The sequence below is a fragment of the Rutilus rutilus genome, assembly GCF_951802725.1.
Source record: "Rutilus rutilus genome assembly, chromosome: 2".
In the NCBI taxonomy this organism is placed as follows: Eukaryota; Metazoa; Chordata; class Actinopteri; order Cypriniformes; family Leuciscidae; genus Rutilus; species Rutilus rutilus.
In genome coordinates, this window is record NC_140210.1 from 42248917 (window position 1) to 42321005 (window position 72089).

The window sequence follows — 72089 nt, forward strand, 5'->3', positions numbered from 1 at the left end:
ATGATTTTGTACTTGGAAAGGAAAAGGCCCAACTAAAGATATAATGTACGTAAGTGTATTTGATTGTGCTAAAATTGAACTATTGCAAGTATACTTTAGGAACACTTTAAATATCTTGCATTTAAAGACTGATTTTATACAGTGAACATACTGTCCTTAATAATAGTGATATTAAAACACATTTTAGGCTTAATATTAAGAATATTTGTGCAATGAAGAACTAGACCTACTCTAATTATAGTTTGATTATTATATTTATATCAGTAAGTCTCAAGTGATACAGTGAGGAAAATAAGTATTTGAACACCCTGCTATTTTGCAAGTGCTCCCACTTGGAAATCACGGAGGGGTCTGAAATTGTCATCGTAGGTGCATGTCCACTGTGAGAGACATAATCTAAAAAAAAAATCCAGAAATCACAATATATGATTTTTTAACTATTTATTTGTATGATACAGCTGCAAATAAGTATTTGAACACCTGTCTATCAGCTAGAATTCTGACCCTCAAAGACCTGTTAGTCTGCCTTTAAAATGTCCACCTCCACTCCATTTATTATCCTAAATTAGATGCACCTGTTTGAGGTCGTTAGCTGCATAAAGACACCTGTCCACCCCATACAATCAGTAAGAATCCAACTACTAACATGGCCAAGACCAAAGAGCTGTCCAAAGACACTAGAGACAAAATTGTACACCTCCACAAGGCTGGAAAGGGCTACGGGGAAATTGCCAAGCAGCTTGGTGAAAAAAAGGTCCACTGTTGGAGCAATCATTAGAAAATGGAAGAAGCTAAACATGACTGTCAATCTCCCTCGGACTGGGGCTCCATGCAAGATCTCACCTCGTGGGGTCTCAATGATCCTAAGAAAGGTGAGAAATCAGCCCAGAACTACACGGGAGGAGCTGGTCAATGACCTGAAAAGAGCTGGGACCACCGTTTCCAAGGTTACTGTTGGTAATACACTAAGACGTCATGGTTTGAAATCATGCATGGCACGGAAGGTTCCCCTGCTTAAACCAGCACATGTCAAGGCCCGTCTTAAGTTTGCCAATGACCATTTGGATGATCCAGAGGAGTCATGGGAGAAAGTCATGTGGTCAGATGAGACCAAAATAGAACTTGTTGGTCATAATTCCACTAAACGTGTTTGGAGGAAGAAGAATGATGAGTACCATCCCAAGAACATCATCCCTACTGTGAAGCATGGGGGTGGTAGCATCATGCTTTGGGGGTGTTTTTCTGCACATGGGACAGGGCGACTGCACTGTATTAAGGAGAGGATGACCGGGGCCATGTATTGCGAGATTTTGGGGAACAACCTCCTTCCCTCAGTTAGAGCATTGAAGATGGGTCGAGGCTGGGTCTTCCAACATGACAATGACCCGAAGCACACAGCCAGGATAACCAAGGAGTGGCTCTGTAAGAAGCATATCAAGGTTCTGGCGTGGCCTAGCCAGTCTCCAGACCTAAACCCAATAGAGAATCTTTGGAGGGAGCTCAAACTCCGTGTTTCTCAGCGACAGCCCAGAAACCTGACTGATCTAGAGAAGATCTGTGTGGAGGAGTGGGCCAAAATCCCTCCTGCAGTGTGTGCAAACCTGGTGAAAAACTACAGGAAATGTTTGACCTCTGTAATTGCAAACAAAGGCTACTGTACCAAATATTAACATTGATTTTCTCAGGTGTTCAAATACTTATTTGCAGCTGTATCATACAAATAAATAGTTAAAAAATCATACATTGTGATTTCTGGATTATTTTTTTTAGATTATGTCTCTCACAGTGGACATGCACCTACGATGACAATTTCAGACCCCTCCATGATTTCTAAGTGGGAGAACTTGCAAAATAGCAGGGTGTTCAAATACTTATTTTCCTCACTGTATGTCAGTAAATATGTTAATGAATTATACTATTGTACTGAAATATAAGTATGAAATAAATGTATTTTAAATACATTTTGGTATAGGTTTTTTTTCACTAGGGCACAGAGAAATACAAACAGCAAGTGTGGTATTATAAACACGACAATTGACTAACAAATAATTGACATTGTAATAAAACAAAAGCAAATGATTAAAATACTGTCTGGGCAATATTTACTTATATTTACTTACTGTAGATTATAAGAAAAACTATTTTACTTCAATTCAGATTTCACAATAAATATTATTCTAAATCAGGTTTACAGAGAGATGCTGCTAAATACTTTGAACAAAAAAAATTTCCCTCCAAAAATCTAGTCAGGATTTTCCCCCAAAACTTCTAAAATCGATTTGCCAAGTGTTTTCTCTAAAATTTTATATGGACTCCTTATGAATTTGAAAATCACTGCTCTTAATATTCAACCAGACTTACTTTGTTGTACACACAACTCTTAAAGGGACAGCTCACCCAAAATACTCACCCTCAAGTTGTTCCAAACCTGTATGAGTTTCTTTCTTCTGCTGAACACAAAAGAAGATGAAGAATGTCAGTAAACAAACAGTTGATGGACACCATTGTCTTCCATATTATGAAAATAAATACAGAAGCAGAAGAAAGAAATTAAGGTTTGGACTTGAGGGTGAGTAAACGGTGACAGCATTTTCATTTTTGGGTGAACTATCCCTTTAATCGGAGTTTGGAACAGTAATTATATATTTATATATATATATATATATATTTTTTTTTTTTCTCTGAATTGTGCAGCTCAAATATGGGTTTTTGGTGAAAAAGATGCACAATCACAGATGCTTTTCTGCCAGTCTCGAAATTGTCCGGAAAAAATATGATTTTGGCAACACATTCTTACTTTGGTTGACAATCTTTACTCTTGTTAACGCTGCAGGACAGGTGTCATTATGGTCCAGACTCTACGGAGCCTGCAGCAAGGCTAAAAACAACACTGCCTGACAGTGGCCAAACACTCTGTCCACAGCACCCCCGTGACAAACTCACGATCATGTCATAAAACGGGATCATTAAGACTTTACAGCAATACTGGACAATTCTAGACTCAAAACCTCTTCTAGCTCCAGGCAACAGCATGTTGATTCTACAAAAACAATGAAATCAACAAGCCCAGGCTAACTGTCCCAGCATTGCAATAATCTATACATAATCTAGCTGCTTTTCTGCAATCGACTCGGCATAACTCTGGAAATGCTATCACACGGGTCTACAACAAAGTTTCTAGACCTACACTCTTAAAATGAAAGTTTTTTTATTGGCATCTATGGCTTCATGAAAAACCTCTCCATCGCACAAAAGGTTCTTTAATAGTGACAAAAGGTCAAAGTAGAAGTAAAAAATGGTCCCCCTTTTGGAAGATTTCTTTTTAAGACTGTAGAAGAGGATTTAGAACTTTAATAGAGAGTTTTAGTTTCATTACTTTTCTAAGCAAGCATTTCAAGACAAAAAATCTGCAAATATTCCCATATATTTACATTTAAAGGAGACACAAGAAATTTCTATAGGGACCATGACGTTAGAGATATTGGTAAGACATTGGCCAGAGAATCCACCCAGATTACAATTAAGCATTGTCAGTTTAGGTTATCAGTTTGGGTTATCATACACAAACCTATATGAGATAACCATTGTCTGCATGAGGGATAAAAAAGGCAGTTCTGAAGACGAATTAATAAGTGTTTGAGGCTACATATTTGAGGAAGACCACCAGGGAGCTGCCACCCACAAACACGTATCATACGCTTGACTGATGACCTGGCAACCTTTCCACTCAGCGTATATAGTTCAAGACTAAATTATATCATTATTTTGTGGTGCAAATGTCACTTAAAATGAGCTCAAGCTTAAACCTGCTGACAGACAACATACCAGAGCTGTCAACAAGACAACGGTTGAAAAACAAACCATTTAATTATTTAAAAGGGCTTTTATTATTATTACACAGTATATTTGATAGATCTCAAATAAGCAATACTGATCCGAGAGGAATCAGTTACAGCTGATATCATAATACGTGTAAAAATATGAACAACAGCTGCCAAACCAGTTCTTTACTACTGAACTCCTGAGCAACCTCGGAGCGTGTCAGTATATTGTTCGCACGCTCAAAGCTATGCACTGCTACAGGTCAGACTGGTTACATGAGATTAAAAATAAAACTTCCTTTGGTTTGTTGAATTTATTGAAGTTATGGTATTTTTGCCTCCAACTGGCTGTTTATGCGTCATCTATTTGAGATACCATTTAGAAGATGCTTGTCATTCACAATGACTTACTGAACACTAAATGCAGGAACAGTGTTCACTGGAATAACCTGAGGATAAATGCTCTCCTTTAGGTCAAAAGTCTAGTTAAGTCACCTTCATTTATATAGGGCTTTATATAATACAGACTGTTTCAAAGCAGCTTTACAGTGATAACAGGAAAATGATGCATTTCGGCTGTTGTTCAGCTGAAGTCAGTCACTGTTGATTCAGTTCCGTTGTAAAGATAGTCAATTATTAATTTAGTGCATTTCCTCTATAAAGCAGTTCTGCAGAAAACAGTGATGCCATCGTCCAGCTCAGTTCAGCTCTCATACAACAGTTTCAGTACACACTGTAAAAAAATTTGCTGCTTTAATTTTTTAAGTACAATCAACTTGGATGTTTAAGTCATTTCAACTTAAATTACATTAAACTAACTTAAAAAAAATAGTTGAATCTTGAATAACTTATAAAAAAAGTTGCAAATTGCTTAACTTATTTTGATGAGTTAAAGCAATGTAAAACCATATGTTGTAATAACTTATTGATCATCATTTTTTACAATGCAGTCAGATCAATAATATTGTTGAATAATAAGTGTTCACAACTAAGCATGAGGCAGTGAATACAATAAGGATATTATTTAGGTACTGGAATGCAATGACATTCCCAAAGATAATGGTGTAAAGAAATGTATTACAGCATAGCCGATTTCAGTGACAAGTGATTTTTTTTTTACAGTATAGACAATATGCCAAAACAAAGACAAACTAAAGCCCCGTTGAGACAGGATTAGTTTTCAGGACTTGTAAAGTAATTGTTACTGTAGTCGTGTATTGTATATGGCCGATGACAGAGATGGGTGTATCTACTGCATTGACATACTTAACTTACCATTAAAATGTAAGCGCTAATTCATTTATGAAACATGAGCATTTATCAAAATGCAACAGAATTGTTGACATTCTACAGATAACAACACGGGAAAAATGCCCTGAAATGCGGGCAAAACAACACATGCACACACATAATTTAAATATCCTCCTCTACACTACATCTTTCCAATAAGCACTTGGTTAAAAACAGGTCCAAACAGATCCCATCAGGGCGGACAAGTTATGAAGTGCATATTTTTGTCTTCTATTCTAATCAATTACCAACGTCCACCTCAGACACTTAGTCAACTTGAGAAACAAACACGAGGTGACAGGGTGGACATGTGTCGCTCGCAGCAGATTTACTGATTTATTAATGGCATGTCAGTTTGCATGGGACTAACACAAACTGGTGTTATTTTTAAAGGCCATTTTACGCAAGGTGAAATATGCCTAAATAATCTTTACTGAAACGTGAACGAGCATTACGAAATTCTTGATGGTCGATTTGGACGGGATAGCATACACATAGGAATTCTGCTTATAGGACAAACTACGTAGGCCTACAGTAATTGACTAAGTGTTGCAGTTCTTACCTGTTCTCTTTCCCTGTCTGCGATTACACAAGGAATTGCAAAAAAAACAAAAACAAAGATGGGGCATTAAAGGGATGGTTAGGAGTAAAATCAACCTAGGGTCCCAACCTGCACCATGACCTCAAGCCAAACACCCCCCTAGAAGCTTTTTTTCCCCCTTGGTTGAACATTATTAAAGTTAGAGCTTATTTAGAGATATCAGCCGGATGACTTAGTGCAGGCGCTAATGGATCCAAGGCTGTATCTCGTAAATTACCCCACTAATAATGCCCGGAGTGGTACCAAACTTCTACAGTAGTACAAATAGGTTCTGTACTCATAAAACGAGGCATTGGAAAGATTGTAAGTACATCAGGAGTTTATTTAAATAACACTTGCCTGACGGCTCATGCTACTGCTAACCCGGACGTCGAGGTCACTTCCGTGATTTGGGAAAAGCCTGTAAAAGTCCTGGCAGAAAGCGATGCATAAGGATGTAGTCATCCGGCTGATTTCTCTAAATAAGCTCTAACTTTAATAATGTTCATCCAAGGGAATAAAGGCTTCTGGGGGTGTTTGGCTCGAGGTCATGGTGCAAAGGACCCTAGGTTGATTTTTACTCCGAACCATCCCTTTAAACAAGAGACTGGCAACAACATCAAACGAACATACTGTAATCAAACAATCAAAGTTTTCTGAAGAAATGAAAGTAAAAAGAACAATAGAAACGGCAAGAGAATGAAACAAAAACCTGCCATTGTCTTGTTTCTATTTCAGGGACAGGTTAATGCATTGGGTATCATCAAAATATATAACTTGTAAAAACTATTGTTTATTTTTATTTTGTTTAATCCATTGCATTAACTAATGTTAGCAAAGTGAACATTATTGTAAAGTGTTATCATGCATGTTTTTTTTTTGCAAATGTCCTTAATCACCTTCAGCCAGATGTGGCATTTGTTTTCACAGCTGGGGAGGTGTTTCTTCAATATTGCTTCCCTGCACATACACACGAACACACATGCATAAGCTTGTGCACTTTATACTGACACAATTTAATCTGCGTGCTCAATCGGTAAAGGGTGAATGAGGGCAGATCGCATCACGCTAATGGTTCAGAAACAGCAGCACATGTGCAGAACTTTACAAAGTCACCTGCCTCATAACGCAGAAGAGATAAGTGCGGACTACCTATTCTGCACAACACCTGGATATTCTGGCATCTTAGGGATCACCCACAACAGCTAGTTATTAGTTTAGGACTTTGAAGGTTTTAAAGACAAAAGTGTCTAGCATTCAACGCACTGCTGCGATTGCCTGAAAAACACTGTGTATTTCTTGGACCTCAGCACAGTGTTTGCACATGAAAGCTGAAGTCTATGGTGGCAAAGCCAGTCTTCTCTGCAGTGCATGGTATGGAAGGCCTGTGGTTAGCCTTAAGTATAGGGAAGACATGAATTACATTACAGTGGATGGGTGTAGCAGTCAAGAAAAAGAGGAGAAGGAGAGAAAAGTAGAAAGAGAGAGAGACTCAAAGGGATTTTCAATTGGCATGTCGGGGCAGGACATCTTGCAAAGTACCTTGGAACCTTAAAGGTAAAGTGTGTAATTTCTGTGGCGGAAACAGAATTTCTAAAGTAACGTTTAACAAGTTTAACAAGTTTTGTGTTTGGCGCCGCTAGTAGGCTAGTGCAAATAGTATTGAAATTACACACTTCACAAGTCAATGTGAAACGCTGTTCACCATTTTACTCCTGTAATCTTTTGTATTTGCAACTGAAATGGGATATTAAAAAAATATTAGAACTACATTAGCCACATTTCCATTACCCTTCAAATTGAAATTGCGAATTGAAAATATGCCCAATGGAATGGCTCAATTTCGCAAAAACTCCCATATATCGCAAACAAGTTTTTACGCTCGCATGAGGTGGTTTTTCAGGCAATTCGAAAAAGGAATATTTTGCAAAACTGCAATGGAAACAGTTTTTTCGCATTTACAGGTCACCTGGCTACATAAAAGTCACATGATTATTATTTAAAGAAGGAGCGGTTTGTTTGGACAGAAGACGAGAAAGAGTTTTTCATTAAACTCATAAAAGACAAAAGTATTACGGGAACACTGGATTCTAAACAACAAAGAATTGCCACAATTTATCAAGACCTTGAAGCAGACATGAGGGATAAACACCTCATACGTGCCGCTCCCAGATATAAGGGGCTTTCCTTGCTATTAAAGCTTGGAAAACACACCTACGTCTTCTTCGATGAAAAATAATGGCTAGTGCGGTGACTGGGATATACGTAAACCTACCAACATCCTTTGCCATGATTTTTGGAATGACTCATCATGACAGGAAAAAATTACGTTTTAGTCGCTATGTTAATGGAAACGCTGTCATTTCGCAATAAATTTTTTTTATCGACATTTAGAAAATATAGCAAAAGTTTTGCGCAAATCTGTACTGGAAACGTGGATTCTGTATCCATCTGAAAAAAATTGGAAAAAGTGGGAGTCACCAGAATTGAGCTGGTGTGTTGAAAAAATAAGAGGGATTCATAATGTCATCTGAAAGAAAAAAAAAGTATTTCTGAGGCAAAGGAAGTTATAACGTGATTGAAGAATAAAATGATAAATATTTATTTTCTTTGGAATGATCCACATTGTTCAAAATAAGACTCAGAACATGTATTAATAAACTGAATTTTGAACATGTTAATTCTAAGGTGCAGAAAACATTTATCAGAATTGAGATGTTGAATGAGACAGCAAACAAGCATGTACAGTAGAAGATCCATAAATCCCTGACTCCAGTAAAACATTTTTAATATAGCAGTTAACTGTAGTAAAGTGCTTTTTTATTATCCAATAAATGTCAGTTGTTTTAACAGCTTTAATAATCATCAAAGGATTCTTTCTGTGCTGTTATTTCAATATTTCCACAATTAAAAAGAGCTTTTTTTTAAAATACACTTAGAGTTTAAAGACCAACATACGCGGTTTTAGATGTGTATACAAGAGAGGAAAAAAAGAATCATGTTCCTCCTTGTTAAAAAAGCCCAGGAAGTTGACATGCCAGAGGATGCTAAATTGGAGTTTGAATGAAGAGAATTACTTTTTTTCAGATTTGGTTTTAAAAACTACACTGTATTTTCTCCCCGTGGCCAATAAAATTAAAGTTACTTTATTAAATATTAATTCATGAACCTTTTCAGTTGTATCTTTCTTCAACCCTCCTCATTACATGCCTTGGGACACACACACACTGTATGGCCAACCCCATCAGCTAGCCTTACAACGCATTGCAGAACTGATGGATGGACCAAACATTCGCAGTGGAGATGTGAAAACTTTCCACACACACACGCACACACACACACACTTACGGACAACTAAGCGTTCCAGTTCACCTATACTGAATGTTTTTGGATTGTGGGAGAAACCCAGAGGAAACCAAACGCAGACACATGAATGAATGAATGAATGAATGAATGAGGCATTTATATAGCACTTTCATATGTACTACTGTACACCCAAAGCTCTTTACAATAATATCAGGGGATCTCTCCTCAACACCACCAGTGTGAGCATCCACATGATGCGAGGGCAGACACAGTACAACGGCGCCAGTGCGCTCACCACACACACACACACACACACACACACACACACACACACACACACACACACACACACACACACACACACACACACACACACACACACACACACACACACACACACACACACACACACACACACACACACACACACACACACACACACACACACACACACACACACCAGCTATAGGTGGAGAGGAGAGAGAGAGTGATAGAGCCAATTCAGTGGATGGGGATTATTAGGAGGCCATGACTGGCAATGGCCGATGGAGGGAATGTGGCCAGGACACCGGGGTTACACCCCTACTCTTTACGAGAAGTGCCATGGGATTTTTAATGACCACAGAGAGTCAGGACCTCGTTTTCTTTGGACAGTATAGTGTCCTTGTCACTATACTGGCGCCCCCTACTGGCCTCACTAACACCTCTTCCAGCAGCAGCCTGGTTTTCCCAGGAGTCTCCCATCCAGGTACTGACCAGGCTCAGCCCTGCTTAGCTTCAGTGGGCAACCAGTCTTGGGCTACAGGGTGATATGGCTGCTGGACACATGGGCTGTGTCCCAATTCAAAGGCAACATCCTTAGAGGTACTCTGACTTCAAAAGGTCACGCCTTCGAAGGTCGGACTGAGCGTTGTCAAATGGGACGGTCTAGCCTACACAGGACTATTCTTGTCGGAAGGAGCCTTTGAATTAGGACAGCCTTCGTTGCGCCATAGTGAAGCAATCGGCCTTCAAATGCGGCCCTCGAAGAATGCAGCCTTTGAATTGGGACACAGCGAGGGAAAACATGCTGCACACAGGACCTCCTCGCTGTGAGATGACAGTGCTATACCCACTGAGCCACAATTAAACTCTCAGCACTCTCTCAGCACTCAGCAAACTCACAGTGTTTAACAAGACTAGACATTTTTTCACTGATTTTATCCAACATGTGGGGTTCATGGCATCTTTACAGACCGACAAAATCTATTTCCTCGCTGGCACACCTTCCCTGTTATCAGTCTCAGAGAACATTTCTTGTATTCCTTTTTTTTTGGAATACACCAAATGCTCTCTGAGACTGATAACAGGGAAGGTGCTTATCTATTTGAGATTCATATCTGTGGCAGGTGCTCAGACAGATAATACTCCTGTCCTTTACATACCTGCTTTGAAGTGGAACATCACAAAAAAAAAAAAAAAAAAAGTTTTTTCTATGTTCTTGAGTTGCAGCACAGATCTTTTGATGGATTGTTCATTTGTGACCTTGGCCCACAAAACCAGTCACATGGGTCCATTTTTTGAAAATGAGATAAGCTTTCCACTGACGAATGGTTTGTTGTCATCATATATGACAATATTTGGCCGAGATACAACTATTTGAAAATCTAGAATCTGAGGGTGCAAAAAAAATTTAAACATTGAGAAAATCGCCTTTAAAGTTGTCCATTTATGTTCGCGGTTGTGCTGCATTCACTCACAGCATCATGCCTCTAAAAGAAAAAACCTTTCTTTACATGCATGTTTTGGTGGTGTAATGTAAGTTATAGCTACTTTTTTACTCACCAAAGGCAAATTTGAATCACTTTTGGCACTTAGAGTTCATTTTGGACCCTGCAGTAATACAGCATATCATGAAAGGCATTTTTTTTTTTTTTTTTTATAGAACAGAGGTGGCATAAAGTTCAAATAATCACAAGGTGTTGACAACCTGATACACAAAGATTCAGAAGTAACAATTTGTAGAAAATAGAACGCCTACAATCAAATGTCACGATGAAAGGAATGTCTCAAGGTTCCTGAGCCACATTCTTTGCTGTTGTTGAATCACTTTGCACAACCTGTGTCACTTTCACACTAAATGAATGTAGGTACAGGTTCAGTGGTAATATTACGAGTTCTTTAGGAATGATGCTTCAATATAAGCTTCTTTGTGATGATTTTCTCGGCACTGTGATTTATACAGGTGTTTATGTCAGTAAAATGATGCTCAGACAAGTAAAGAGCTGTCATTCTCATGCAAGTTGCCAGGTTTAGGTTTGGTTAATCTCCCACCAGTAGAAGTCAAGCCTGCCCTCTTCAGGAACAATTCAAGCTAATTTGATAAAAGGCCAAGTGGGTTATTTGAACACACGCAAACAGGAAACAAGGTCACATAAGAAAACAAACAAACATCAAAATGCTACGCAACCCCAGTGATTTTACCAAGTAGGATGTGAATTTTTGTTAAAATTCAGTAATAGGCAACACACTATCATGGCAATTCGTAACTATTTAAGGTTTTGGGGAGTTGATTGCTAATTCGTATGAATTTGTACAATCTGCTTACGCCTCACTGATGATTAGGGGTGGCCCTTCTTGCTCAGTTCTAAAAAGCATATGTTTTGTGGTTGGTTAGGAGAACCTATATAACCTAATAATTGTTTTCTCTCAGATCAGGGTGGAATGGGGAAAGGGTTTGCTTGAGCGAAACTTTAAGAATTTATCACCCAATCTGTTCAATTTATGGTTTAAGTTGTGGGTTATGGGGATTGATAGACATGTCATGTGTCACTTGGTTGGCCTGCATATGGCTGCATATGCATATTGGGATATCCATCCCAATTAAGAAATTATTAGAATTATTAGTGTGGCACGCAGGTGATGCTCATTAGCAATTTTTAGCCCCTGTGTATCATGCCACTCCAATGTAGCAAAGTTGATAAATAAAAAATTCTCCTTTAAGGCGTTTTTGACAGGTACCAGAAACTTTTCACAGTAGGCCACTGTACCTTTGCAGGTTGGTTACAAAATGTAGAGATCTGAAATATTATCTTTCTGTGGCAGATTAGCTATATCATATCAACATCAACTCCATAGGTCAGAAATTCCATAGGTCACCCATTCACCATAACATTAAAATGATCTCAAAGAAAATGGGCAAATTTGTGCCCAGGGGATCTGTTCATCCAGTGACAGAACTAAAAACAAAAGAGATATCACAGTATGATTTAAGCTTGTATTGTGAACTCTGAGTGATGCTAAGAATATTTTTTATAATAAATACATCTTTCAAGCTATGCTAAGCTCTAAAATATTTGATCAAATATTGTTGTGGACAATGAGAAGACCTTGAAGTCAAAAAGATCTATGTTAACTGGTATAATTTGGACACCCCTTCATTGCATTCGAGTCATGTGCCTAGATGAAAGATATGCTAATCAAAAATACAAGTATCCTGCTAGTCAAGTTTGAAATAGTTTCTTGTTATTTTAAAACATGACAGCAGCAACAATACTTCAGAACTGAATTTGAATGAAATGTCACCGCTTGCAAAACAAAAAAGAGCCACTCCTGAGAAAGTGCGTCATGAGCATGACAGCGAGGACGACAAATTTGACAAGCCTACATCTTTGCAATGGTTTACTGCGTGGGTATTGTGTTGGAATTGTCACTTAATGTATTTGAGCTTGGGTTATGCAGGCAATTTTTTTCGGACTAGAATTCACTAAAGGAATTCACTAAGTAGGGGGAGACCGGTATGGTTGTAACACTTTTTACTTCAGTATACTTAACTCACTGAATTGTTTTAGCTATAGTGCTGAAACTTTTATACAAAGTACTCACAATTGTGTACTACAAAAGGCACCAATTTAAACCTCTGTAAGAATATCACAGCCCCTATGAGTTAATGTCAAATACATGGTGTGCCTTTGTTACAACTAACACCCCACTACCGTGTCCGGTGTATAGGTTGTACTACTGAGGCAAGTTGTAACAATTAGTCAAAAGGAGCAAAAACAGTGGCCGCACCATGAAATATGTGTCAAAAACAGGTTTATTGAAACAATCCAAAAGAATAATTAAAACAATGCCTCTCTCTCTGTGACTGACCATAACTCATATCCACTTTCTGTTTGACTGAGGAGTGTGTGCATGTGTGTGTGTAAATTAGTCTACCAGAACTAACCTCCTTAATGATATTTATGCTTAGTTAAGACTCGACTCCAGTGTACCTGTGTAAAGAAATGTTTTTTTGGGTCTAACAGAAACTCTCTAATTCTCAGAGTCACAATGGTGACAAATGAAAGTTTTTAACCCTATAGTGCAGGCTTGGTGGGCCCAGAAACTGCATAGGGCACATTTTATGGCCAGATTTTGGGCTGTCCCAGGAAAGATGACCAATCGTGGCGATTTGTGGCTCCTAAGCGTTCGTCGTGGTCGTACAGTGAGAGAGGATCAAAGACGACCATTGTCACGGTCTTGCGACCAAAGATAGCCTGTGATCATTTTCTGACTGTGTCACAATCTTACAGTGTGTTTGCTGCTACGACCTACGTTTACTGACTAGCCAAGAAAAAAGCAACATGAAATGGTGTATTGGTCAACGCGACATGGCACAAAAACTTAAAACTACTTACCTCAAGCTCCATTTGCAAAATCGGCATGTCAAGTTGGCCTCTTTTCCCAAACCATGACCGCATCCATATTCTCCTCTTTTTTCAGCACACATAAAAAGCACAATTGCCAAAGTGTGATTCATCTTGCTCTATTTCTTTACCATTAGCACATGCTGATGACGTTTTATTCTTCTATACTAACTTCCATCGTAGCCTACGATTCAGTGTCATCATCATACAGTCTACATGCATGTCATACCCAAGTTTATTAGATCCATGTCGTACAGTGTGATTTGTAATGATCTTACAGGATTGCTGAAATCACACTGTCTGTAGCAGGGATTACCCAGACTTTCTTTGGCTTTGAGCTTCCAAATGGCTCTATACAAATAACACAAAAGTTTTCATTGTCTACGTTCTCATAATTCTCTTCATTGGCTTTCATCAACAACTGATCTGCCCTCCTTTGAAACCCCATTAGTTGCTTTAAAAAAAAAAGTGGGCAGGCACACCTCTATCTGTCTTTTCATTTTCTTGGCATTCTGCAATATTATTAAAAACAAACTGTTCTTAGTTGTTTGCAAGGGGATGGACGTAAGTTAACACTTTTCAAAGTTGCGTTACTTTTTTCTTTATTAAATCTGCATGTACCTATTTCCAGCCTTGACAACGATTCATATGGGATCCGGGAGGATGTGGCTAAACAATGAAATTATCATAGGACTCCTAGCTTATCCCTGATTGATGGAATTGGTAGTTTTACAACTCTCCCCATGTAACAACCATACCCAATCTTCCCTATGAGGAACGTTTCATTAAATAAAGTTTCCTGCGGTTAAGATACATCATGAAAACCAGTTTGTTATGAATTAATTGATATTTTTTAATAGATGTCTGGTAAATTAATGTATGGGATCAACATCCCGTTAAAAGTATTGCGATCACGGATCAAAAAATAATAAGCGTGAATAAAAAATTGAATTTTTTTTGTTGCACAAATTGAAAAAAGAAAAGAAAAGCAAAATGACCAGAAAAGCAAACAACGTGGTCACGGATCGAAATATAATAAGTGTGAATCCAAAAATAACAAACATGAATAAAAGCTTTACGCGTTAACAAAACTTAAACTTACAGTAGCCTATGTTAATGTTTTCTTAAATATTATGGGTTCCTTGATTTTTATTACTCTGTACTTTGTGCTCTCTTTCATTTTCTGCTCATATTTTACTCTTTTGTATGCTTGTGCTGTTTTTCTCTTTGCTCTTCTTTCCACGTTCTGCGCTTGCTCTTCCAAATGTTGCAGTTCGAGTTTCATGCAAATTAGGGTGGGCTTAAGCGTCACCATTGGTCTACTAGTTCTAGATTGACAGCTCCTCCTCTAGCCAATCAATCGAAGAGGGGAGTTGACGTCACTCCAATGCAACCCATGACTACTGATGCTATTGAATTGATAAGCAGTGATTTATTAAATACTTTGTGTTTACTTACATAGCTACATAATTGCATATTAATACTTTAGGATTAATGTTTTAATTATAGCTTTACATGAAAATTAGCAACAGCAACATGAAAATCATTTAAAAGATAAGGGATAGATAACGTAGTTTCTGGCGTGCCGCTGTCCTGCAGAGTTTATCTTTAACTCCGATAAAAACCTCACCTGTCTCTAGTATTAATAATCCAGAAGATAATGATTAGCTGGTTCAGGTGTGTTTGATCAGGGTTGGAGGTAACTCTGCACCCAGGACCGACATTGCAGATCCTTGTTAAAGTAAAATGGCCAGTAGGTGGTGGCAAGTTACTGTCTTTACGAGTGAGTCATTTGTTCTCTCGTTAAAAATTGGGAATTCTTTGATGAAACAACTGTTGTGTTGCTCGGAGAAGATCGACTCTCGCGGTGCCAGGTCCAGATGTAAGTGCCTTAAAGATGAATATGATGGATCATATGCAGGTCGTCGTTAGGATGACAAATTTAACGAAAACGGATCACCAGGTAGACGTTCCGTTAGCAGGTCACAATTTTTTATGTGTTTAAAGTTTTTATTCATGCTTGTTATTTTTTGTCTAAATCAAAATGATTTTTTACATGTGTTTTAAAATTTTCGATTCACGCTTATTATTCCGTGACTGCAAAACTTTTGATGGGATATTGATCCCATAGTAAAATATGCATACAAATTCACTTCTTGCATATTTGTTGACATTGGTTGCGTCCGAAACCACATACTTCCCTACTATATAGTAGGCGAAAAACAGTGCAGTATGTGACAAAATTAAGTATGTCTGAATTCACAGTACTCATAAAATAGTAGGTAAACACTGTAGGTATCTGGATGACATACTTTTACCGGTGAGATTCTTAAGTGTGCATACGACGAACACTTTACTATCCCATGAGGCCACAGGAGAGGATTTGTGAATGGCAGTGAAGCGACACAACTGACGCTGGTTGGTCACATGATAATGACAACATGAATGTAATATGTCCGAATTACATTCATACTACACACACTCATATATAGAACATAATTTTTTGGCGGTTACAAAGTAATTACTTATTCAAAGTAAGTAACTACTCAAGAGAGTATGTGATTTCGGATGCAGGCAATGCAACAAGGAAAACAGGAATTAAACACAGGAAATGAATCCAGAATCAATAGGAACAGAATAAACACTTCAACATAAAAGTCCACAAACACAAGACGGGGAACACAAGACCATAAACATGACCATTTCCATTCCATCAGATGATATTTGTAGAAAATATTGATAACATTATGACTGTCGTAATATAGACATTATGAATTGGGGCTCAGGTCAGGAAGCAGACAGACTGGCTAAACCGACCGTCTGCTAGCAGTCCAAGGTCAAATAAATCCCATCACATAGAGCCTCTTTCACCTAGATATCATCATATAGAGACTGTGTCTGTTCCCCGAATTAGGACATACAAAAACTTCCAAACCCATCTAAGGGTAATAATTTAATTGATGTTCAACAAATAAAAAACAGATATAATACAAATGATAAAGCTTGGGTTGCTGAATATTAGATTCCTTACTTCAAAAGCAGTTATTGTTAATGATATGACTACAGACTATAATCTAGATGTGCTGTGTTTGACAGAAACCTGGCTAAAACCAAACGATTACACGTACACCCCGCAAGTTCACAGTTATAAACATGAACCTCGTCTGAAAGGCAAAGGGGGAGGAGTTGCTGTAATTTATAGTAATATTTTTGGAATTACCAAGAAGTCTAGTTTCAAATATAATTATTTTGAAGTGTTGGTGCTTAATGTAACAATATATAGTGTAAATGATAAATCACGTTTGAGATTTGTGCTGGCTACTGTATACAGGCCACAAGGGCACCATACAGACTTTATCAAATAATTTGCTGACTTTCTATCGGAGTTAGTACTGGCTGCAGATAAAGTCCTAATTGTTGGTGATTTTAATATACATGCAGATAACGATAAAGATGCATTGGGTTTGGCATTTAAAGACATTCTTAACTCTATTGGAGTTAGACAACACGTGTCAGGACCTACTCATTGTCGTAATCATACTCTAGATCTAATATTATCACATGGAATCAATGTTGATGCCGTTGAAATTCTGCAGCAGAGCGAAGACATCTCAGATCATTATCTAGTCTCATGTAAACTTCATTTAGCCAAGGCTGCAAAGCCGACTCCATGTTACAAATATGTTAGACCTATCACTTCTGCCACTAAAGATTGCTTTATTAATACACTTCCTGATCAGTTTCATCATCTCAGCATCCCAGATAGCTTAGAAGAACTTGATATTGTGACAGAAACTTTTAACTCTCTCTTTTCCAGCACTTTAGACACAGTTGCTCCGTTGCGCTTAAAGACGATTAAAGAAAATAGTCCAACGCCGTGGTACAACGAGCACACTCAGGCCCTTAAGAGAGCAGCCAGAAAAATGGAGCGCAACTGGAAGAAAACAAAATTAGAGGTATTTCGCATTTCATGGAAGGAGAGCTTGATTGCATACAGAGAGGCCTTAAAAGCTGCTAGATCTGCTTATTTTTCAACCCTATTAGAAGACAATAAACAACACCCTAGGTATTTATTTAAAACAGTGACTAAACTAATGAAAAATAAAGCTTCAGGCTCAGAAGTTTCCAAGCAGCACAGCAGTAATGACTTTATGAACTTCTTCACTTATAAGATTGATAACATCAGGGAGAAAATTATTACTATGAAACCGTCTACTACAGTATCGCATCAGGCAGTGCATTGTAGTCTCCCTAAGGAAAAATTTGATTCATTCATTGCTATAGAAGAGGAAGAATTCGCTAAACTCGTTAAATCATCTAAATCGAAAAACATGTATGTTAGACCCTATACCGACTAAGCTACTGAAAGAGATGCTTCCAGAGGTCATAGATCCTCTTCTTAATATCATTAATTCATCTTTGTCATTAGGATACGTACCAGAAACCTTTAAGCTGGCTATGACTAAACCGCTTGTTAAAAAAACGCAACTTGATTGTACAGAATTAGTCAATTACAGGCCGATCTCGAATCTACCTTTTCAGTCAAAGATACTAGAAAAGGCGGTATCTTCACAACTGTGTTCCTTTTTAGAAAGAAATTATATCTGCCATGATTTTCAGTCAGGATTTAGACCGTACCATAGTACTGAGACTGCTCTCATTAGAGTTACAAATGATCTGCTCCTATCATCCGATCGTGGTTGTATCTTGCAATTAGTGTTACTCGATCTTAGTGCTGCATTTGATACTATTGACCACAACATTCTTTTAAATAGACTCGAAAATTATGTTGGCATTAGTGGAATTGCATTAGCATGGTTTAAATCATACTTATCTGGGCTGCGTTTCCCAAAAGCATCGTAAGCCTAAGTAGATCGTAAAAGCGATCGTACGACTGATCTTAATATTACGGTCTGATTCCCAAAAGCTGTGTAACTTAAGTAGCACTTAAAAATCATCGTAGATCTACGTGTCCTCTGGAGTAATCGTAAATCCCCAAGTGCATCGTAAGAAGACCTGCAGGACAACCGGCAGATTACACCTTTATTCAAGTGAAATGTAATTATAAGGTTTTGATTGTACTTTAAGTTTATTGTACACTTTATTACTCGTTTTTTGTTTAAATGAATTTCTAAATTAAATAATTAAAAAGGGCAGAAAACAAAAACAAAAAAATTGAAATAGTTTAATCCAACCATTTTAATCTCAATTAAATGAATGAACAATTTTTTTTATAAAAGATGACATATGCTTCAAAGACTGGGAAAAATAGGGATGAACTAAAAAAATCTGTCAATGACTTGTACCATGTATTGGGCATTTCTTGGTTGGCCATCATGTGGCCCCATCATGCCATCTTTGACCTCCTCCTCATCCTCCTCCACCACCTCTTCATCTTATTCCTCCCTATAAGGACACTCTCATATGTCCTGACTACAACTACAAAGATTCTCAAACTGCTGAGGTGTGTGGCTGCAGTCTGGACAACAGAAGATGGAGGCTGAGGCCTGGTAGGGTTGTTTGGAGGACTAGGAGATGTGCTGGGAGATGGCAGATGAAACTGATCATGAAGGACCTGACTCAGGCTCAGGTTGAGTTACCCCTACTCCTCCATGGATGTCAATACCACCACAAATGCCATCTGAAGCACTTGTGCCAAATGACAAGGCCTTTTCTTCCTCTGCTGTGAAAAGGGAGGACTCATTGGGCCCACCACCTGTTTTATTAAATGTTGTCATCTGCAGTTCCCATTTCCTTTTAGCAAGGCTTGCCACTTCTTCCTGACCCCCTTCCCTGATCTTTTTATGCCCCTAGTTACAGTCAGTTTTCTAGCAATATCCTCCTAAATTTTTTGTTTTTATTTATTTGTTTGACTGCCCTGAAAATAATACATTTGGATAGCTCCACCTCATATAAAATGACATTAATCTCCTCTTTTAGAAAATGTTTTTTTTTTTTTTTTTGGTTCAGCCATTTTGCTGGTGTCTCCACCCGAAGGTTTGTGCTTTTTATAGATTTCAAAATACAAGCGTGTGCTACAATTACGAGCCATTCTACAAGGTGACATTTCAGCACTTGACAAACGGACAGCGACTCTTAAGTAGCACTTAAAGCACAGCTGCGTGCGATTGTGCTAAGTGCATTTTTGTGAAACGCACGTGAAACGAACACGAACGTTCGTAAAGTCGCTCGTAGAAAATCCTCGTAAGTGCTAAGATCCATCGTTATCTGGAAACGCAGCCCTGACCGTTATCAGTGTGTAGCAGTAAATGAAGAGATGTCTTATCGATCACAAGTTCAGTATGGCGTACCACAAGGCTCAGTACTAGGACTGTTGTTTTTCACTCTGTACATGCTACCCTTAGGAGATATCATTAGGAAGCATGGCATTACTTTTTACTGTTATACTGATGATACTCAGCTCTATATTTCTTCACGCCCTGACGAAACTTACCAATTCACAAAATTAATGGAATGCATAGGTGATATCAAAAATTGGATGACTAGTAATTTCCTACTACTAAATTCAGCAAAAAGATTCTAATTATTGGACAAAAAACGTCCTCACGTTATAAACTAGAATACTGTCTAACACTTGATGGCTGCTCTGTCAAGTCTTCATCGTCGGTTAGGAACCTGGGTGTGCTCTTTGATACCAATCTTTCATTTGAAAGTCACGTGTCTAGTATCTGTAAAAATCTGTATTTTTCCATCTTAAAAATATATCTTAATTACGTCATATGCCCTCATTGACAAATGTGTAACAATTAGTTCATGCGTTCATGACCTCAAGGCTAGATTATTGTAATGCTATTATGGGTGGTTGCCCTGCACGCTTAATAAACAAACTACAGCTGGTCCAAAATGAGCAGCTCGAGTTTATACCAGAACCAGGAAGTATGACCATATTAGCCCAGTTCTGTCAACACTGCATTGGCTCCCTATTAAACATCGTATACATTTTAAAATATTGCTGATTACTTACAAAGCACTAAATAGTTTAGCTCCGCAGAACTTGAGCGAGCTCTTAACGCATTATAGTCCTTCACGTCTATTGCGATCTCAAAATTCTGTCCAGTTGATAATATGTAGAATATCAAAATCGACTGCTGGCGGTAGATCCTTTTCCTGTTTAGCACCAAAACTTTGGAACAATCTTCCTAACATTGTCCGGGAAGCAGACACACTCTGTCAGTTCAAAGCTAGACTAAAAACACATCTCTTTGACCTAGCATACGCATAACACATTATAGACTTCTATAATTCAATGTTAGGCTGCATAGATTAGGTCAGCCGGAACCAGGAACACTTCCCATAAATCCTGATGTACTCATTACATCATAAGAAGAATGGCGTCTACGCTAATATTAGTCTCTCTGTTTATCCCGAGGTTTACCGCAGTCCGCCGGATCCAGGCTGTATCCAGATCTGATGAAGGACCTGCGCCTGGACGCGATGACAACGCAGTCCTGAAGTGTCAACTAGTCTCTCCCCTGTGAAAGACACACACACACACACACACACACACACACACACACACACACACATAGACTGAACTCGTAATACGCATGTGCACGCCATCAGCGTTCTCACTGTTTCACGTTTTTGAAGTTTGCACAGAAAGAACGTAAGAGTTTTCTGTTAAAACGGTGTCGTGATAGTGGCCTCTAAGTTAAGTTAACTTATGATTGTTGCGACGGAAGTGAATAAATCAAAACTAACTTTAGCTGGACAATAACTTAACTTAACTATAAAGCCTGATATAATCTCTGTTACTTTAATTTCCTATTATTAATGTAAAGCCGCTTTGGAACAATCTACATTGTTAAAAGCGCTATATAAATGAAGATGACTTGACTAAAGGGCACATAACACACTCATCTTCAATACCTATAGAGTAGTATTGCATCCTCCATATCTCCAAAGAGTCTTTAGTTTTAGCAGATTTATAAAAGACTAATACGGCTGTACCGATTCTTTCTGAAATCAGTCGAGCTCCTGGAGGCGTGCCGTGCCCATACAAGAACTTCCGCCCTTTATGACATCATTCAGTGCCATACTCGAAACAAAAACTTTCTGAAACTTACGTCCAACTCATTTTTTAGAACTTTGACCATGTTTAGCATGAAAATTAAACTCTTTAACAGTGTAAATAAGTCAGAATAGCATTAGACATCCCAATGTTAAAATCAGCAAAATTATGCATTAGTCATTGCTAACACAATTAAAAGCTTTTCATCACCACTTTTGGTTTTCAATTCATCACTATCATCATCACCGCGATCCTCAACTACAAGTTCATTGGCGAATTCCTCCGCCTCATCGCTCTCCTCCACTTCTCCCTCTCCGGCCTCCGCTAACTGCCTTGCTTGCGCTAACAGCTCCCGCCCAGATGCGCAGGGCTGTCTTGCGTACGCAATCTGCTCCATAGAACTGGCTTAAACAGACGATCTGACGGGTTTTAGAAGATTAAATACAACCCGAAACTAAAAAACAGACCAGGCCTCTATTTGAGACCGGTGTTGGCACAACACCGGCCTTTATTTATCCAAACCTGTAGCCAAACCAGGCGTGTGAAAGAGACAGACGTCTATTTGGGACTCGGCTATTTTAACTATTCAACCAGCATAACTATTCAACGACTGGGACACGGGCTCCAAGAGCCATTAAAGACAAAGGGTGAGAGTTTCAGTAATCTGACTCATTTAACTTACAATAGAGAGAACAGGACTGGCAGGAATCTCTTGCTGGAAACTTTGCTTAGCAGCTGATATCATCATCATAACCTTAAATGCTAAATTCAATATACTCTACCTTAGTTTTTTATGTTATGTAATGTAAGGACATAAGATCAGCAGATCTTAAACAGATTCTTTAATTTGTAATCCTACACTGTATTAGAGGAGAGCGGGGCACTAAGTAACGCTTTTTGACTCTCTCAGTTTGTGTAAATCTAGCCTACTTATGGTTCAGAGTATTTATTTTTTCCCACATTAATTTCCCACGTCTAGTACAATTATGTGGTTTTGTTTTATTAATACAGTATATACTTTTTTCTGGATATACCCCGAAAGAATGGAAGTGAAATGTGACAAAATGCCCCATAGGTGGGGTACATTGTAACATGTGAGGGGCACATTGTAACATGACATATGACAGCTTAAAATGTTATCTGATCTAATAAAAAAAGCACTAAAATATTTTCTAAATAAAATACAATTAAAAAACTCTTTCATATAAAATAATGGCATTTTTTAATAATTAACCTCCTCAGACCCGAGCTTTGGTTTGGCGTGCATTTTAGATTTCTTCTAGCTTTTTGGGGTTAGGAGGGGACCAATATATATAATAACCAGAATTTATCTTTGAACATGAAGCACTTTTTGAAAAAAATGATGTCCACATATGTGGACACTGGGTCTGAATTCACAGAAAAAAATCAATACACCATTGTGTAACAAAGTGCAAATCTCTTTTATTTACAGCCTGTGCCTGAACATTTTTCGTTGTTACTCTTGTATAACTTCTGAACATACATACATACATCTTCCGCTTATCTGGGGCCGGGTCGCGGGGGCAGCAGTCTAAGCAGAGATGCCCAGACTTCCCTCTCTCTAGACACTTCGTCCGGCTCTTCCAGGGGGACACCGAGGCGTTCCCAGGCCAGCCGGGAGACATAGTCTCTCCAGCGTGTCCTAGGTCTTCCCCGGGGTCTCCTCCCGGTGGGACGTGCCCGGAACACCTCCCCAGGAAGGCGTCCAGGAGGCATCCGGAACAGATGCCCGAGCCACCTCAGCTGGCCCCTCTCGATGTGGAGGAGCAGCGGCTCTACTCTGAGCTCCTCCGGAGTGACCGAGCTTCTCACCCTATCTCTATGGGATCGCCCAGCCACCCTGCAGAGAAAGCTCATTTCGGCCACTTGTATCCGGGATCTTGTCTTTTCGGTCATGACCCACAGCTCAGCCCAGGTGAGTTGGAAAATTTATCCGGGGCCCCACCCTGGAGCCAGGCCCGGGGTGGGGCTCGTATGAGAGCGCCTGGTGGCCAGGCCTCCCCCATGGTGTCCGGCCGGGCTCAGCCCGAAGAAGCGACGTGGGGCTGCCCTCCCGTGGGCTCACCACCCGTAGGTGGGACTGTAAGGGGCCGGTGCTTAGAGGATCGGGCGGCAGTCGAAGGCGGGGAATTCGACGACCTGATCCCTGGACCCTGGAGGGGTGCTGGATAGCGCTCTGACTGGGGACTCCATCGTTCTACTTGGGGACTTCAACCCCCACGTGGGCAGCGACAGTGACACCTGGAGGGGCGTGATTGGGAGGAATGGCCCCCCTGATCTGAACCCGAGCGGGCTAGTCACAGTTTGTCCATAAGGAACACCATGTTCAAGCATAAGGGTGTCCATCAGTGCACGTGGCACCAGGACACCCTAGGCCGGAGGTCGATGATCGACTTTGTGACTTTGTGAACGTTTCATCTGGCCTCTGGCTGTATATCTTGGACACTCGGTGAAGAGAGGGGCGGAGCTGTCAACTGATCACCACTTCTGAACATTGATATGGAAAAACAAAATTTCTATCCAAATAAAAAACATATCCAAAAAAAAAAAATTTGAAAATTTGCTTTCTTTTTTGTAACACTCCAAAACTTCAACTTCTCCAAACTAGGAATGTTATTTTTATTTGTGTGTGTGTGCACGCTCGATCGCAGTGAGCAAGAATGTGTGTGTGTGTGTGCGCGCACGCGATCGTGAATGAGCAAGAGAGAGTGTCTGTGTGTGCGATCGCGAGTGATCAAGAGAGTGTGTGTGTGTGTGTGTGTGTGTGTGTGTGTGTGTGTGTGTGTGTGTGCGCGCACGCGATCGTGAATGGGCAAGAGAGAGTGTCTGTGTGTGCGATCGCGAGTGATCAAGAGAGTGTGTGTGTGTGTGTGTGTGCGCGCGCACGCGATCGTGAATGGGCAAGAGAGAGTGTTTGTGTGTGCGATCGCGAGTGATCAAGAGAGTGTGTGTATGTTCGCGCACGCGATCGTGAATGGGCAAGAGAGAGTGTCTGTGTGTGCGATCGCGAGTGATCAAGAGAGAGTGTGTGTGTGTGTGTGTGTGTGTGTGTGTGTGCACGCGCGCCACGAAGCTCGCAAGTTGTGCAACTACAAATTGTCATTTTTTTTGCTAAAATTCTTATACAGTTTCATCGAAGTTAAGTCCCAATGTCCACATATGTGGACATCAAGTTTAGCAGCCTAGTAAATCTTTCCTGTTACAAAAGTTTGTCAAATGTGCATGCCATTTTAATCATACAACACTATTATGCATAACTTAACAAGAATCAACGATGAAATGTTATTACATTTTTTACCTTGTGGGCGTTTTGGTCTGATGTGGCTGCGTGACATTTCGCCTCTGTTCTCCGCCATCTTGAAATTATTTATGTTAAATTTTTTTTTCTCCTGACACCACCAGATGGCAGTATAAGTGTCCATGTTTGTGAAAAACCAGTTCCAGTTACACAGAATTAAGTATTAAGCTGCACACAGCCAAAAATGTGGTGTCCACGTATGTGGACACGGGGACTGAGGAGGTTAAATATAAACTCATTTTTGAATTTTGACCACGAACACAGGAAAACACAGCTATACAACATAGTTCAAAACAAATAAATAATTAGTAATTTCTGAACATTGACTCTCAGTCTTTATTCACCTTTTTCTCATGTTTTCTCAATAAAATGTATAAAACTATAGAATATCATAGCATATTTCTAATAGGGGCACATTGTAATGCAGTGTTACAACATGCCCCGCCTGTACAACTGGGATTTAAACCCTGCTAGTGTCTTCTGCTAGTTAGCGAAGCATTAAAGAGCTATCTCAACTGTTAAATAACATATTGGAGATTAAAATAATATCAGATTTGTCTAATTTTAAATAAACAAAAAAAATAGAGATGAAAAATTAACTTAAGTAAGAAATGTACTTTTGCTATGGTTTAATAAATGTCTATGGATATCTTCCAAAAAAATAATAATTTTGGCGCAATTTTTTTTCTCTATATAGTGTTGATATGGCAACTAGTAAATACACTAAGTTTCGTCATCCTAGCATGTGTGGAAGTATTTAAAACAAGTGTGTTACAACTAGCCCCGTGTTACGTTGTGCCCCGCGCTCCCCTATATTATATTATATTAGGCCTATATTATATTATATTATATTATATTATATTATATTATATTATATTATATTATATTATATTATATTATATTATATTAATATAAAGCACTTCTCCGAGGCCTGGTTTCACATCATCTGTGTCCACCACATCAAATGTGTGGTTTAAAGAAGTCTAAAGTGGAGAGTGGTTCACAGTAACACCCACCACACCCATCTATTCATTTCTGAGACTTGCTTGTAATGTCATGAATGACAACTACTTGATTTTACTTTACTTAAACAATGTGACACTTCAACCCAAATTACCTGAAGACTAAACTTATTTATGCTTCTTTTATGACTTATATAGTTGCTTATTGCTTGTTACATATTTTAAAAATCAATTTCAATACTTATATTCAATACCTATAACAAATATCTCTGAAATGTTACAGAATTGTTTAATGTCCAAATAATTATTTTAATGAGATTTAAACTAGGTCAAAATTGCAAACAAATTACACAATATGAAGACACAGTTAATGCACTACCGGTCAAAAAGAAACTAACAAACTCGTTTAGAGAGTACCTGTGCATTACTTTCAAAATTGTGAAACATTCCCACAAGCAGTGAATGTGAAGAATGATTTCAGGTGTCTTTTGACATCTCGCATGAGTAGCAAGCGTGAAGGTTTGACGTAGGAAAAATAAACATGCAAATGCAAATGAGCTGCATGATGATATAAATGAAAATGAGCATGCATGCTCACACCTGACATCAATCCAAGTCTTACAGATTTTTGTATAGCTTTTTGTTTATTGTTTAATTCAAAGAAAACTCTAATTGTAGGCTTTAATTTGTCCTGTATCATTAAAAAAGAATAGACTGTTTATTTTTAAGGTTAATCAATGTCTTTTGGTAGCATAAGCTAAATGTGTATAGATTTAAGATATATTCCAATATGGGTGCTTGATTGTCATAAATTATTAATGACAAGATAATTATGCCGAAAAGGAATTCAAAGCATCATAAAAAAATCAACAACAAAAAAATCAAGGCAATATGCATTAAGCATATTTTTTCTTTCATGACAGAAATTTTAATTTATCATTTAATTTTTTCACTTACTTTTTAAGTTACAATTAGATAAAAACTATAATCTTTGTGTCTCAATAATAATGACAATCAGAAAACATCAAGTAGGAAGATAAGCTTCTGACAAAAACAACAACAGCAGCAAGTCTAAAAAAAGAAAAAACTCTAGACAGTAGCAATCTCAATTTACGAAATTATAAAAATTCCATATCATATAATATTGTCACATTTAGATTTGTATTATTAACCTTTTAGAGAGAGGGCATGTCAAGTTGCTTAACATCCTCTATTTATAAACCTGGGATATTTTCTTTAGCATCACCACAGCTGTAATAAATTAGCGTGCAAACAATACATACTGTTGACACATGAACAATACAAAAAAAAAAAAAAAATCAAAAAAAAAAAAAAAAAAAAAAAAAATTCAAAGCCTCAGCCAAGAAGCATTCCAATTGCTCATTTGTGCATTTCAATGAAGGCAAAAAAAACAAAACAAGAAAAAAAACCATCTGTCAGGTTGCCATCACATTCTATTTAAGAGGCAGTATTGACACAGGTGAGTCTAAATCTTGAGCACAGCATAACGTGAACTTGAAGCACTTGAGCCAACAGTGGATTAACAATTTTCTTTTTACATTTCAGTGTTCAATATATTTGCTCAAGGATTGGTAAGGGCTTTTTTATTGTTATATTATTATTATAGATGTTTGTGTTATTAATTATGAAGAAAGCGGGAAATTGTAACAATACATTTCTGTAATTAGAAAAAAAGGATAACACTTAGCTGTGTAGATTTGCTGTAGTCTGTATGATTAAATTAGAGGTGTGTAGAATCTGTCCTGTTACTAAATGTATTCTGTAAGGTGCTCAAGATGAATTTCTTCTTTTTACAAACGGACTCGAATTTTTTTCATTCTGAAACACTTTTAACAGATACTTTGCTACTTTTTCTGATTTGGTGTAAAATTTTGTGAAATTGTTTCAATATTAAAGTATTGTTTGTAATTTAGGGTTATTGTAGCTGACAGTTGTATGAACCGACACTGGTTGTTCCTAGGCTGCAGTGATGTTTTTATATGTTTGTGCTTTGTTTTCCTTTGATGATGGAAAATGAATTTATGTATAAAAAAAAATCTTCAGTGATATATTGCTTACTTTCCAGACTCTTCTTCACCACTTGACCTTTACCAGGATGGAGAGGAGAACTTTTATTATAATATGGATTTTTATCTGTAAGTGAATTATTAATTAATTAATAATTCAATTAATGAATTAAAAACAAAACAAATAATATTTTTGTGGTATTTTTTTCTCACTTCAAAATCTGAAGTGAGGAGATACTGAGGATATAGTTCTGATGATATTCTTAACTTCTAGCGCAATTGGCCAGTTTAACTGCTCAGGGAAAACAAGCGACTCATGGAACACCATCAAAACAAAAAACCCCAAAAGCGACTCCTCAAGGTAACGACACATAATAGTAAGAATCAAATGTATGTCAACTTTTCAACAGGATCATTTTTTATAAATTCAACTTTTATATGTAAACGTCTTTTATGTAAAATATCTCATTCAGGACAGTACTAAATGAAAAAAATAACATGCATTTTGTATGATCTCTCTTATTTTGTTAAAATAATTAACATTTTGAATATTCTGCAAGGTGTATGTAAACATTTGACCAGGACTGTATGTATTTAGGCACATTCAAAAATGAATAGACAAGAAGAATTTAGAGATTAGCCCGTAGTGTTCTTTAGATTGTAAATATTATAACGCCACCTTGTGGCTGATTCTCGTCAAATGTATACAGCTAGTGTAGACTAACATTAAAAAAAAAAAAAAAAAAAAACCCCAACACAATTCATCACCTTCCTTAATCAAATAGTTTCATAGTTACTCTTGCACATCCTGATTTTTGCAGAGTTAGACACATTCCTGGGTCAACATATTTTGATGATCCTGGAAAATCATTACGGTCCACAATTTTTATTATAACCATATCCCTACCCTTAAACCTGCAGCAACAACAACAGCATTGTCATCAGCCACAACAACTGTGAGCACAACTGTCAGTACAACTGAAACAACTACACCAGCCACAACAACTGACAGCACAAATGTTAGTACAACTAAAACAACAACACCAGCCACAATAACTGAGAGCACAACTGTTAGTACAACTGAGACAACTACACCAGCCACAACAACTGAGAGCACAACTGTTAGTACAGCTGAAACAACTACACCAGCCACAACAACTGAGAGCACAACTGTTAGTACAGCTGAAACAACTACACCAGCACAAACAACAACTCTTGCTGTAGTACAAATAATTCTGGTGTTCCGCTCTGAAGATGAATTTACAGATGACCTCCTTGATTCAGTGTCTCTTGCTTTTAACAACAGGGCTCAGCTTGTTCAGGAATATGTAAGTGAAATCCCACATACTCTATTCACTATATATTTCTTGAGTGATTAAACAGCAATTATGTTTAATTACAAACAGTAGATGTCTATCATTCATAGCCTAATCATAAGTGTCTATTGTAACTGTCTGTATTTTGTTACAGTTTAAAGCCATCTACAATACATATCACTCCTTCCTAAGAGTCACAGTCCTACGATTCAGGTAAATACTTTACATTGTAATTCTGCTTATTTTATATACACTGCCTATGTGTGCTTATTTTATATGCAGTGCAAATAGCATGTGATTAATACATCAGGTGGGTATATTAAGAAAGGTCTCCAAATGACAGTGTTTCTAAAAAAATGTATTCCAGCAAGGGGTCAGTCATTACCACATCAGAACTCACTTTCAACGCTACACAGGATGTGCCATCAAATACAGCAATTGCCAATGCATTATTGAGTGACACAGCAACTGTCAATGCCCTGAACATAACTTCTAAATCAGTTGAAGTTAATGATGCAGGTAGGTCTATCTATCTATCTATCTATCTATCTATCTATCTATCTATCTATCTATCTATCTATCTATCTATCTATCTATCTATCTATCTATCTATCTATCTATCTATCTATCTGTCTATCTATCTGTCTGTCTGTCTGTCTGTCTGTCTGTAAAGGGGTCCTATTATGCTTTTTCACTTTTTCAACTTTAGTTAGTCTGTAATGTTGCTGTTTGAGCATAAAAAAGATCTGCAAGGTTTCAAAGCTCAAAGTCCACTCCAAAGGGAGATATATTATTGAACAGAATCCACTTTTCAAGAACTACAGAACAACGAACAGTTTGGACTACAAAACGATTTTTCCGGATCTTATGAAGTCATAATGTTCCTTTTTAAATAATACACGCCCACAAAATATGCAAAAAAGGTGTCGATTAGTATTTGGATTACCATAGTTTTCCAACAAATATCAGGTTTAAATGGTGTATAACATCGTATCTAAAGGGTGTAAAAAAATTACAAAAACAAAACAAAACATACCAGTCTAAAGCGTCCTGTGAAAGTCTTGCATGCAAAATCCGTGAATGAAAAAATCCTTGTTTGTTAACATTATAATAATAATTATTAAGTCTAAATCAGGCTTGAATTGGTTTGAAATTGACGCAATCCTTAATAGGCTATTTACATCTGAGTGAGTAGAGCTGGCTGTTATGAAGGGGTGGGACATTTCCCGAATGCACTAAGCGATGTCAATCAAAGAACACTGGGCCAATCACAGCACACTGGGCCAGCTAAAAAGTCACAACACATTTTGTATTTTGGAAGGAAGGGCTTCATCGAAACGGCGCGTTCACCCAGTCTGGGGATAGATGAGCTGTAATAATGTAAAAATACGTGAAAAATAATGCGTTTTTGAACAATCAAGCATGAAAACATTTTCGAGTACACCCCAAAAACAAAATCAAGACTGCGAAAAGAGGGCATAATAGGACCCCTTTAAAATTATTCGGACATTAATGATGATTTACATAAGTATTTTATAAAAAAAATTATTCGTACAATTTCTTTTCTTTTGTCAGTACTGTTACGAGTTCTATATAAACTGTTAATTATTTTCTTGTATCAGAAACAATGGTAACGGCCTCTACTACTGAACCAACAAAAGAATACTCAACAGCCAACACAACTATTGGTGTATCATCCACCACTAGTGCAGCAGATACTACAACAGAGTCACAAACAACACTGACTACTGAATTTGAGAGCACAATTGCAACAACAGAAACAACTACACCAGCAACAACAACAGAACTGTCACCAGCCACAACAACTGAGAGCACAACTGTTAGTACAACTGAAACAACTACACCAGCCACATCAACTGAGAGCAAAACTGTTAGTACAACTGAAACAACTACACCAGCCACAACAACTGAGAGCACAACTGTTAGTACAACTGAGACAACTACACCAGCCACATCAGCTGAGAGCACAACTGTTAGTACAACTGAGACAACTACACCAGCCACATCAACTGAGAGCACAACTGTTAGTACAACTGAAACGACTACACCGGCCACAACAACTGAGAGCACAACTTTTAGTACAACTGAGACAACTACACCAGCCACAACAACTGACAGCACAACTGTTAGTACAACTGAAACAACTACACCAGCCACAGCAACTGAGAGCACAATTGTTAGTACAACTGAGAAAACTACACCAGCCACAACAACTGAGAGCACAACTGTTAGTACAACTGAAACAACTACACAGGCCACAACAACTGAGAGCACAACTGTTAGTACAACTGAAACAACTACACCAGCCACAACAACAGAATCGACATCAGCCACAACAACTGAAAGCACAACTGTTAGTACAACTGAGACAACTACACCAGCCACAACAACTGACAGCACAACTGTTAGTACAACTGAGACAACTACACCAGCCACAACAACTGAGAGCACAACTGTTAGTACAACTGAAACAACTACACGAGCCACAACAACTGAAAGCACAACTTTTAATACAACTGAGACAACTACACCAGCCACAACAACTGACAGCACAACTGTTAGTACAACTGAAACAACTACACCAGCCACAACAACTGAGAGCACAACTGTTAGTACAACTGAAACAACTACACCAGCCACAACAACTGAAAGCACAACTGTTAGTACAACTGAGACAACTACACCAGCCACAACAACTGAGAGCACAACTGTTAGTACAACCGAAACAACTACACCACTGAAAACAACTGAGAGCACAACTTTTAGTACAATTGAAACAACTACACCAGCCACAACAACTGAGAGCACAACTGTTAGTACAACTGAGACAACTACACCAGCCACAACAACTGAGAGCACAACTGTTAGTACAACTGAAACAACTACACCAGCCACAACAACTGAGAGCACAACTGTTAGTACAACTGAGACAACTACACCAGCCACAACAACTGACAGCACAACTGTTAGTACAACTGAAACAACTACACCAGCCACAACAACTGACAGCACAACTGTTAGTACAACTGAAACAACTACACCAGCCACAACAGCTGAGAGCACAACTGTTAGTACAACTGAGACAACTACACCAGCCACAACAACTGAGAGCACAACTGTTAGTACAACTGAAACAACTACACCAGCCACAACAACTGACAGCACAACTGTTAGTACAACTGAGACAACTACACCAGCCACAACAACTGACAGCACAACTGTTAGTACAACTGAGACAACTACACCAGCCACAACAACTGACAGCACAACTGTTAGTACAACTGAAACAACTACACCAGCCACAACAACTGACAGCACAACTGTTAGTACAACTGATACAACTACACCAGCCACAACAACTGAGAGCACAACTGTTAGTACAACTGAGACAACTACACCAGCCACAACAACTGACAGCACAACTGAAAGTACAACTGAGACAACTACACCAGCCACAACAACTGACAGCACAACTGTTAGTACAACTGAGGCAACTACACCAGCCACAACAACTGACAGCACAACTGTTAGTACAACTGAAACAACTACACCAGCCACAACAGAATCGTCATCAGCCACAACAACTGAAAGCACAACTGTTAGTACAACTGAAACAACTACACCAGCCACAACAACTGAGAGCACAACTGTTAGTACAACTGAGACAACTACACCAGCCACAACAGCTGACAGCACAACTGTTAGTACAACTGAAACAACTACACCAGCCACAACAACTGACAGAACAACTGTTAGTACAACTGAAACAACTACACCAGCCACAACAACTGAGAGCACAACTGTTAGTACAACTGAGACAACTACACCAGCCACAACAACTGACAGCACAACTGTTAGTACAACTGAAACAACCACACCAGCCACAACAACTGACAGCACAACTGTTAGTTCAACTGAAACAACTACACCAGCCACAACAACTGACAGCACAACTGTTAGTACAACTGAAACAACTACACCAGCCACAACAACTGAGAGCACAACTGTTAGTACAACTGAGACAACTACACCAGCCACAACAACTGACAGCACAACTGTTAGTACAACTGAAACAACCACACCAGCCACAACAACTGACAGCACAACTGTTAGTACAACTGAAACAACTACACCAGCCACAACAACTGACAGCACAACTGTTAGTACAACTGATACAACTACACCAGCCACAACAACTGAGAGCACAACTGTTAGTACAACTGAGACAACTACACCAGCCACAACAACTGACAGCACAACTGAAAGTACAACTGAAACAACTACACCAGCCACAACAACTGACAGCACAACTGTTAGTACAACTGAAACAACTACACCAGCAACAACAACTGACAGCACAACTGTTAGTACAACTGAGACAACTACACCAGCCACAACAACTGACAGCACAACTGTTAGTACAACTGAGGCAACTACACCAGCCACAACAACTGACAGCACAACTGTTAGTACAACTGAAACAACTACACCAGCCACAACAACTGAGAGCACAACTGTTAGTACAACTGAAAAAACTACACCAGCCACAACAACTGAGAACACAACTGTTAGTACAACTGAGACAACTACACCAGCCACATCAACTGAGAGCACAACTGTTAGTACAACTGAAACAACTACACCTGCCACAACAACTGAGACTGAGAGCACAACTGTTAGTACAACTGAGACAACTACACCAGCCACAACAACTGACAGCACAAATGTTAGTACAACTGAGACAACTACACCAGCCACAACAACTGAGAGCACAACTGTAAGAACAACTGGTACAACTACACCAGCCACAACAACAGAATCGTCATCAGCCACAACAACTGAAAGCACAACTGTTAGTACAACTGAAACAACTACACCAGCCACAACAACTGAGAGCACAACTGTTAGTACAACTGAGACAACTACACCATCCACAACAACTGACAGCACAACTGTTAGTACAACTGAAACAACTACACCAGCCACAACAACTGAGAGCACAACTGTTAGTACAACTGAGACAACTACACCATCCACAACAACTGACAGCACAACTGTTAGTACAACTGAGACAACTACACCAGCCACAACAACTGACAGCACAACTGTTAGTACAACTGAGACAACTACACCAGCCACAACAACTGAGAGCACAACTGTTAGTACAACTGAAACAACTACACGAGCCACAACAACTGAAAGCACAACTTTTAATACAACTGAGACAACTACACCAGCCACAACAACTGACAGCACAACTGTTAGTACAACTGAAACAACTACACCAGCCACAACAACTGAGAGCACAACTTTTAATACAACTGAGACAACTACACCAGCCACAACAACTGAGAGCACAACTGTTAGTACAACCGAAACAACTACACCACTGAAAACAACTGAGAGCACAACTTTTAGTACAATTGAAACAACTACACCAGCCACAACAACTGAGAGCACAACTGTTAGTACAACTGAGACAACTACACCAGCCACAACAACTGAGAGCACAACTGTTAGTACAACTGAAACAACTACACCAGCCACAACAACTGAGAGCACAACTGTTAGTACAACTGAGACAACTACACCAGCCACAACAACTGACAGCACAACTGCTAGTACAACTGAAACAACTACACCAGCCACAACAACTGACAAGACAACTGTTAGTACAACTGAAACAACTACACCAGCCACAACAGCTGAGAGCACAACTGTTAGTACAACTGAGACAACTACACCAGCCACAACAACTGAGAGCAGAACTGTTAGTACAACTGAAACAACTACACCAGCCACAACAACTGAGAGCACAACTGTTAGTACAACTGAAACAACTACACCAGCCACAACAACTGAGAGCACAACTTTTAGTACAACTGAGACAACTACACCAGCCACAACAACTGACAGCACAACTGTTAGTACAACTGAGACAACTACACCAGCCACAACAACTGACAGCACAACTGTTAGTACAACTGAGACAACTATACCAGCCACATCAACTGAGAGCACAACTATTAGTACAACTGAAACAACCACACCAGCCACAACAACTGACAGCACAACTGTTAGTACAACTGAAACAACTACACCAGCCACAACAACTGACAGCACAACTGTTAGTACAACTGATACAACTACACCAGCCACAACAACTGACAGCACAACTGTTAGTACAACTGAAACAACTACACCAGCCACAACAACTGAGAGCACAACTGTTAGTACAACTGAGACAACTACACCAGCCACAACAACTGACAGCACAACTGTTAGTACAACTGAAACAACTACACCAGCCACAACAACAGACAGCACAACTGTTAGTACAACTGAAACAACTACACCTGCCACAACAACTGAGACTGAGAGCACAACTGTTAGTACAACTGAGACAACTACACCAGCCACAACAACTGACAGCACAACTGTTAGTACAACTGAGACAACTACACCAGCCACAACAACTGAGAGCACAACTGTTAGAACAACTGAAACAACTATACCAGCCACAACAACAGAATCGTCATCAGCCACAACAATTGAGAGCACAACTGTTAGTACAACTGAGACAACTACACCAGCCACAACAACTGACAGCACAACTGTTAGTACAACTGAAACAACCACACCAGCCAAAACAACTGACAGCACAACTGTTAGTACAACTGAAACAACTACACCAGCCACAACAACTGACAGCACAACTGTTAGTACAACTGATACAACTACACCAGCCACAACAACTGACAGCACAACTGTTAGTACAACTGAAACAACTACACCAGCCACAACAGAATCGTCATCAGCCACAACAACTGAAAGCACAACTGTTAGTACAACTGAAACAACTACACCAGCCACAACAACTGAGAGCACAACTGTTAGTACAACTGAGACAACTACACCAGCCACAACAGCTGACAGCACAACTGTTAGTACAACTGAAACAACTACACCAGCCACAACAACTGACAGCACAACTGTTAGTACAACTGAAACAACTACACCAGCCACAACAACTGACAGCACAACTGTTAGTACAACTGAGACAACTACACCAGCCACAACAACTGACAGCACAACTGTTAGTACAACTGAAACAACCACACCAGCCACAACAACTGACAGCACAACTGTTAGTTCAACTGAAACAACTACACCAGCCACAACAACTGACAGCACAACTGTTAGTACAACTGAAACAACTACACCAGCCACAACAACTGACAGCACAACTGTTAGTACAACTGAAACAACCACACCAGCCACAACAACTGACAGCACAACTGTTAGTACAACAGAAACAACTACACCAGCAACAACAACTGACAGCACAACTGTTAGTACAACTGATACAACTACACCAGCCACAACAACTGAGAGCACAACTGTTAGTACAACTGAGGCAACTACACCAGCCACAACAACTGACAGCACAACTGTTAGTACAACTGAAACAACTACACCAGCCACAACAACTGAGAGCACAACTGTTAGTACAACTGAAAAAACTACACCAGCCACAACAACTGAGAGCACAACTGTTAGTACAACTGAGACAACTACACCAGCCACATCAACTGAGAGCACAACTGTTAGTACAACTGAAACAACTACACCTGCCACAACAACTGAGACTGAGAGCACAACTGTTAGTACAACTGAGACAACTACACCAGCCACAACAACTGACAGCACAAATGTTAGAACAACTGGTACAACTACACCAGCCACAACAACAGAATCGTCATCAGCCACAACAACTGAAAGCACAACTGTTAGTACAACTGAAACAACTACACCAGCCACAACAACTGAGAGCACAACTGTTAGTACAACTGAGACAACTACACAATCCACAACAACTGACAGCACAACTGTTAGTACAACTGAAACAACTACACCAGCCACAACAACTGAGAGCACAACTGTTAGTACAACTGAGACAACTACACCATCCACAACAACTGACAGCACAACTGTTAGTACAACTGAAACAACCACACCAGCCACAACAACTGACAGCACAACTGTTAGTACAACTGAAACAACTACACCAGCCACAACAACTGACAGCACAACTGTTAGTACAACTGATACAACTACACCAGCCACAACAACTGACAGCACAACTGTTAGTACAACTGAAACAACTACACCAGCCACAACAACTGAGAGCACAACTGTTAGTACAACTGAGACAACTACACCAGCCACAACAACTGACAGCACAACTGTTAGTACAACTGAAACAACTACACCAGCCACAACAACAGACAGCACAACTGTTAGTACAACTGAGACAACTACACCAGCCACAACAACAGACAGCACAACTGTTAGTACAACTGAGACAACTACACCAGCCACAACAACTGACAGCACAACTGTTAGTACAACTGAGACAACTACACCAGCCACAACAACTGACAGCACAACTGTTAGTACAACTGAAACAACCACACCAGCCACAACAACTGAGAGCACAACTGTTAGTACAACTGAAACAACTACAAAAGACACAACAACTGAGAGCACAACTTTTAGTACAACTGAGACAACTACACCAGTCACAACAACTGAGAGCACAACTGTTAGTACAGCTGAAACAACTACACCAGCCACAACAACTGAGAGCACAACTGTTAGTACAACTGAAAAAACTACACCACCCACAACAACTGAGAGCACAACTGTTAGTACAACTGAGACAACTACACCAGCCACATCAACTGAGAGCACAACTGTTAGTACAACTGAAACAACTACACCTGCCACAACAACTGAGACTGAGAGCACAACTGTTAGTACAACTGAGACAACTACACCAGCCACAACAACTGACAGCACAAATGTTAGTACAACTGAGACAACTACACCAGCCACAACAACTGAGAGCACAACTGTTAGAACAACTGAAACAACTATACCAGCCACAACAACAGAATCATCATCAGCCACAACAATTGAAAGCACAACTGTTAGTACAACTGAAACAACTACACCAGCCACAACAACTGAGAGCACAACTGTTAGTACAACTGAGACAACTACACCATCCACAACAACTGACAGCACAACTGTTAGTACAACTGAAACAACCACACCAGCCACAACAACTGACAGCACAACTGTTAGTACAACTGAAACAACTACACCAGCCACAACAACTGACAGCACAACTGTTAGTACAACTGATACAACTACACCAGCCACAACAACTGACAGCACAACTGTTAGTACAACTGAAATAACTACACCAGCCACAACAGAATCGTCATCAGCCACAACAACTGAAAGCACAACTGTTAGTACAACTGAAACAACTACACCAGCCACAACAACTGAGAGCACAACAGTTAGTACAACTGAGACAACTACACCAGCCACAACAGCTGACAGCACAACTGTTAGTACAACTGAAACAACTACACCAGCCACAACAACTGACAGCACAACTGTTAGTACAACTGAAACAACTACACCAGCCACAACAACTGAGAGCACAACTGTTCGTACAACTGAGACAACTACACCAGCCACAACAACTGACAGCACAACTGTTAGTACAACTGAAACAACCACACCAGCCACAACAACTGACAGCACAACTGTTAGTACAACTGAAACAACTACACCAGCCACAACAACTGACAGCACAACTGTTAGTACAACTGAAACAACTACACCAGCCACAACAACTGAGAGCACAACTGTTAGTACAACTGAGACAACTACACCAGCCACCACAACTGACAGCACAACTGTTAGTACAACTGAAACAACTACACCAGCCACAACAACTGACAGCACAACTGTTAGTACAACTGAAACAACTACACCAGCCACAACAACTGACAGCACAACTGTTAGTACAACTGAGACAACTACACCAGCCACAACAACTGACAGCACAACTGTTAGTACAACTGAGGCAACTACACCAGCCACAACAACTGACAGCACAACTGTTAGTACAACTGAAACAACTACACCAGCCACAACAACTGAGAGCACAACTGTTAGTACAACTGAAAAAACTACACCGGCCACAACAACTGAGAGCACAACTGTTAGTACAACTGAGACAACTACACCAGCCACATCAACTGAGAGCACAACTGTTAGTACAACTGAAACAACTACACCTGCCACAACAACTGAGACTGAGAGCACAACTGTTAGTACAACTGAGACAACTACACCAGCCACAACAACTGACAGCACAAATGTTAGTACAACTGAGACAACTACACCAGCCACAACAACTGAGAGCACAACTGTTAGAACAACTGGTGCAACTACACCAGCCACAACAACAGAATCGTCATCAGCCACAACAACTGAAAGCACAACTGTTAGTACAACTGAAACAACTACACCAGCCACAACAACTGAGAGCACAACTGTTAGTACAACTGAGACAACTACACCATCCACAACAACTGACAGCACAACTGTTAGTACAACTGAAACAACTACACCAGCCACAACAACTGAGAGCACAACTGTTAGTACAACTGAGACAACTACACCATCCACAACAACTGACAGCACAACTGTTAGTACAACTGAAACAACCACACCAGCCACAACAACTGACAGCACAACTGTTAGTACAACTGAAACAACTACACCAGCCACAACAACTGACAGCACAACTGTTAGTACAACTGAAACAACTACACCTGCCACAACAACTGAGACTGAGAGCACAACTGTTAGTACAACTGAGACAACTACACCAGCCACAACAACTGACAGCACAAATGTTAGTACAACTGAGACAACTACACCAGCCACAACAACTGAGAGCACAACTGTTAGAACAACTGAAACAACTATACCAGCCACAACAACAGAATCATCATCAGCCACAACAATTGAAAGCACAACTGTTAGTACAACTGAAACAACTACACCAGCCACAACAACTGAGAGCACAACTGTTAGTACAACTGAGACAACTACACCATCCACAACAACTGACAGCACAACTGTTAGTACAACTGAAACAACCACACCAGCCACAACAACTGACAGCACAACTGTTAGTACAACTGAAACAACTACACCAGCCACAACAACTGACAGCACAACTGTTAGTACAACTGATACAACTACACCAGCCACAACAACTGACAGCACAACTGTTAGTACAACTGAAATAACTACACCAGCCACAACAGAATCGTCATCAGCCACAACAACTGAAAGCACAACTGTTAGTACAACTGAAACAACTACACCAGCCACAACAACTGAGAGCACAACAGTTAGTACAACTGAGACAACTACACCAGCCACAACAGCTGACAGCACAACTGTTAGTACAACTGAAACAACTACACCAGCCACAACAACTGACAGCACAACTGTTAGTACAACTGAAACAACTACACCAGCCACAACAACTGAGAGCACAACTGTTCGTACAACTGAGACAACTACACCAGCCACAACAACTGACAGCACAACTGTTAGTACAACTGAAACAACCACACCAGCCACAACAACTGACAGCACAACTGTTAGTACAACTGAAACAACTACACCAGCCACAACAACTGACAGCACAACTGTTAGTACAACTGAAACAACTACACCAGCCACAACAACTGAGAGCACAACTGTTAGTACAACTGAGACAACTACACCAGCCACCACAACTGACAGCACAACTGTTAGTACAACTGAAACAACTACACCAGCCACAACAACTGACAGCACAACTGTTAGTACAACTGAAACAACTACACCAGCCACAACAACTGACAGCACAACTGTTAGTACAACTGAGACAACTACACCAGCCACAACAACTGACAGCACAACTGTTAGTACAACTGAGGCAACTACACCAGCCACAACAACTGACAGCACAACTGTTAGTACAACTGAAACAACTACACCAGCCACAACAACTGAGAGCACAACTGTTAGTACAACTGAAAAAACTACACCGGCCACAACAACTGAGAGCACAACTGTTAGTACAACTGAGACAACTACACCAGCCACATCAACTGAGAGCACAACTGTTAGTACAACTGAAACAACTACACCTGCCACAACAACTGAGACTGAGAGCACAACTGTTAGTACAACTGAGACAACTACACCAGCCACAACAACTGACAGCACAAATGTTAGTACAACTGAGACAACTACACCAGCCACATCAACTGAGAGCACAACTGTTAGTACAACTGAAACAACTACACCTGCCACAACAACTGAGACTGAGAGCACAACTGTTAGTACAACTGAGACAACTACACCAGCCACAACAACTGACAGCACAAATGTTAGTACAACTGAGACAACTACACCAGCCACAACAACTGAGAGCACAACTGTTAGAACAACTGAAACAACTATACCAGCCACAACAACAGAATCATCATCAGCCACAACAATTGAAAGCACAACTGTTAGTACAACTGAAACAACTACACCAGCCACAACAACTGAGAGCACAACTGTTAGTACAACTGAGACAACTACACCATCCACAACAACTGACAGCACAACTGTTAGTACAACTGAAACAACCACACCAGCCACAACAACTGACAGCACAACTGTTAGTACAACTGAAACAACTACACCAGCCACAACAACTGACAGCACAACTGTTAGTACAACTGATACAACTACACCAGCCACAACAACTGACAGCACAACTGTTAGTACAACTGAAATAACTACACCAGCCACAACAGAATCGTCATCAGCCACAACAACTGAAAGCACAACTGTTAGTACAACTGAAACAACTACACCAGCCACAACAACTGAGAGCACAACAGTTAGTACAACTGAGACAACTACACCAGCCACAACAGCTGACAGCACAACTGTTAGTACAACTGAAACAACTACACCAGCCACAACAACTGACAGCACAACTGTTAGTACAACTGAAACAACTACACCAGCCACAACAACTGAGAGCACAACTGTTCGTACAACTGAGACAACTACACCAGCCACAACAACTGACAGCACAACTGTTAGTACAACTGAAACAACCACACCAGCCACAACAACTGACAGCACAACTGTTAGTACAACTGAAACAACTACACCAGCCACAACAACTGACAGCACAACTGTTAGTACAACTGAAACAACTACACCAGCCACAACAACTGAGAGCACAACTGTTAGTACAACTGAGACAACTACACCAGCCACCACAACTGACAGCACAACTGTTAGTACAACTGAAACAACTACACCAGCCACAACAACTGACAGCACAACTGTTAGTACAACTGAAACAACTACACCAGCCACAACAACTGACAGCACAACTGTTAGTACAACTGAGACAACTACACCAGCCACAACAACTGACAGCACAACTGTTAGTACAACTGAGGCAACTACACCAGCCACAACAACTGACAGCACAACTGTTAGTACAACTGAAACAACTACACCAGCCACAACAACTGAGAGCACAACTGTTAGTACAACTGAAAAAACTACACCGGCCACAACAACTGAGAGCACAACTGTTAGTACAACTGAGACAACTACACCAGCCACATCAACTGAGAGCACAACTGTTAGTACAACTGAAACAACTACACCTGCCACAACAACTGAGACTGAGAGCACAACTGTTAGTACAACTGAGACAACTACACCAGCCACAACAACTGACAGCACAAATGTTAGTACAACTGAGACAACTACACCAGCCACAACAACTGAGAGCACAACTGTTAGAACAACTGGTGCAACTACACCAGCCACAACAACAGAATCGTCATCAGCCACAACAACTGAAAGCACAACTGTTAGTACAACTGAAACAACTACACCAGCCACAACAACTGAGAGCACAACTGTTAGTACAACTGAGACAACTACACCATCCACAACAACTGACAGCACAACTGTTAGTACAACTGAAACAACTACACCAGCCACAACAACTGAGAGCACAACTGTTAGTACAACTGAGACAACTACACCATCCACAACAACTGACAGCACAACTGTTAGTACAACTGAAACAACCACACCAGCCACAACAACTGACAGCACAACTGTTAGTACAACTGAAACAACTACACCAGCCACAACAACTGACAGCACAACTGTTAGTACAACTGAAACAACTACACCTGCCACAACAACTGAGACTGAGAGCACAACTGTTAGTACAACTGAGACAACTACACCAGCCACAACAACTGACAGCACAAATGTTAGTACAACTGAGACAACTACACCAGCCACAACAACTGAGAGCACAACTGTTAGAACAACTGAAACAACTATACCAGCCACAACAACAGAATCATCATCAGCCACAACAATTGAAAGCACAACTGTTAGTACAACTGAAACAACTACACCAGCCACAACAACTGAGAGCACAACTGTTAGTACAACTGAGACAACTACACCATCCACAACAACTGACAGCACAACTGTTAGTACAACTGAAACAACCACACCAGCCACAACAACTGACAGCACAACTGTTAGTACAACTGAAACAACTACACCAGCCACAACAACTGACAGCACAACTGTTAGTACAACTGATACAACTACACCAGCCACAACAACTGACAGCACAACTGTTAGTACAACTGAAATAACTACACCAGCCACAACAGAATCGTCATCAGCCACAACAACTGAAAGCACAACTGTTAGTACAACTGAAACAACTACACCAGCCACAACAACTGAGAGCACAACAGTTAGTACAACTGAGACAACTACACCAGCCACAACAGCTGACAGCACAACTGTTAGTACAACTGAAACAACTACACCAGCCACAACAACTGACAGCACAACTGTTAGTACAACTGAAACAACTACACCAGCCACAACAACTGAGAGCACAACTGTTCGTACAACTGAGACAACTACACCAGCCACAACAACTGACAGCACAACTGTTAGTACAACTGAAACAACCACACCAGCCACAACAACTGACAGCACAACTGTTAGTACAACTGAAACAACTACACCAGCCACAACAACTGACAGCACAACTGTTAGTACAACTGAAACAACTACACCAGCCACAACAACTGAGAGCACAACTGTTAGTACAACTGAGACAACTACACCAGCCACCACAACTGACAGCACAACTGTTAGTACAACTGAAACAACTACACCAGCCACAACAACTGACAGCACAACTGTTAGTACAACTGAAACAACTACACCAGCCACAACAACTGACAGCACAACTGTTAGTACAACTGAGACAACTACACCAGCCACAACAACTGACAGCACAACTGTTAGTACAACTGAGGCAACTACACCAGCCACAACAACTGACAGCACAACTGTTAGTACAACTGAAACAACTACACCAGCCACAACAACTGAGAGCACAACTGTTAGTACAACTGAAAAAACTACACCGGCCACAACAACTGAGAGCACAACTGTTAGTACAACTGAGACAACTACACCAGCCACATCAACTGAGAGCACAACTGTTAGTACAACTGAAACAACTACACCTGCCACAACAACTGAGACTGAGAGCACAACTGTTAGTACAACTGAGACAACTACACCAGCCACAACAACTGACAGCACAAATGTTAGTACAACTGAGACAACTACACCAGCCACAACAACTGAGAGCACAACTGTTAGAACAACTGGTGCAACTACACCAGCCACAACAACAGAATCGTCATCAGCCACAACAACTGAAAGCACAACTGTTAGTACAACTGAAACAACTACACCAGCCACAACAACTGAGAGCACAACTGTTAGTACAACTGAGACAACTACACCATCCACAACAACTGACAGCACAACTGTTAGTACAACTGAAACAACTACACCAGCCACAACAACTGAGAGCACAACTGTTAGTACAACTGAGACAACTACACCATCCACAACAACTGACAGCACAACTGTTAGTACAACTGAAACAACCACACCAGCCACAACAACTGACAGCACAACTGTTAGTACAACTGAAACAACTACACCAGCCACAACAACTGACAGCACAACTGTTAGTACAACTGATACAACTACACCAGCCACAACAACTGACAGCACAACTGTTAGTACAACTGAAACAACTACACCAGCCACAACAACTGAGAGCACAACTGTTAGTACAACTGAGACAACTACACCAGCCACAACAACTGACAGCACAACTGTTAGTACAACTGAAACAACTACACCAGCCACAACAACAGACAGCACAACTGTTAGTACAACTGAGACAACTACACCAGCCACAACAACAGACAGCACAACTGTTAGTACAACTGAGACAACTACACCAGCCACAACAACTGACAGCACAACTGTTAGTACAACTGAGACAACTACACCAGCCACAACAACTGACAGCACAACTGTTAGTACAACTGAAACAACTACACCAGCCACAACAACTGAGAGCACAACTGTTAGTACAACTGAAACAACTACAAAAGACACAACAACTGAGAGCACAACTTTTAGTACAACTGAGACAACTACACCAGTCACAACAACTGAGAGCACAACTGTTAGTACAGCTGAAACAACTACACCAGCCACAACAACTGAGAGCACAACTGTTAGTACAACTGAAAAAACTACACCAGCCACAACAACTGAGAGCACAACTGTTAGTACAACTGAGACAACTACACCAGCCACATCAACTGAGAGCACAACTGTTAGTACAACTGAAACAACTACACCAGACACAACAACTGACAGCACAACTGTTAGTACAACTGATACAACTACACCAGCCACAACAACTGACAGCACAACTGTTAGTACAACTGAAACAACTACACCAGCCACAACAACTGAGAGCACAACTGTTAGTACAACTGAGACAACTACACCAGCCACAACAACTGACAGCACAACTGTTAGTACAACTGAAACAACTACACCAGCCACAACAACAGACAGCACAACTGTTAGTACAACTGAGACAACTACACCAGCCACAACAACAGACAGCACAACTGTTAGTACAACTGAGACAACTACACCAGCCACAACAACTGACAGCACAACTGTTAGTACATCTGAGACAACTACACCAGCCACAACAACTGACAGCACAACTGTTAGTACAACTGAAACAACTACACCAGCCACAACAACTGAGAGCACAACTGTTAGTACAACTGAAACAACTACAAAAGACACAACAACTGAGAGCACAACTTTTAGTACAACTGAGACAACTACACCAGTCACAACAACTGAGAGCACAACTGTTAGTACAGTTGAAACAACTACACCAGCCACAACAACTGAGAGCACAACTGTTAGTACAACTGAAAAAACTACACCAGCCACAACAACTGAGAGCACAACTGTTAGTACAACTGAGACAACTACACCAGCCACATCAACTGAGAGCACAACTGTTAGTACAACTGAAACAACTACACCTGCCACAACAACTGAGACTGAGAGCACAACTGTTAGTACAACTGAGACAACTACACCAGCCACAACAACTGACAGCACAAATGTTAGTACAACTGAGACAACTACACCAGCCACAACAACTGAGAGCACAACTGTTAGAACAACTGATACAACTACACCAGCCACAACAACAGAATCGTCATCAGCCACAACAACTGAAAGCACAACTGTTAGTACAACTGAAACAACTACAACAGCCACAACAACTGAGAGCACAACTGTTAGTACAACTGAGACAACTACACCATCCACAACAACTGACAGCACAACTGTTAGTACAACTGAAACAACTACACCAGCCACAACAACTGAGAGCACAACAGTTAGTACAACTGAGACAACTACACCATCCACAACAACTGACAGCACAACTGTTAGTACAACTGAAACAACCACACCAGCCACAACAACTGACAGCACAACTGTTAGTACAACTGAAACAACTACACCAGCCACAACAACTGACAGCACAACTGTTAGTACAACTGATACAACTACACCAGCCACAACAACTGACAGCACAACTGTTAGTACAACTGAAACAACTACACCAGCCACAACAACTGAGAGCACAACTGTTAGTACAACTGAGACAACTACACCAGCCACAACAACTGACAGCACAACTGTTAGTACAACTGAAACAACTACACCAGCCACAACAACAGACAGCACAACTGTTAGTACAACTGAAACAACTACACCAGCCACAACAACTGACAGCACAACTGTTAGTACAACTGATACAACTACACCAGCCATAACAACTGAGAGCACAACTGTTAGTACAGCTGAAACAATTACACCATCCACAAAAATTGAGAGCACATCTGTTAGTACAACTGCAACAACTACACCAGCCACAACAACTGAGAGCACAACTGTTAGTACACTTCAATCAACTACACTAGCACCAACAACAACTCTTGCTGTAGTACAAATAATTCTGGTGTTCCGCTCTGAAGATGAATTTACAGATGACCTTCTTGATTCACTGTCTCTTGCTTTTAAGAACAGGGCTCAGCTTGTTCAGCAATATGTGAGTTAAAATTCACATACTCTGTTCACTAATATACAGCAATTACATTTAATTGAATTTGATCATTTAATAAGTGTCTATTGTAACTGTCTGTATTTTGTTACAGTTTACAGCCATCTACAATAAATATCGCTCCTTCCTAAGAGTCACAGTCCTACAATTCAGGTGAATAATTTACATTGTAATTCTGTTTATTTTATATACATTGCCTATGTCTGCTTATTTTATATAGCCTACAGTGCAAAGATCATGTGATTAATACATCAGGTGGGGATATTGTAATAGGATTCCAAATGACAGTGTTTCTAAAAAAATTATTCCAGCAAGGGGTCAGTCATTACCACATCAGAACTCACTTTCAACGCTACACAGGATGTGCCATCAAATACAGCAATTGCCTATGCATTATTGAGTGACACAGCAACTGTCAATACCCTGAACATAACTTCTAATTCAGTTGAAGTTAATGGTGCAGGTAGGTCTATCTATCTATCTATCTATCTATCTATCTATCTATCTATCTATCTATCTATCTATCTATCTATCTATCTATCTATCTATCTATCTATCTATCTATCTATCTATCTATCTATCTATCTATCTATCTATCTATCTATCTGTGTGTGTGTGTGTGTCTAACAAAGTGTCGGCTACAGTTTGGAAAAATGAATTGTCAAATTAAAGCTAGTTTTAGCTAAACTTAAAGGGTCCTATTATGCTTTTTTCACTTTTTCAACTTTAGTTAGTCTGTAATGTTGCTGTTTGAGCATAAAAAAGATCTGCAAGGTTACAAAGCTCAAAGTCCACTCCAAAGGGAGATATATTATTGAACAGAATTCACTTTTCAAGAACTACATAACAACGAACAGTTTGGACAACAACACGATTTTTCCGGATCTTACGAAGTCATAATATTCCTCATTTAAATAATCCGCGCCCACAGAATATGCAAAAAAGGTGTCGATTACGGTTTGGATCACCATAGTTTTCCAACAAATATCAGGTTTAAATGGTGTATAACATCGTATCTAAAGGGTCTAAAAAAATTACAAAAACAAAACAAAACATACCAGTCTAAAGCGTCCTGTGAAAGTCGTGCATGCAAAATCCGTGAATGAAATCCTCGTTTGTTAACATCATAATAATAATAATTAAGTGTGCTTGCTGAAAGCAGCACACTTATTGTTCTTCTTAAGTTTTCTTATTCTTCTTATTCTTATTATTATTCCCGGGAGAGAAATTTTGGCCAGCTCCTGCGCCTAGGCCCTTTGAGACAGAGACACGTTCCAACTTTAAAACTTTACCGGTGTAAGTTGCTCGCTAAGATGACATCACAAGTCCATGTCGTTCGTCCGCCATATTGGATTGAACAGAAAGCGAAACTAAATTTTCACAGGTCAGAAATTTGGTCCGAACTTCACGAAACTGGACGTACATGATCCTTGGACCAAGCCTCACAAAAGTTACTAGAAGGATTTTTGATTTTCGGAAGCATTTGCCCGTCACAGCCAAACGAAATCAGCGGCGTAGTCGCCAAACAGGAAGTCGTCCATATCTCAGGAACTCTGTCCCGTATCGAAACCAAACTTTGTACATGAACTCGGGACTCCAATGTGAGGATGCACAAGATCTGATTTATTTAAAATAATTTTTTTTTTTTTCAGGCTAATTGACAAACCCATTTACTTATGTCTATGCAAAAGAGTTCCACCTCACACTTTTAATGTTAATGCATTTAGACAGTAGGTGGCACTGTTGCATTACATTTCACAGAGCTGCCAAGTCAGTGTATAGACTGCATTCGTTTTTACTAGGTTTGTCTTAATAAATGCAGGGCCTGAATTTCGTTTTTTAAACTGGGAGGGGATTCCCCGCTCACATGGGTCACATTGGGGGGGGTGGGGGGGGATCTAAAGATTATGGGGGGGGGGGGGGGTAACTTTTGATGCATCGGTCTAATTTAATCATCTTCATTTATTAATATCTACAGATTTGTATGCATGAATTGTGCATTTCCAGTTCTCAAAACAGTTAATAACAAAACAAAAAAAAACTTTATACAAAATACATCATGCTCTTCTTCGCTAACCGAACAAACAATTCATTGTCTGTGGCTGTGTTCGTGTGCGCGGGAAATATGCTGCGCATAACAATAGAAAACAAGGAGAAACGCGCAGTCACATGCTCAAACAATCAACAACGTCGCTCTAGAGGTGCGTTCCATTTGACCGTAAGTGGACTGCGAAGTGGAGTTCACAGGGTATTCCGCCATCTTAAGTGAGATTCCAATCCGAAGGGAGCGAACATGTTCAGATCGAAGGAAACTGCGCACGGCATAGGGAATAAGGGAACATCGATACATCACTTCACAGGAAGTGGAGAGAGATGATCACCCAACTGTCATTTCGCGCACCACGTCATCACCAGTCAGAACGGTCATAACTAACGATGGAGGAGTTTACGTATGTGTGTAAGTATTCATACATTTTGCCATTGTTATACAAATGACAGTATTTTTAACGGTTATTGATGTGAATATTACATATACTATTTTTGATGATTATAATTTACCTCAGTGAATGCAGCCAGCTTAGCTAGTTTGTGAAGTGATTTTATTTTAGGTAGCAATATAATTGTAAATATATATAATAATAAAAATTTAAATATGAATGTAGTCCTATATGTATGTTATATCATAATCTGCGCGACCCCGTCGTTGACTTTCTTTGATGACGTTTGCAGGGCGTTTCAAATGAGCAGTTATTGTCAGTGAAGTCCACTTCAACTGATATACCGTGCTCAGGGAGAAGGGGAGCAGTGAACACTGCATATGGACCCTGTCGAATGGAACGCACCTTATTAGATGTGTAAAAACAAGTGGAAAGCACGGGCGCGCCTTTGTCTCCTTTCCACAAAGCTTGCTCTCCCGTGGCGTCTGTCGTTGCTATGCAACCATGAACTGCACTCTCCATGATGACAAGGAAGTATCAGCAAAAGATTAATTGATTTCTAGCCCTTGCATTAGCTTTACTACTAGATATATTTATGGAGATGAAAAATAATAAGGCGCCCTGTACAGCTATTCGGCCGAGCATTCAATGTTGTTACGCAGCAAGCTGATCAGTTGGTTCGTTGCTGCCGCGCTCTATCACTCGCACACCATAATCATTTGTTCTGAGATGAAGCGAATATATTTGTGCGGGAATTTCTCACACTATAAAAGCTAACCTTGCGGGAATGGTTTAAATTATGCGCAATCCCCACATTCCCGCACCGAAATTCAAGCCCTGAAATGGCAGAGGGATGTGTAACTCTAGCATATGGCGCATATGTCATATAAAGTTAGGCAAGGCCAAACAGCGTTATCCATGTTGTTGCGATTGCATCGCTAGAGTAAGCTAATAGTGAAACTGATAGCGTTTTTCATTTAATTACAATATGAGGACTGACGGTAGGCTATAAAAATCAGCGTTTCTGTGTAGGTGATGACAACCTTCTTGACAGCAGCAATCAAAGCATCGCTAATTACGGTAGACCTTAATTTGAGATAGTAAATTTGTTCCTAATCAAAGGGAACACTCAACCACAGAACAGCTGGGTGAGTTTTGTATTGGCTTATTGGATACAGTAAATGAAGACTGTCAACTTCTTTCCAATAGGCTACTATTTCATCACCCAAAACACTCCCACTCTCTGCTGTATATTCATAACCAATTATTTCAAAACCAACAACCAAGCCACATAAACAATGCCATTGGCACTAGTCTACATTGCAGACATGTCTGTTAATGCACATAACTTTTCACCTTTTTGCACAATCTTGAAAAAAGTACTATTGTTGAAATTCTCAGATCAAGCAAACTTCAACGCACCCTTATCCACTACCTGCTAACGTTAGTGAACCGCACCCGAGCAAGCACACTTCGCAGTTCCTCCGGAAATGCATTTTTCTAGATATTATTATTAAGTCTAAATCAGGCTTGAATTGGTTTGAAATTGATACAATCCTTAATAGGCTATTTACATTTAAGTGAGTAGAGCTGGCTGTTATGTAGGGGCGGGACATTTCCCGAATGCACTAAGCGGTGTCAATCAAAGAACACTGGGGCAATCACAGCACACTGGGCCAGCTAACCAGTCACATCACATTTCGTATTTCGGAAGGAAGGGCTTCATCGAAACGGCACATTCACCCAGTCTGGGGATAGATGAGCTGCCTGTAATAATGTAGAAATACGTGAAAAATAATGCGTTTTTGAACAATCAAGCTTGAAAACATATTCGAGTACACCCCAAAAACAAAATCAAGACTGCGAAAAGAGGGCATAATAGGACCCCTTTAAAATTATTCAGACATTAAAGATGATTTACATAAAAATCTTTCTTCATACAATTTCTTTCTTTTGTAAGTAGCCTACTGTTATGAGTTCTACATAAACTGTTAATTATTTTCTTGTATCAGAAACAATGGTAATGACCTCTACTTCTGAACCAACAAAAGAATACTCAACAGCCACAACAACTATTGATGTATCATCCACCACTAGTGCAGCAGATACTACAACAGAGTCACAAACAACATTGACTACTGAATTTGAGAGCACAATTGCAACAACAGAAATAACTACACCAGCAACAACAACAGAACTGTCACCAGCCACAACAACTGAGAGCACAATTGTTAGTACAATTGAGACAACTACACCATCCACATCAACTGAGAGCTCAACTGTTAGTACAACTGAGACAACTACACCAGCCACAACAACTGAGAGCACAACTGTTAGTACTACTGAGACAACTACACCAGCCACAACAACTGAGAGTACAACTGTTAGTACAACTGAGACAACTACACCAGCCACAACAACTGACAGCACAACTGTTAGTACAACTGAGACAACTACACCAGCCACAACAACTGAGAGCAGAACTGTTAGAACAACTGAAACAAATACACCAGCCACAACAACAGAATCGTCATCAGCCACAACAACTGAAAGCACAACTGTTAGAACAACTGAAACAACTACATCAGCCACAACAACTGACAGCACAACTGTTAGTACAACTGAGACAACTACACCAGCCACATCAACTGAGAGCACAACTATTAGTACAACTGTAACAACTACACCAGCCACATCAACTGAGAGCACAACTGTTAGTACAACTGAAACAACTACACCAGCCACAACAACTGAGAGCACAACTGTTAGTACAACTGAAACAACTACACCAGCCACAACTGAGAGCACAACTTTTAGTACAACTGAGACAACTACACCAGCCACAACAACTGAGAGCACAACTCTTAGTACAACTGAGACAACTACACCAGCCACATCAACTGAGAGCACAATTGTTAGTACAACTGAAACAACTACACCACCCACAACAACTGAGAGCACAACTGTTAGTACTACTGAGACAACTACACCAGCCACAACAACTGACAGCACAACTGTTAGTACTACTGAGACAACTACACCAGCCACAACAACTGACAGCACAACTGTTAGTACAACTGAGACAACTACACCAGCCACAACAACTGAGAGCACAACTGTTAGTACAACTGAAAAAACTACACCAGCCACAACAACTGAGAGCACAACTGTTAGTACAACTGAGACAACTACACCAGCCACATCAACTGAGAGCACAACTGTTAGTACAACTGAAACAACTACACCAGCCACAACAACTGAGAGTACAACTGTTAGTACAACTGAGACAACTACACCAGCCACAACAACTGACAGCACAACTGTTAGTACAACTGAGACAACTACACCAGCCACAACAACTGAGAGCAGAACTGTTAGAACAACTGAAACAAATACACCAGCCACAACAACAGAATCGTCATCAGCCACAACAACTGAAAGCACAACTGTTAGAACAACTGAAACAACTACACCAGCCACAACAACTGAAAGCACAACTGTTAGTACAACTGAGACAACTACACCAGCCACAACAACTGACAGCACAACTGTTAGTACAACTGAAACAACTACACCAGCCACAACAACTGAGAGCACAACTGTTAGTACAACTGAAACAACTACACCAGCCAAAACAACTGAGAGCACAACTGTTAGTACAACTGAAACAACTACACCAGCCACATCAACTGAGAGCACAACTGTTAGTACAACTGAGACAACTAAACCAGCCACATCAACTGAGAGCACAACTGTTAGTACAACTGAAACAACTACACCAGCCACAACTGAGAGGACAACTGTTAGTACAACTGAGACAACTACACCAGCCACAACAACTGAGAGCACAACTGTTAGAACAACTGAAACAACTACACCAGCCACAACAACTGAGAGCACAACTGTTAGTACAACTGAAACAACTACACCAGCCACAACAACTGAGAGCACAACTGTTAGTACAACTGAGACAACTACACCAGCCACAACAACTGACAGCACAACTGTTAGTGCAACTGAAACAACTACACCAGCCACAACAACTGAGAGCCCAACTGTTAGTACAACTGAGACAACTACACCAGCCACAACAACTGACAGCACAACTGTTAGTACAACTGAGACAACTACACCAGCCACAACAACTGAGAGCACAACTGTTAGTACAACTGAAACAACTACACCAGCCACAACAACTGACAGCACAACTGTTAGTACAACTGAAACAACTACACCAGCCACATCAACTGAGAGCACAACTGTTAGTACAACTGAGACAATTACACCAGCCACAACAACTGACAGCACAACTGTTAGTACAACTGAGACAACTACACCAGCCACAACAACTGAGAGCACAACTGTTAGAACAACTGAAACAACTACACCAGCCAGAACAACAGAATCGTCATTAGCCACAACAACTGAAAGCACAACTGTTAGTACAACTGAAACAACTACACCAGCCACAACAACTGAGAGCACAACTGTTAGTACAACTGAGACAACTACACCAGCCACAACAACTGACAGCACAACTGTTAGTACAACTGAGACAACTACACCAGCCACAACAACTGACAGCACAACTGTTAGTACAACTGAGACAACTACACCAGCCACAACAACTGACAGCACAACTGTTAGTACAACTGAGACAACTACACCAGCCACATCAACTGAGAGCACAACTGTTAGTACAACTGAAACAACTACACCAGCCACAACAACTGAGAGCACAACTGTTAGTACAACTGAGACAACTACACCAGCCACAACAACTGAGAGCACAACTGGTAGTACAACTGAAACAACTACACCAGCCACAACAACTGACAGCACAACTGTTAGTACAACTGAGACAACTACACCAGCCACAACAACTGACAGCACAACTGTTAGTACAACTGAAACAACTACACCAGCCACAACAACTGACAGCACAACTGTTAGTACAACTGAAACAACTACACCAGCCACATCAACTGAGAGCACAACTGTTAGTACAACTGAGACAACTACACCAGCCACAACAACTGACAGCACAACTGTTAGTACAACTGAGACAACTACACCAGCCACAACAACTGAGAGCACAACTGTTAGAACAACTGAAACAACTACACCAGCCAGAACAACAGAATCGTCATTAGCCACAACAACTGAAAGCACAACTGTTAGTACAACTGAAACAACTACACCAGCCACAACAACTGAGAGCACAACTGTTAGTACAACTGAGACAACTACACCAGCCACAACAACTGACAGCACAACTGTTAGTACAACTGAGACAACTACACCAGCCACAACAACTGACAGCACAACTGTTAGTACAACTGAGACAACTACACCAGCCACAACAACTGACAGCACAACTGTTAGTACAACTGAGACAACTACACCAGCCACATCAACTGAGAGCACAACTGTTAGTACAACTGAAACAACTACACCAGCCACAACAACTGAGAGCACAACTGTTAGTACAACTGAGACAACTACACCAGCCACAACAACTGAGAGCACAACTGGTAGTACAACTGAAACAACTACACCAGCCACAACAACTGACAGCACAACTGTTAGTACAACTGAGACAACTACACCAGCCACAACAACTGACAGCACAACTGTTAGTGCGACTGAAACAACTACACCAGCCACAACAACTGAGAGCACAACTGTTAGTACAACTGAGACAACTACACCAGCCACATCAACTGAGAGCACAACTGTTAGTACAACTGAGACAACTACACCAGCCACAACAACTGACAGCACAACTGTTAGTACAACTGAGACAACTACACCAGCAACAACAACTGAGAGCACAACTGTTAGAACAACTGAAACAACTACACCAGCCAGAACAACAGAATCGTCATTAGCCACAACAACTGAAAGCACAACTGTTAGTACAACTGAAACAACTACACCAGCCACAACAACTGAGAGCACAACTGTTAGTACAACTGAGACAACTACACCAGCCACAACAACTGACAGCACAACTGTTAGTACAACTGAGACAACTACACCAGCCACAACAACTGACAGCACAACTGTTAGTACAACTGAGACAACTACACCAGCCACATCAACTGAGAGCACAACTGTTAGTACAACTGAAACAACTACACCAGCCACAACAACTGAGAGCACAACTGTTAGTACAACTGAGACAACTACACCAGCCACAACAACTGAGAGCACAACTGTTAGTACAACTGAAACAACTACACCAGCCACAACAACTGACAGCACAACTGTTAGCACAACTGAGACAACTACACCAGCCACAACAACTGACAGCACAACTGTTAGTGCAACTGAAACAACTACACCAGCCACAACAACTGAGAGCACAACTGTTAGTACAACTGAGACAACTACACCAGCCACATCAACTGAGAGCACAACTGTTAGTACAACTGAGACAACTACACCAGCCACAACAACTGACAGCACAACTGTTAGTACAACTGAGACAACTACACCAGCCACAACAACTGAGAGCACAACTGTTAGTACAACTGAAACAACTACACCAGCCACAACAACTGACAGCACAACTGTTAGTACAACTGAAACAACTACACCAGCCACATCAACTGAGAGCACAACTGTTAGTACAACTGAGACAACTACACCAGCCACAACAACTGACAGCACAACTGTTAGAACAACTGAAACAACTACACCAGCCAGAACAACAGAATCGTCATTAGCCACAACAACTGAAAGCACAACTGTTAGTACAACTGAAACAACTACACCAGCCACAACAACTGAGAGCACAACTGTTAGTACAACTGAGACAACTACACCAGCCACAACAACTGACAGCACAACTGTTAGTACAACTGAGACAACTACACCAGCCACATCAACTGAGAGCACAACTGTTAGTACAACTGAAACAACTACACCAGCCACAACAACTGAGAGCACAACTGTTAGTACAACTGAGACAACTACACCAGCCACAACAACTGAGAGCACAACTGTTAGTACAACTGAGACAACTACACCAGCCACAACAACTGACAGCACAACTGTTAGTACAACTGAGACAACTACACCAGCCACAACAACTGAGAGCACAACTGTTAGTACAACTGAAACAACTACACCAGCCACAACAACTGACAGCACAACTGTTAGTACAACTGAAACAACTACACCAGCCACATCAACTGAGAGCACAACTGTTAGTACAACTGAGACAACTACACCAGCCACAACAACTGACAGCACAACTGTTAGTACAACTGAGACAACTACACCAGCCACAACAACTGAGAGCACAACTGTTAGAACAACTGAAACAACTACACCAGCCAGAACAACAGAATCGTCATTAGCCACAACAACTGAAAGCACAACTGTTAGTACAACTGAAACAACTACACCAGCCACAACAACTGAGAGCACAACTGTTAGTACAACTGAGACAACTACACCAGCCACAACAACTGACATCACAACTGTTAGTACAACTGAGACAACTACACCAGCCACAACAACTGACAGCACAACTGTTAGTACAACTGAGACAACTACACCAGCCACATCAACTGAGAGCACAACTGTTAGTACAACTGAAACAACTACACCAGCCACAACAACTGAGAGCACAACTGTTAGTACAACTGAGACAACTACACCAGCCACAACAACTGAGAGCACAACTGTTAGTACAACTGAAACAACTACACCAGCCACAACAACTGACAGCACAACTGTTAGTGCAACTGAAACAACTACACCAGCCACAACAACTGACAGCACAAATGTTAGTACAACTGAGACAACTACACCAGCCACAACAACTGACAGCACAACTGTTAGTACAACTGAGACAACTACACCAGCCACAACAACTGACAGCACAACTGTTAGTACAACTGAAACAACTACACCAGCCACAACAACTGAGAGCACAACTGTTAGTACAACTGAGACAACTACACCAGTCACAACAACTGAGAGCACAACTGTTAGTACAACTGAAACAACTACACCAACCACAACAACTGAGAGCACAACTGTTAGTACAGCTGAAACAACTACACCAGCCACAACAACTGAGAGCACAACTGTTAGTACAGCTGAAACAACTACACCAGCCACAACAACTGAGAGCACAACTGTTAGTACAGCTGAAACAACTACACCAGCACAAACAACAACTCTTGCTGTAGTACAAATAATTCTGGTGTTCCGCTCTGAAGATGAATTTACAGATGACCTCCTTGATTCACTGTCTCTTGCTTTTAAGAAAAGGGCTCAGCTTGTTCAGCAATATGTGAGTTAAAATCCACATACTCTGTTGACTAATATACAGCAATTACATTTAATTGAATTTGATCATTTAATAAGTGTCTATTGTAACTGTCTGTATTTTGTTACAGTTTACAGCCATCTACAATAAATATCGCTCCTTCCTAAGAGTCACAGTCCTACAATTCAGGTGAATAATTTACATTGTAATTCTGCTTATTTTATATACATTGTCTATGTCTGCTTATTTTATATAGCCTACACTGCAAAGAGCATGTGATTAATACATCAGGTGGGGATATTGTGATAGGATTCCAAATGACAGTGTTTCTAAAAAATTTATTTCAGCAAGGGGTCAGTTATTACCACATCAGAACTCACTTTCAACGCTACACAGAATGTGCCATCAAATACAGCAATTGCCTATGCATTATTGAGTGACACAGCAACTGTCAATGCCCTGAACATAACTTCTAATTCAGTTGAAGTTAATGGTGCAGGTAGGCCTATCTATCTATCTATCTATCTACAGTATCTATCTATCTATCTATCTATCTATCTATCTATCTATCTATCTATCTATCTATCTATCTATCTATCTATCTATCTATCTATCTATCTATCTATCTATCTATCTATCTATCTATCTATCTATCTATCTATCTGTGTGTGTGTCTAACAAAGTGTAGGCTACAGTTTGGAAAAATGAATTGTCAAATTAAAGCTAGTTTTAGCTAAACTTAAAGGGTCCTATTATGCTTTTTCACTTTTTCAACTTTAGTTAGTCTGTAATGTTGCTGTTTGAGCATAAAAAAAGATCTGCAAGGTTACAAAGCTCAAAGTCCACTCCAAAGGGAGATATATTATTGAACAGAATCCACTTTTCAAGAACTACAGAACAACGAACAGTTTGGACAACAACACGATTTTTCCGGATCTTACGAAGTTATAATATTCCTCATTTAAATAATCCGCGCCCACAGAATATGCAAAAAAGGTGTCGATTACGGTTTGGATCACCATAGTTTTCCAACAAATATCAGGTTTAAATGGTGTATAACATCGTATCTAAAGGGTCTAAAAAAAATTACAAAAACAAAACAAAACATACCAGTCTAAAGCGTCCTGTGAAAGTCGTGCATGCAAAATCCGTGAATGAAATCCTCATTTGTTAACATTATAATAATAATTTTTATTATTATTATTAAGTCTAAATCAGGCTTGAATTGGTTTGAAATTGACACAATCCTTAATAGGCTTTTTGAACATCTGAGTGAGTAGAGCTGGCTGTTATGTAGGGGCGGGACATTTCCCGAATGCACTAAGCGGTGTCAATCAAAGAAAACTGGGCCAATCACAGCACACTGGGCTAGCTAACCAGTCACATCACATTTCGTATTTCGGAAGGAAGGGCTTCATCGAAACGGCGCGTTCACCCAGTCTGGGGATAGATGAGCTGCCTGAAATAATGTAGAAATACGTGAAAAATAATGCGTTTTTGAACAATCAAGCTTGAAAACATATTCGAGTACACCCCAAAAACAAAATCAAGACTGTGAAAAGAGGGCATAATAGGACCCATTTAAAAAATTTCGGACATTAAAGATGATTTACATAAAAATCTTTCTTCACACAATTTATTTTCTTTTGTCAGTAGCGTACTGTTACAAGTTCTACATTAACTGTTAATTATTTTCTTGTATCAGAAACAATGGTAACGGCTTCTACTACTGAACCAACAACAGAATTCTCAACAGCCACAACAACTATTGATGTATCATCCACCACTAGTGCAGCAGATACTACAACAGAGTCACAAACAACATTGACTACTGAATTTGAGAGCACAATTGCAACAACAGAAATAACTACACCAGCAACAACAACAGAACTGTCACCAGCCACAACAACTGAGAGCACAATTGTTAGTACAATTGAGACAACTACACCATCCACATCAACTGAGAGCTCAACTGTTAGTACAACTGAGACAACTACACCAGCCACAACAACTGAGAGCACAACTGTTAGTACTACTGAGACAACTACACCAGCCACAACAACTGAGAGTACAACTGTTAGTACAACTGAGACAACTACACCAGCCACAACAACTGACAGCACAACTGTTAGTACAACTGAGACAACTACACCAGCCACAACAACTGAGAGCACAACTGTTAGTACAACTGAGACAACTACACCAGCCACATCAGCTGAGAGCACAACTGTTAGTACAACTGAGACAACTACACCAGCAACATCAACTGAGAGCACAACTGTTAGTACAACTGAGACAACTACACCAGCCACATCAGCTGAGAGCACAACTGTTAGTACAACTGAGACAACTACACCAGCCACATCAACTGAGAGCACAACTGTTAGTACAACTGAGACAACTACACCAGCCACATCAGCTGAGAGCACAACTGTTAGTACAACTGAGACAACTACACCAGCCACATCAGCTGAGAGCACAACTGTTAGTACAACTGAGACAACTACACCAGCCACATCAGCTGAGAGCACAACTGTTAGTACAACTGAGACAACTACACCGGCCACATCAACTGAGAGCACAACTGTTAGTACAGTTGACACAACTACACCAGCCACAACAACTGACAGCACAACTGTTAGTACAACTGAAACAACTACACCAGCTACAACAACTGAGAGCACAACTGTTAGTACAGCTGAAACAACTACACCAGCTACATCAACTGAGAGCACAACTGTTAGTACAACTGAAACAACTACACCAGCCACAACAACTGACAGCACAACTGTTAGTACAACTGGAACAACTACACCAGCTACAACAACTGAGAGCACAACTGTTAGTACAACTGAGACAACTACACCAGCAACATCAGCTGAGAGCACAACTGTTAGTACAACTGAGACAACTACACCAGCCACATCAACTGAGAGCACAACTGTTAGTACAACTGACACAACTATACAAGCCACATCAACTGAGAGCACAACTGTTAGTACAACTGACACAACTCCACCAGCCACATCAACTGAGAGCACAACTGTTAGTACAGCTGACACAACTACACGAGTCACAACAACTGAGAGCACAACTGTTAGTACAACTGAGACAAATACACCAGCCACATCAACTGAGAGCACAACTGTTAGTACAACTGAGACAACTACACCAGCCACATCAACTGAGAGCACAACTGTTAGTACAACTGAGACAACTACACCAGCCACATCAGCTGAGAGCACAACTGTTAGTACAACTGAGACAACTACACCAGCCACATCAGCTGAGAGCACAACTATTAGTACAACTGAGACAACTACACCAGCCACATCAGCTGAGAGCACAACTGTTAGTACAACTGAGACAACTACACCAGCCACATCAGCTGAGAGCACAACTGTTAGTACAACTGAGACAACTACACCAGGAACATCAACTGAGGGCACAACTGTTAGTACAACTGAGACAACTACACCAGCCACATCAGCTGAGAGCACAACTGTTAGTACAACTGAGACAACTACACCAGCCACATCAGCTGAGAGCACAACTGTTAGTACAACTGAGACAACTACACCGGCCACATCAACTGAGAGCACAACTGTTAGTACAGTTGACACAACTACACCAGCTACAACAACTGAGAGCACAACTGTTAGTACAACTGAGACAACTACACCAGCAACATCAACTGAGAGCACAACTGTTAGTACAACTGAGACAACTACACCAGCCACATCAGCTGAGAGCACAACTGTTAGTACAACTGAGACAACTACACCAGCCACATCAGCTGAGAGCACAACTGTTAGTACAGTTGACACAACTACACCAGCCACAACAACTGACAGCACAACTGTTAGTAAAACTGAAACAACTACACCAGCTACAACAACTGAGAGCACAACTGTTAGTACAGCTGAAACAACTACACCAGCTACATCAACTGAGAGCACAACTGTTAGTACAACTGAAACAACTACACCAGCCACAACAACTGACAGCACAACTGTTAGTACAACTGAGACAACTACACCGGCCACATCAACTGAGAGCACAACTGTTAGTACAGTTGACACAACTACACCAGCTACAACAACTGAGACCACAACTGTTAGTACAACTGAGACAACTACACCAGCAACATCAACTGAGAGCACAACTGTTAGTACAACTGAGACAACTACACCAGCCACATCAGCTGAGAGCACAACTGTTAGTACAACTGAGACAACTACACCAGCCACAACAGCTGAGAGCACAACTGTTAGTACAACTGAGACAACTACACCGGCCACATCAACTGAGAGCACAACTGTTAGTACAGTTGACACAACTACACCAGCCACAACAACTGACAGCACAACTGTTAGTACAACTGAAACAACTACACCAGCTACAACAACTGAGAGCACAACTGTTAGTACAGCTGAAACAACTACACCAGCTACATCAACTGAGAGCACAACTGTTAGTACAACTGAAACAACTACACCAGCCACAACAACTGACAGCACAACTGTTAGTACAACTGAAACAACTACACCAGCTACAACAACTGAGAGCACAACTGTTAGTACAACTGAGACAACTACACCAGCAACATCAGCTGAGAGCACAACTGTTAGTACAACTGAGACAACTACACCAGCCACATCAACTGAGAGCACAACTGTTAGTACAACTGACACAACTATACAAGCCACATCAACTGAGAGCACAACTGTTAGTACAACTGACACAACTCCACCAGCCACATCAACTGAGAGCACAACTGTTAGTACAGCTGTCACAACTACACGAGTCACAACAACTGAGAGCACAACGGTTAGTACAACTGAGACAACTACACCAGCCACATCAACTGAGAGCACAACTGTTAGTACAACTGAAACAACTACACCAGCCACAACAACCGAGAGCACAACTGTTAGTACAACTGAGACAACTACACCAGCCACATCAACTGAGAGCACAACTGTTAGTACAACTGAGACAACTACACCAGCCACATCAGCTGAGAGCACAACTGTTAGTACAACTGAGACAACTACACCAGCCACATCAGCTGAGAGCACAACTATTAGTACAACTGAGACAACTACACCAGCCACATCAGCTGAGAGCACAACTGTTAGTACAACTGAGACAACTACACCAGCCACATCAGCTGAGAGCACAACTGTAAGTACAACTGAGACAACTACACCAGCCACATCAGCTGAGAGCACAACTGTTAGTACAACTGAGACAACTACACCAGCCACATCAGCTGAGAGCACAACTATTAGTGCAACTGAGACAACTACACCAGCCACATCAGCTGAGAGCACAACTGTTAGTACAACTGAGACAACTACACCAGCCACAACAACTGACAGCACAACTGTTAGAACAACTGAAACAACTACACCAGCCAGAACAACAGAATCGTCATTAGCCACAACAACTGAAAGCACAACTGTTAGTACAACTGAAACAACTACACCAGCCACAACAACTGAGAGCACAACTGTTAGTACAACTGAGACAACTACACCAGCCACAACAACTGACAGCACAACTGTTAGTACAACTGAGACAACTACACCAGCCACATCAACTGAGAGCACAACTGTTAGTACAACTGAAACAACTACACCAGCCACAACAACTGAGAGCACAACTGTTAGTACAACTGAGACAACTACACCAGCCACAACAACTGAGAGCACAACTGTTAGTACAACTGAGACAACTACACCAGCCACAACAACTGACAGCACAACTGTTAGTACAACTGAGACAACTACACCAGCCACAACAACTGAGAGCACAACTGTTAGTACAACTGAAACAACTACACCAGCCACAACAACTGACAGCACAACTGTTAGTACAACTGAAACAACTACACCAGCCACATCAACTGAGAGCACAACTGTTAGTACAACTGAGACAACTACACCAGCCACAACAACTGACAGCACAACTGTTAGTACAACTGAGACAACTACACCAGCCACAACAACTGAGAGCACAACTGTTAGAACAACTGAAACAACTACACCAGCCAGAACAACAGAATCGTCATTAGCCACAACAACTGAAAGCACAACTGTTAGTACAACTGAAACAACTACACCAGCCACAACAACTGAGAGCACAACTGTTAGTACAACTGAGACAACTACACCAGCCACAACAACTGACATCACAACTGTTAGTACAACTGAGACAACTACACCAGCCACAACAACTGACAGCACAACTGTTAGTACAACTGAGACAACTACACCAGCCACATCAACTGAGAGCACAACTGTTAGTACAACTGAAACAACTACACCAGCCACAACAACTGAGAGCACAACTGTTAGTACAACTGAGACAACTACACCAGCCACAACAACTGAGAGCACAACTGTTAGTACAACTGAAACAACTACACCAGCCACAACAACTGACAGCACAACTGTTAGTGCAACTGAAACAACTACACCAGCCACAACAACTGACAGCACAAATGTTAGTACAACTGAGACAACTACACCAGCCACAACAACTGACAGCACAACTGTTAGTACAACTGAGACAACTACACCAGCCACAACAACTGACAGCACAACTGTTAGTACAACTGAAACAACTACACCAGCCACAACAACTGAGAGCACAACTGTTAGTACAACTGAGACAACTACACCAGTCACAACAACTGAGAGCACAACTGTTAGTACAACTGAAACAACTACACCAACCACAACAACTGAGAGCACAACTGTTAGTACAGCTGAAACAACTACACCAGCCACAACAACTGAGAGCACAACTGTTAGTACAGCTGAAACAACTACACCAGCCACAACAACTGAGAGCACAACTGTTAGTACAGCTGAAACAACTACACCAGCACAAACAACAACTCTTGCTGTAGTACAAATAATTCTGGTGTTCCGCTCTGAAGATGAATTTACAGATGACCTCCTTGATTCACTGTCTCTTGCTTTTAAGAAAAGGGCTCAGCTTGTTCAGCAATATGTGAGTTAAAATCCACATACTCTGTTGACTAATATACAGCAATTACATTTAATTGAATTTGATCATTTAATAAGTGTCTATTGTAACTGTCTGTATTTTGTTACAGTTTACAGCCATCTACAATAAATATCGCTCCTTCCTAAGAGTCACAGTCCTACAATTCAGGTGAATAATTTACATTGTAATTCTGCTTATTTTATATACATTGTCTATGTCTGCTTATTTTATATAGCCTACACTGCAAAGAGCATGTGATTAATACATCAGGTGGGGATATTGTGATAGGATTCCAAATGACAGTGTTTCTAAAAAATTTATTTCAGCAAGGGGTCAGTTATTACCACATCAGAACTCACTTTCAACGCTACACAGAATGTGCCATCAAATACAGCAATTGCCTATGCATTATTGAGTGACACAGCAACTGTCAATGCCCTGAACATAACTTCTAATTCAGTTGAAGTTAATGGTGCAGGTAGGCCTATCTATCTATCTATCTATCTACAGTATCTATCTATCTATCTATCTATCTATCTATCTATCTATCTATCTATCTATCTATCTATCTATCTATCTATCTATCTATCTATCTATCTATCTATCTATCTATCTATCTATCTATCTATCTATCTATCTATCTGTGTGTGTGTCTAACAAAGTGTAGGCTACAGTTTGGAAAAATGAATTGTCAAATTAAAGCTAGTTTTAGCTAAACTTAAAGGGTCCTATTATGCTTTTTCACTTTTTCAACTTTAGTTAGTCTGTAATGTTGCTGTTTGAGCATAAAAAAAGATCTGCAAGGTTACAAAGCTCAAAGTCCACTCCAAAGGGAGATATATTATTGAACAGAATCCACTTTTCAAGAACTACAGAACAACGAACAGTTTGGACAACAACACGATTTTTCCGGATCTTACGAAGTTATAATATTCCTCATTTAAATAATCCGCGCCCACAGAATATGCAAAAAAGGTGTCGATTACGGTTTGGATCACCATAGTTTTCCAACAAATATCAGGTTTAAATGGTGTATAACATCGTATCTAAAGGGTCTAAAAAAAATTACAAAAACAAAACAAAACATACCAGTCTAAAGCGTCCTGTGAAAGTCGTGCATGCAAAATCCGTGAATGAAATCCTCATTTGTTAACATTATAATAATAATTTTTATTATTATTATTAAGTCTAAATCAGGCTTGAATTGGTTTGAAATTGACACAATCCTTAATAGGCTTTTTGAACATCTGAGTGAGTAGAGCTGGCTGTTATGTAGGGGCGGGACATTTCCCGAATGCACTAAGCGGTGTCAATCAAAGAAAACTGGGCCAATCACAGCACACTGGGCTAGCTAACCAGTCACATCACATTTCGTATTTCGGAAGGAAGGGCTTCATCGAAACGGCGCGTTCACCCAGTCTGGGGATAGATGAGCTGCCTGAAATAATGTAGAAATACGTGAAAAATAATGCGTTTTTGAACAATCAAGCTTGAAAACATATTCGAGTACACCCCAAAAACAAAATCAAGACTGTGAAAAGAGGGCATAATAGGACCCATTTAAAAAATTTCGGACATTAAAGATGATTTACATAAAAATCTTTCTTCACACAATTTATTTTCTTTTGTCAGTAGCGTACTGTTACAAGTTCTACATTAACTGTTAATTATTTTCTTGTATCAGAAACAATGGTAACGGCTTCTACTACTGAACCAACAACAGAATTCTCAACAGCCACAACAACTATTGATGTATCATCCACCACTAGTGCAGCAGATACTACAACAGAGTCACAAACAACATTGACTACTGAATTTGAGAGCACAATTGCAACAACAGAAATAACTACACCAGCAACAACAACAGAACTGTCACCAGCCACAACAACTGAGAGCACAATTGTTAGTACAATTGAGACAACTACACCATCCACATCAACTGAGAGCTCAACTGTTAGTACAACTGAGACAACTACACCAGCCACAACAACTGAGAGCACAACTGTTAGTACTACTGAGACAACTACACCAGCCACAACAACTGAGAGTACAACTGTTAGTACAACTGAGACAACTACACCAGCCACAACAACTGACAGCACAACTGTTAGTACAACTGAGACAACTACACCAGCCACAACAACTGAGAGCACAACTGTTAGTACAACTGAGACAACTACACCAGCCACATCAGCTGAGAGCACAACTGTTAGTACAACTGAGACAACTACACCAGCAACATCAACTGAGAGCACAACTGTTAGTACAACTGAGACAACTACACCAGCCACATCAGCTGAGAGCACAACTGTTAGTACAACTGAGACAACTACACCAGCCACATCAACTGAGAGCACAACTGTTAGTACAACTGAGACAACTACACCAGCCACATCAGCTGAGAGCACAACTGTTAGTACAACTGAGACAACTACACCAGCCACATCAGCTGAGAGCACAACTGTTAGTACAACTGAGACAACTACACCAGCCACATCAGCTGAGAGCACAACTGTTAGTACAACTGAGACAACTACACCGGCCACATCAACTGAGAGCACAACTGTTAGTACAGTTGACACAACTACACCAGCCACAACAACTGACAGCACAACTGTTAGTACAACTGAAACAACTACACCAGCTACAACAACTGAGAGCACAACTGTTAGTACAGCTGAAACAACTACACCAGCTACATCAACTGAGAGCACAACTGTTAGTACAACTGAAACAACTACACCAGCCACAACAACTGACAGCACAACTGTTAGTACAACTGGAACAACTACACCAGCTACAACAACTGAGAGCACAACTGTTAGTACAACTGAGACAACTACACCAGCAACATCAGCTGAGAGCACAACTGTTAGTACAACTGAGACAACTACACCAGCCACATCAACTGAGAGCACAACTGTTAGTACAACTGACACAACTATACAAGCCACATCAACTGAGAGCACAACTGTTAGTACAACTGACACAACTCCACCAGCCACATCAACTGAGAGCACAACTGTTAGTACAGCTGACACAACTACACGAGTCACAACAACTGAGAGCACAACTGTTAGTACAACTGAGACAAATACACCAGCCACATCAACTGAGAGCACAACTGTTAGTACAACTGAGACAACTACACCAGCCACATCAACTGAGAGCACAACTGTTAGTACAACTGAGACAACTACACCAGCCACATCAGCTGAGAGCACAACTGTTAGTACAACTGAGACAACTACACCAGCCACATCAGCTGAGAGCACAACTATTAGTACAACTGAGACAACTACACCAGCCACATCAGCTGAGAGCACAACTGTTAGTACAACTGAGACAACTACACCAGCCACATCAGCTGAGAGCACAACTGTTAGTACAACTGAGACAACTACACCAGGAACATCAACTGAGGGCACAACTGTTAGTACAACTGAGACAACTACACCAGCCACATCAGCTGAGAGCACAACTGTTAGTACAACTGAGACAACTACACCAGCCACATCAGCTGAGAGCACAACTGTTAGTACAACTGAGACAACTACACCGGCCACATCAACTGAGAGCACAACTGTTAGTACAGTTGACACAACTACACCAGCTACAACAACTGAGAGCACAACTGTTAGTACAACTGAGACAACTACACCAGCAACATCAACTGAGAGCACAACTGTTAGTACAACTGAGACAACTACACCAGCCACATCAGCTGAGAGCACAACTGTTAGTACAACTGAGACAACTACACCAGCCACATCAGCTGAGAGCACAACTGTTAGTACAGTTGACACAACTACACCAGCCACAACAACTGACAGCACAACTGTTAGTAAAACTGAAACAACTACACCAGCTACAACAACTGAGAGCACAACTGTTAGTACAGCTGAAACAACTACACCAGCTACATCAACTGAGAGCACAACTGTTAGTACAACTGAAACAACTACACCAGCCACAACAACTGACAGCACAACTGTTAGTACAACTGAGACAACTACACCGGCCACATCAACTGAGAGCACAACTGTTAGTACAGTTGACACAACTACACCAGCTACAACAACTGAGACCACAACTGTTAGTACAACTGAGACAACTACACTAGCAACATCAACTGAGAGCACAACTGTTAGTACAACTGAGACAACTACACCAGCCACATCAGCTGAGAGCACAACTGTTAGTACAACTGAGACAACTACACCAGCCACAACAGCTGAGAGCACAACTGTTAGTACAACTGAGACAACTACACCGGCCACATCAACTGAGAGCACAACTGTTAGTACAGTTGACACAACTACACCAGCCACAACAACTGACAGCACAACTGTTAGTACAACTGAAACAACTACACCAGCTACAACAACTGAGAGCACAACTGTTAGTACAGCTGAAACAACTACACCAGCTACATCAACTGAGAGCACAACTGTTAGTACAACTGAAACAACTACACCAGCCACAACAACTGACAGCACAACTGTTAGTACAACTGAAACAACTACACCAGCTACAACAACTGAGAGCACAACTGTTAGTACAACTGAGACAACTACACCAGCAACATCAGCTGAGAGCACAACTGTTAGTACAACTGAGACAACTACACCAGCCACATCAACTGAGAGCACAACTGTTAGTACAACTGACACAACTATACAAGCCACATCAACTGAGAGCACAACTGTTAGTACAACTGACACAACTCCACCAGCCACATCAACTGAGAGCACAACTGTTAGTACAGCTGTCACAACTACACGAGTCACAACAACTGAGAGCACAACGGTTAGTACAACTGAGACAACTACACCAGCCACATCAACTGAGAGCACAACTGTTAGTACAACTGAAACAACTACACCAGCCACAACAACCGAGAGCACAACTGTTAGTACAACTGAGACAACTACACCAGCCACATCAACTGAGAGCACAACTGTTAGTACAACTGAGACAACTACACCAGCCACATCAGCTGAGAGCACAACTGTTAGTACAACTGAGACAACTACACCAGCCACATCAGCTGAGAGCACAACTATTAGTACAACTGAGACAACTACACCAGCCACATCAGCTGAGAGCACAACTGTTAGTACAACTGAGACAACTACACCAGCCACATCAGCTGAGAGCACAACTGTAAGTACAACTGAGACAACTACACCAGCCACATCAGCTGAGAGCACAACTGTTAGTACAACTGAGACAACTACACCAGCCACATCAGCTGAGAGCACAACTATTAGTGCAACTGAGACAACTACACCAGCCACATCAGCTGAGAGCACAACTGTTAGTACAACTGAGACAACTACACCAGCCACATCAGCTGAGAACACAACTGTAAGTACAACTGAGACAACTACACCAGCCACATCAGCTGAGAGCACAACTGTTAGTACAACTGAGACAACTACACCAGCCACATCAGCTGAGAGCACAACTGTTAGTACAACTGAGACAATTACACCAGCCACATCAGCTGAGAGCACAACTGTTAGTACAGTTGACACAACTACACCAGCCACAACAACTGACAGCACAACTGTTAGTACAGCTGAAACAACTACACCAGCTACAACAACTGAGAGCACAACTGTTAGTACAGCTGAAACAACTACACCAACTACATCAACTGAGAGCACAACTGTTAGTACAACTGAAACAACTACACCAGCCACAACAACTGACAGCACAACTGTTAGTACAACTGAAACAACTACACCAGCTACAACAACTGAGAGCACAACTGTTAGTACAACTGAGACAACTACACCAGCAACATCAGCTGAGAGCACAACTGTTAGTACAACTGAGACAACTACACCAGCCACATCAACTGAGAGCACAACTGTTAGTACAACTGACACAACTATACCAGCCACATCAACTGAGAGCACAACTGTTAGTACAACTGACACAACTACACCAGCCACATCAACTGAGAGCACAACTGTTAGTACAGCTGACACAACTACACGAGCAGCTGACACAACTACACGAGTCACAACAACTGAGAGCACATCTGTTAGTACAACTGAAACAACTACACCAGCCACAACAACTGAGAGCACAACTGTTAGTACAACTGAGACAACTACACCAGCCACAACAACTGAGAGCACAACTGTTAGTACAACTGAGACAACTACACCAGCCACAACAACTGAGAGCACAACTGTTAGTACAACTGAGACAACTACACCAGCCACATCAACTGAGAGCACAACTGTTAGTACAACTGAAACAACTACACCAGCCACAACAACTGAGAGCACAACTGTTAGTACAACTGAGACAACTACACCAGCCACATCAGCTGAGAGCACAACTGTTAGTACAACTGAGACAACTACACCAGCCACAACAGCTGAGAGCACAACTGTTAGTACAACTGAGACAACTACACCGGCCACATCAACTGAGAGCACAACTGTT